The 71,012-nt window shown below is 45.7% G+C and overlaps 1 protein-coding gene across 3 annotated transcripts; it reads left to right on the top strand.

Annotated features, from left to right (window-relative positions):
- Positions 1-13,163: 13,163 nt before the first annotated feature.
- Positions 13,164-49,349, top strand: BCAS1 (brain enriched myelin associated protein 1). 3 transcript variants are annotated; one of them, XM_069034056.1, is made up of 13 exons: positions 13,164-13,266; positions 16,697-16,770; positions 16,862-16,943; positions 21,291-21,817; positions 26,576-26,728; positions 27,235-27,279; positions 29,489-29,629; positions 32,493-32,528; positions 32,794-32,997; positions 37,426-37,593; positions 39,981-40,046; positions 43,314-43,565; positions 48,334-49,349. In XM_069034056.1, the coding sequence occupies exons 2-13, from the start codon at positions 16,702-16,704 to the stop codon at positions 48,406-48,408; spliced, it is 1,818 nt and encodes a 605-aa protein (XP_068890157.1). In that variant the 5' UTR covers positions 13,164-13,266; positions 16,697-16,701; the 3' UTR covers positions 48,409-49,349. The 3 variants fall into 3 exon arrangements, with proteins under 3 accessions (XP_068890157.1, XP_068890158.1, XP_068890159.1); XM_069034057.1 differs by lacking the exon at positions 39,981-40,046; XM_069034058.1 differs by lacking the exon at positions 29,489-29,629.
- The last annotated feature ends 21,663 nt before the right edge of the window (positions 49,350-71,012 follow it).

The raw sequence follows: 71,012 nt of genomic DNA on the forward strand, positions 1-71,012 counted from the left end.
CAGAACGGAGTGGTTGTGGCTCTGTTCCAAGGATAATATTTGGACTAATCCAGCAGCTTTGATCATCCCACCACACATCATGTCTATTGGTGAAAAATGCCAACATTTTTCTAAGCTCATGTGGATTTCCCCTCTTTTTGATCTCGCAGCACCCTCAGCTTTCCTGTAAGGTTCGAAGGACTAATCCATATTTATGATAACATGAGAAAGAAAGCGTTCTTTGTTTGCACATTTTCCAAACTGGACAGGATTGGGACAAGTAATAAAACCAAGCAGAATGACTGGTTGCTCTTCCCTGCTCTCACAAGTTAAATATCCTTAATCATGGGCAGACTCAGAGCAAGATTCCCACCAGCTCTTACCAGTTCAGAGCACAACAATATTTCCTGGTTTGGCAGTGATGGCTAAAATGGCAAAATCATGGCTGGCTATGTTGGAAATGACCACTTCCCTTTTCTAGAGAGATCATTAAATCTCCATTAGCCTTCGCCTCAAGCAGTTTGTTCTGGCAGAGAAGCTGTCATTCATTTAGTGTGTTAATTGCTGGTTTGTCAGCCAGAACTGTCAGTTAGGAGACTTGTGGACATTTTGTCCAGGGGAAGTCCAGACCACTTTGTTTGCACAGAGGATACTGAAAATATTCAGAGACATGGAAGTCTTTGTAGCCACTGTTTTTCCTTTGCCATGACAATATTTAGAGAAATTATCTCCCAAACCCTTTTCTTCTCTACAATTTCACTGAAAACTTTCTGCTAGAACTGCTTCTGTGCTGAATTTCTTTGTCTTTTGCTCTCTCTCTCTGTCTCACCCAAAGCAGAAGCATCCTAAATCCCACACCCTGAACCCTGAGTTTGCTTCTGCATTTTCAGTTATTCCCCCACCCACCCATCCCATCTCCACATTGCACAAGCTTTCAAGCCCAGGTTTGTTGGTGCCAACAAAAGCATTGGGTAGTCAGTGGTGTGAAAAAGTCTCATTGAATTTTCTTTAACATTCTTGGGCAACCTGGTAGGAAAAAAACAGTAGCAAAGGGTGATTGGCTTGGAGCAACATATTGCAAAAGGTTGTCCCTCCTTCTTACCAGCAATGAACTGCATGATCTGGACTGGGATAAATTCCTCTTGGAGAATGGATGAGTGAGTTTGCTGGGATTATCAGGCTTGTCCATGAGTAAGAGCACTGCCCTGGCTTCCAGCAATTGCTGATCTGAAGGAAAGCAGTTCCCATCTTTTATCTTTTATTGGACACTATTAAGGGTGGAAAAAAAAAAAAAAACATTGGAATTTGAGGTCTCTGAATCTCTGAGCTGCTTCCTTGGGAGTGTTACAGCCCATTTTAGCAGCTGGTGATCCACCAGAGCTGCAGAAATCTCACAAGGAATTCTTATATATATTTTTATCATGGTGTGGCTTCTCTAAACACCAAGGTTTTCAGAATTCCCTTTGGGACCAGCCTCAGCCCTCAGGAATGCAACCAGCCAGTATCTGGAGCATCAGGGCAGTCTTGGGAACGCCTTTCCTTGGGAGCAGGTTGGGAATGCACAGGGAGCCATGCAGGCAGGCCGGACCCTCCAGCAGCAGGAGCAGCCCAGCCCTGGCTGCTGCCTCCTGCAGCCTTTCCCAGCACGTCCTGAAGGATTTGCTGAGTGAATGAGCTGCTCTTACCTGGCAAACCCAGCGCTCCCAAGAAAGCTCCAGCTTTGGGGGAAACATGGAATACAACCATGCTGCGTGTGCACAGCAAACCCAGCTCACCCTGAGCGTGCAGAACAAACACCCAGCAGGAATCCCTCCCGTGATAAGGGAGAGGCCAACGAGTGCAGCCCATCCCAACCCTGGGAGTACGTGACCCACTCTGCCCCGCCAGGAAACTGTGGGGTTTAAACGCCCCTGCCCTCCTCCTGTGAGCTCCAACACCAGCCAGCAGCTACAGTAAAACTACATTTTCCAGCTTTTTTTCCTTTCAATTGGAAATTGGGACAAAAATATCTATGGGTTGGTTGGGGTTTTTTCCCCCTGAGTGGCCTCAAACTGTGTAAACTTTCAGGTTAAGTGCTCAATTAAAAGGTCAAATTATCCAAATAGAACACTGAAGTGTCAGGCAATAATTGTCCACTGGACTCCGTTACCTGAGGAGTTCATCGCACACTGACCTCGATCAAATATTACCCAAGCTAGTGGTACGTGTAGTACTTCCTCCCAGTTATTTATAACTCCTCAAAATCCGGAGTTAGGGAAGCGCCAGGATCGCCCTTCGGAAGTGTTTTCATATGAAATTTGCAGAATACACACAGTAAAGATGCTTTTAGAATTCCCAAGCAAGTTTTTCCTGGGGAAAAAAACATAGTCCCTATCTTTCACCAGCATTACAAAAAGTGACATTTATGGAACAGAATATTTAGGCTGTTACTAATACTTGCTGAAGAAGTCTCATTTTATGCAACGTACCCACAAGGTTCCTATGGGATTTCTGTTCTGACTCAACGCTTCAAGCTCATTCTTTATTTTTGACCAAAACCCCAGCTTCTGTTGATGCTGCATTTGCCTTTAGCAAGGGACAGCGACACATGGAAATCATTCCCACTGTGATTCCTGCTCAGCACCATCGGGAAAGAATTCCTGGCTGGGAGGGTGGGGAAGGGCTGGGATAGGATTCCCAGAGAAGCTGTGGCTGCCCCTGGATCCCTGGCAGTGTCCAAGGCCAGGCTGGAGCACCCTGGACAGTGGGAGGCATCCCTGCCTGTGGGACATGGATGAGCTTTAATGTCCCTCCCAAGGCAGCCCACCCCCTAGTTCCATGATTCTGTACAATGCTCTCGTTGCTAACCCCTGGGCACATTAGAGGTGGTTTCCAGAGCTGACTAAAATGGGTGGGTTCCATTCTCTGGGGTTTGGACGTGTTTGGATGAGACCTGGAGTGATTCTGCCTTGTGCACTCAGCAACCCCGACAGTGCCACATGACCCAGAGATCCCCTTTCCCTTCTCCCTTGTGTGTCCCCTCTGGAAGTCACATGCCCAGCTGCAAAAACATTAACCACGGTGTCCTCTGTAAACCCAGCCCTCCAGCAGCTGCAGGAGCCCATCACCTGCTGTTTTCTGGGACATGTGCCCTGATAAGGGCTATCTAATCACCTCACAGGGCTATGAACAGATAGTAGGAACACCAAAAAAAAATGCTGCTAAAATATCTACTGCTCCTCTTTCTTTTAGAATTCTGTGAGCACACATCATCTCAACACAATGATAAAAACCTGCCTGAGTCACTGCTGGGTTTGTTGTGAGGCCTGAGTGAGTGAGCCCTGACATATGAGTCACATTAAATCATTAACCGCACCTGAAAACACCAGCACGGACTCTCTGACCCCAGGGAACAAATTTAAGAACACAAAATCTTGATCTGTGAAAAAAAAAAATAAAGCCAACTTTAGAATGAGACCCGTTGGAGGAAACAGTGGCAGCCGTGTGGCTTGAGACACAGCCTGAGTCATGTGTTGGAATTTACCTCCCCCTCCACCTCTGGCTGCTCAAGAGGCATCTTCAGTAAGTTTTTCAGGCCTAAATGGGGCTTTTTGTTCAAAGTGGGAACAAAGGGAAGAAGCTGGAGTAGGAGTCAATCATAACAGCCGGTTCACTGATTTTAAAGAGATAAATCTGATAGTTAAAGAAGTGTTTAAGTTAGCCTTAATTAGCCAAATATTAATGTCCAAATCAGCTTCTCTTGGTTGTATTTCTTTATTTAAAAAACAATCACAATGATAACCTAATTTTTTAAAGGATGTGTGAGTATGCCCTTGACCTGTTGACATCCACATGTTATTTTCACAGCTGGGACTTGTGATTTTACCAGAGATGCTAAAAACAAATCTGCCCATGAGTCTGTCATGACAAGAACAGCTCTTGTGCAGCCAAACCCTCCCCTCAGTCACCACAGCTTGTCTATTTTAACAACACAAGGGCAACAGTTGGAGTTGCAGCAGCATGGAGGAAACCCAGAGGGCTTGAAAAGATTATTTTTTCCAGAGTTGGCGGTTAAAGAGTAGAAATGCCACTTCCAGTTTGAGCCATACAAACGTGCACAGACAGGTGCAGTTCATCAGCCAGGTTCTGAAGGCAAAAGAGAAGAGACAGAAAATTCCTTTGCAGGAGAGGGGAAGCGGCTGGAAGTACCTGGGAAGAGTTGTAGGGCACAAGGCTGCTTGAGAGCACGTCCTTTTGAGTCCCAAATGCTCAGAACTTAGAACTGCAGTTGATTATCTTGTGGCACCTTCTGCCAGGGAGGAAAAGGCAAGGCAGGGAGGGTTTCCCAGCCGTGGAAGTTGCAGGACACAGATGCCATAAGGAGTTGTGTAAATAATGTCCAGAACCTCAGCCCTTGCTGAGCCTTGGATTTGAGGACAGATGAGGCAAAATCAGCTTCAAACTCCCCTGTAGCTGTTGCCAAGTGGGTCAAGATCCCATGGCAAGGTATGAATTCCCAGAAGGATTTTGGATAGCCCAAATCTGTGCTTCCAATAATCCTAAATCTAATATTCCAGTTGGCCTTTGGTGTGGGGACAGCACATGGCTGAGAGGTGGTTGCTGCTGGGGAAATGATGCAAATCCCACAGTTCAGAGAAATCCTGCGGGTTTATCCAGACTTCCCTGGAGCTCTCCCTAATCCCAAATTCATAAACGAACTGCAGAACAATTGCACAAAGATAAACACAGGGACAGCTCTGAGCCAGACCAAACACATTGGGAAAGATAAACTTTCAAAGCCATCCCTGCAGGATGAGCCAAGAAGGCTGGAATTCCACAGGCTCAGATTGGAATCACTGTCAGATCCTCTGGGAATCTGAACATGGATTAGAAGGAAAGATCAAATCCTGGACAAAACTGATGCTTGCTGCAATAATGGAAATTTTGGTTACAATAATCTCATTTGGTGGGAACAACATGAGTGAATATTTGTTGCTGGGAATCTTCTTTCCTACAGTTGTCTGGATGCCATCTAAATTATTGAACAATCAATGGAATTGCTATTCCAGGTGAGACCTTGGAATCCCCAGGAGTGATCCAAGACCTTCAAAGCAAGGCAGGAGAAGGGTGGTTTCAGCAGACACCAAACCCACTGCTCCTTATTGGGAGTCTCTGAATCTCTACTGAGAGATTTTCTTAAATGATAAAATGTTTTATTTAATGTTATTTCAAAGGCATATCAGCAGCAGCCATTGTTATCCCAGATTAAGGGTTTTTCAGGTGGCAGCCAATGTCCTTTGGAGGTGTCTGAATTCTTTGATTTGGTCATGTGTGCTGTGGCCCAGACTTTGCCAGGGGTTGGTCATTGTGTTCACCAACATCTGAAAGAAGGATTTGAAAAGCAGCATTTGAGAAAAGGAAACGTCAAGCCTAAAAGTGTGAGGTGTAAGGAGACAGGTGTGGCAGGAGGAACAGCAGCGACCAAACTGATAAACCCTACATTTATCAGGGGAATAAAGCAGGGAAATGAGGTCACAGCTGTATCTGGAGAGAACTCCAATGATTCAGTCCCTAAACCCCGAGTCCATAAGCAGTGCAGGCTGTGATTCCTGCCCCCGTGACCTCTGAGGGTGACTTTACCAATCAGGAGGATGGGGAAAGTGAAAAGCACGGCAGGCAGAGCGCTCCAGGCACTCCCAGTGAGTCACTGCACCAGCAATGGGAAATGCTGATCGCTGCTTTTCCATCCTTTCCCCAGGTGCTGCTTCCTTCACCTCCCCCAGAACAAATCCCTGAGCTGCTGAACTGCTCCTCTGAGCAGCCCCTTCCTGCCAGGCACCTCCTGCAGCTCTCCAGGGCGAGTGGCTGAGGAATGCCAGTCAGGCCCCCAGGAATCCTCATTTGTGTTTCAGAGAGCCCCAGCCCCTTCCAGCTGCCTAAACCAGTCACCTGTAACGAGCCAGGCACGTATTTGCCAAATGCATTTGCAGAATTCCTAGACAACAGGCTCCCTTCTGTCAGGAAAAGTGTGGGAGGGAAAGGGGGGAAAGGGAAGGGAAGGGAAGGGAAGGGAAGGGAAGGGAAGGGAAGGGAAGGGAAGGGAAGGGAAGGGAAGGGAAGGGAAGGGAAGGGAAGGGAAGGGAAGGGAAGGGAAGGGAAGGGAAGGGCACTGAGCATCTCCTCGCTGAGCACAGCTTAAGGCCGCCACCTGCTGACGGGATGCCGGGCATCCCTGCAATTCCATCGGCATCCCTGCACTTCCCGGAGCATCCCGAAGCTTTCCTGAGCATCCCGGAGGTTTTCTGAGCATCCCGGAGCATCCCGAGGCATCCCTGAGCATCCCTGAATTTCCCTGAGCATCCCTCAGCATCCCTGGGCATCTCTGCCAGCTGATGCAGAGAACATGGTCAGATTTAAAGTTGTAATTGCTTTTTACAAGTGGGTAAAACAAAGGGAACAGTGAAATGTTGTATGGAAATTGCAATTCTCAAGGTCGTGGAGGACAGGCCAGGTCCTGCTCAGGAGTGTCAGGTAGTGATGTGTCACTGCTGGAGAGCTACACTTAAATGAGGTGAATCGTCTCCATTTAAAGCTCAAAAGCTGATATTTGGGGCTGAATCCAGGAGCAACTGCTCCAAGCTGCATCAGGCTTAGAAGTCTTCTAATATTTTTAATTTTTTTAATCAATTTTGAGTTCAGATGTGACAAGTTGAAATCAGATGAGTTTCACTTCTGCCCTGCCCTCGCTCCTTGATACAAAATCAGCAGCAGAGTTTCCCTCAGCATTGATCTTTGTGGGAGGAATTAACCCTGGCAGGGGAGAGCTGAGCTGAGAGTCGGGGCTGAGGGTGAGAGACCCGTTAACCCCTCACCTTCTTAAGCACAGCCCCACTTCTGCTTTTGAGGATTTACACTTTTAAATATCTAATTTAGTCATGAAATTCCTACCTGGCAATATTATCCCCTTTAAAACTGTGGAATATTACTGGATTTGAGTATTATCGATTTTACTGCGGGTGAGTTACAGTTAGCCTGTAGATCCTTGAATTGCACTATGAATTCTGAATATTTGATAACTCCCCTTTGCCTCTTTTTGCAATATTGGCAATTTTCTCACACTGATAATTATTTTTTTAAACCCAAAACTATCAAAACATTTCTAAATGCATTCAAGCCAGGAACCACTGAATCAATAAAACAACAAAATCCCCAGGTGCATAAGTTTTTTTCACACTAAACGAGCGATTTCATGAACCAGGAGGATTTACAAATCTCCCTGTGCTGCCTGAAGTTCCTGTTTTGTTTCTCCCAGGTGTTTGTGTCACCTGAGGCTGTGCTGCTGTAATGTCGCTGCCTGCCAGGGAGCTGTGCTGAAGGACAGGGCTGCTCAGGGAGCGCTGGAATTCTCCTGGAATAGAGCCTTGGCTCACATCTTGCTGAGTAATCCGGCGGGGTCACAGTGCTCAGATGAGGTGATCAGAAGGGAAAGGGACAGCCCAGGAGCTGGCACAGCTCCAATCTGATATTCCAGGGGCAGCTCCTCTCCAGTGGCAGCAATAAAATGATATCAAATTCTTATCCCTCACAAAGATTAATGTTTCCTCCCACAGCTTCAAGCTTTTATCCCTTCAGTGGACAAAATCGGGGATGTCCATCCTTGTGTTTGCACTCTGCAGAAGTTTAGCAAATCATATTTTTCCAGGGAGAAAAATTGGCTCCAGCTGCCCAAATCCTGCAGTGACCTGAGGGGCCTCTCCTGTGCTGAAGAGGAGCTTTAGCCCTGTGTCCCAGGGCAGCTGCAGGAACGAGCTCACAGCTGGGATTGCACGGAGAGCTCTCCCAGGCGATGCCCAAGGAGCAGGACACATCAGGACAAGGTGCCCGAGGCCAATCAATCCTGGCTTCTCAGGAGAAGTCCAAAGAAAATAGAAGATTTGGACCTTTCCCTCGTGCCTGGCTCCTCCTCAGGACAGGAGAACACCCTAGACCTGATCCACGTGGATCAAACACCCCCCAAAAATCATCACTTCTCTTTCCCTGCTGCTGCTGCAGGTCCCTGCTCATGTGCCTGCTACTTCCTTACTAAAGGCAGGAATTAAATACAGAATTTACAATAAGACTTTTTTTGCTGCTTTTTCATTTTAGTAACCCCAGCTCCTCAAATTTTCCATATTTCAGGCTTGGGAAGGGGAAAAGTGAAGCACTGACGGGGAAAGCAGAGCCAGGGGGCTTCAAAGCTGAGCCAGTTGGGAAAGTCATGACCCAGGCTGTGCAGAAGCTGCATGAAGGAAGTGAATATTTAACATAGTGTTGTTATCATCGCTGCATATTTGATAGAGACTTAAAATGCTCATACAGGAGAATGATTGTGGTTCAAATGCCTGTTCCACCCACTGAGGCACCATGTCTACAATAACTCTCTGTTTCAATCCTGACACAGGAACATTTTATCTGTTCTAGAAGCTCCCACATGGAGAAATAGCTGGTGTGGAGTCTGTAATTCTCCTTCTTTAAAAATAAAAGAATAGTGACAGCAGGAACCTGGGGGATTTTTGTGATGGGGGAAGAAGAGACAGTCAGAGATCAGCAGCTCCCTTCCTACATCAACACTGTGAGTCACAGTCTGCAGAAACTCGAGGCTGAAATATCACTTGCAAAATGCTGTTCAGGCTCTCTCTGGGGAGCAGAACGAGGGAGTGTTTCCCATTGAGCTCCAGCTGGAGTGTGTGAGCCAGAGGCTGCTCCCACACCAGTCAGGATCTGCTGGGATTCCTCTGCGTTTGGTGGAGCTGTTGCAGAGCCAGACCACAGGAACAGGCTGCAGCCTCACTCAGGGCTAGGGGAAGCATGGGAATGATTAAAGATGATGCTGCTTCCCCAGAGCTCCCTGCACTGCAGCAATTATTCTCTCCTTTTCATTACCCAGTCAGACCACATTGGCGGAACACAAGACAGATTCAGCCATTAATGGGAACTCCGTAAGAGACAGCGGGGAAATCCGACTTGCTGAAAACATAACTCTGGGCAATCACCAGGAACCACCAACTGTAAAGGAGCCAGATCCAATAAAGCTTAGAACTTAAGCAGAACTTAAGCAGAAACAGTTTTCCCTGGAGCTCTGAGCCAGGCTTTTCAGGTTTGCAGGAACACGAGTTCAGATGTGCTTTGCTCTTTCAGTTCAAGGCAGCACCTGCTCCCCCACAGAGGGGATGTTTGTGGTGCTGGGGTGATGGGGGTGACTTCACCTCTGCGCCAGCTTTCCAGCTGTCCCAAGGATTACGGATTTCATAATGGAGATCAGGAATTTAGGAGTGCTGGCACCTTATTTTGGGGTCTGTCAGATGCAGAAGCCCCAGATGTGTAACAACATCAGTCACTGCACTGCCTCTGATTTTTCAGAAGCCTACTTATATTGAACTGCCAGTGTGGACCTCAGAGGTGTCACTGAGAGTGTTTTAGGAATGCAGGTTCCGTGTGAAGAACCAAGCCCTGTGGATCTCAGAGGCCCAGGGGCTGGGCTGGCTCTGCAATTCAGGTGGCTCCCACAGCTCTCTCTGCCTGGGATCCAGGATCCATCAATCCATGCAAGTGCTGGGTTCTCTCACCTGAAAGAATCCATGATTCACTCCATCCATCCTCTTGGGAGCGAAGCAGCAAAACTGACTCAAATCCTCATTTATATTTTGTTCCAAACCGTCAGAATTCCACTGGAGTTATGCCCAATTTTCCTTTTTGCTCAGCTGTTCTCCTGCAGGTTCCTTCTCTCCTCCCTTTCTCCTGCTGCCAGGGAGGTTTTGCTGCTCATGCCTCGTGCTCTGCTGAATAAACCTTGACAGCAGCAGCCAGATGGAAACCCTCACCTTGAATTCACACATCAGCCCCTCTCTGGACCACGTGTGGCAAAAGCAGATGCAGATATAGAGCAGCAGTCATCTGCTCCTCGATTGTCAATATTTGAATGCTCTTGGCTCTCGTTCTGGACAGTAATAAAAGAAGATGGTTAATCATTTATAATTGTTGGGAGCTCTGTGCCATTAATGTACAGGAAGTTTTATGCAGCTGTCAGATGCACAAGCCGAGCATTTCCTGCAGGGGAGGAAGATTTATTTGGTGACAGCTTCACTGGAGATTTTTAGAAAGAGAAAATAGCATTTTGATCAGTGAAAAATCATGAAAGCAGCACAGTTTCCTGTGCTTTGGAGAAGATTCTCTGTGGCTGCTAAATAATTCCCAGTTTAGCAAACCAAAACTCACCGTGTGCCCCTCTGGGCTGTCCTTGGTGAAAACATGGGATGGCTTTGAAATGACTGGAAAAGAATGTTAAAGAGTTGAAAGACACCTCAAAGAATGGATGGTTAATTGTCCATTAAGACCACACAACTGAGAAAAATTAATCAGGATAAACCTCACTCTGACGGCTCAGTTCAAGGAAAAGACTTTTTTTGAGGCAAAGGAGGACTGCTATTCTTATATTCACAGGTGAAGTATATGATAATCCAAATTACTTCCTTCATGATGAATATTAAGGTTTTAAAGCTGAATTTGAAGACATTTAAGGAGCAAATAGACCAATGGAAAGCAAAACAGGGTACAAACTTACAGTGAATTTAATGACCTTCTCCTACAGAAATGAAGCATTCCAGAATTAAATATTTGCACTTTTCATTTCAAAATCACTTCAAGATAATATTTTAACCTGAGAAGAAAGACCAAAAAATAAAAATAAAAGTTAGCCCAGCACTATTGCACGGTGAGTGCTTTCACAGCCAGGCTGGGATTCTGTGCCTTAGCCCAGGATGAGCCATCCAGAGACCATTCCCAAACCATGTTCTGTCTCTGGATGGGATTTTAAGACTGAAATTGAGGGATGCCATCCGAGCTTGTAGCAAGCAGGGATTTACACCAAGCACAAAATGAGAAAGACACTTGAGCCAGCGCTGGAAGGAATGAGGGAATCAGGATATCCCCTCCCTGCCCACGCGCTGCTGGGGTGCTGGGTGCAGATTCCTGCTCTGTTTCCATCCTTCCTCATCATCCCCTGGCACCCTCCACAGCCAGCACAACCCTTGGGACAGATCTGTTTTCCTTTCTTTATCAGGGCTAGGAACAGAATTGTACCCAAACCCATAAAGCAACACTGAAATAAAGGTGCCAGCTGGATGATGCAAGGGAGTCAGTCCCGGGGTTTGTGATGGTGTTCCTTTCAAACAGTAAAATAAGGAATTTTTTCTTGGTATTTTGACTGCCTGTGGAAACCTCACCTTCCAAAGCCAGATTTTATTGCCTGAGGTGCTGTGAAAATTCAGAACAAAAGGCTCTCCCTGCTGCAGACACCCCCAGCGTGAGCGTGGGCTCCGTGACTCACCTGAGGGAGCAGCGAATCGTGACAGGGGGTTTAAAATATCAGCACTTAGTCAGTCTGCACTCTGCAGGGGCTTAGGAACCACTCTGACTACAGCAAACCATCGTGCCACTAAAAGAACTTTGTTGGGTTTTGCCATTTTGGGAGAAGCCCGTGTTGGGAAGGGGTTTGTAGGTGTCCAGCCCAATGTCACCATTCCCAAATGCAGTGTGGTGAGGGGCTGCCCCAGAGCCATGGATCAGGAGCGCCCTGGGCAGGTCTGGGTGGCCAGAGAGCTCAGAAGGCATCTGGAGAGGGCTGGGGAGCAGCACGGGGCTGCTCCACCCCGGCTGTGTTTGCACCCAGTGTTTGTGAGCACTCCCGGGGCTGATTGTGGGGCAGAGCAGGGGCAGGGACAGGGGCAGGGACAGGGACAGGGACAGGGGCAGGGACAGGGACAGGGACAGGGACAGGGACAGGGGCAGGGGCAGGGACAGGGACAGGGACAGGGGCAGGGACAGGGACAGGGGCAGGGGCAGGGACAGGGACAGGGACAGGGGCAGGGACAGGGACAGGGGCAGGGGCAGGGACAGGGACAGGGACAGGGGCAGGGGCAGGGACAGGGGCAGGGGCAGGGACAGGGACAGGGACAGGGACAGGGACAGGGCTGGGACAGGGGCAGGGACAGGGACAGGGACAGGGACAGGGACAGGGCTGGGACAGGGGCAGGGACAGGGACAGGGACAGGGACAGGGGCAGGGACAGGGGCAGGGGCAGGGACAGGGGCAGGGGCAGGGGCAGGGACAGGGACAGGGACAGGGACAGGGACAGGGCTGGGACAGGGGCAGGGACAGGGACAGGGACAGGGACAGGGACAGGGACAGGGACAGGGCTGGGACAGGGGCAGGGACAGGGACAGGGACAGGGACAGGGGCAGGGACAGGGACAGGGACAGGGACAGGGACAGGGACAGGGCTGGGACAGGGGCAGGGACAGGGACAGGGACAGGGGCAGGGGCAGGGGCAGGGGCAGGGGCAGGGACAGGGACAGGGACAGGGACAGGGGCAGGGGCAGGGACAGGGACAGGGACAGGGACAGGGGCAGGGACAGGGACAGGGGCAGGGGCAGGGGCAGGGACAGGGGCAGGGACAGGACAGGGACAGGGGCAGGGAGAGGGGCAGGGGGAGGGACAGAGCTGTCGGGGCTGAGTGAGCAGCACCTCACCTGTCCCAGCTCTGGCTCCCAGAGACTGTCCCGGCCCCTTTCCCCCAGGTAATGCCTTCATATCCTTCCCTAATGTGTGGCTGCTGCTGGTTTGGCTTTTCCTGGGTTTTGTAAAAGCATTTTTTGCACTTTTTGCATTTGCTTTTTGCTGCTCTGCTCCAGCAGTCCTGCCTGTGCTCTCCTGCTCAAGGATCTTGGAGGCTCCTGCAAGTCTTGTTTTCTTTATTTGGGGGTTCAAAGCACCTGCTCTGCCTGTTCCCTCGCAGTGCACTGGCCTTTTCCGCTCGAGGAGAGCAGAAGGGGAAGCTCAGCTTTGTGGCAGAGCCTTTCCCCCAGCCAGGCTGGCACTGACTGTTCACCCTGTGCCATTGTGGAGCTGTCCCCTCCCTGAGAGCCCGGGGTGTGAATGTTTGAACTATTTTGCTTTTCCCACTCGGCTCCAGTGCGGAGTGGCTGAAAGAATTGTAGAAAACTGTCCCAGGAGCTTTAAGGACTGTAACTCAGCATGTCCTGGCTGCCCAGCCCCTGCCAGGCTGGATTCAAGGTGTTCCCGGGTGTTTCTTGTTTGCTGTAGGTGACTCATCCCAACCCTTCCTCCTCCTGCCCCTTCCCGCTGTCCCTTGTGTGCCCACTGCTCCTCTGCAGCCTCTGCCAGGCTCGGAGCCGCCTGGCCCTGCTTCCATCATCCCCAGCAGGTGTCTGAGGCAGCTCTTCCTGCAGGACAAGGCAGAGCTGCACTCCAGGTAAGCAGAATTTCTAAACTCTGTCCTATTATCGGTCCTTTCTTCGCTCCAGGTCAATCAGAGCAGAAAATTCTGCTTTTCCACCTGGACATGGCCATGTCCTCGAGCTCAGCTGGGTTCCAAGGGGCGGGAAAGTTGATTCTTTTCTATGGTATTTAAATACAACATATGGCAAGCTTTAGTGAGGAATTAACTGTGGGCTTTTGGCATTAATAGACACAGGAAAATCGATTCTTTTCCTTGATATTTAAATACAACATATGGTAAGTTTTAGTGAGGAATTAATTGCGGACTTTTGGCATTAATAGACACAGGTGATTGCAATATTCCAGGCCAGTCAATACATCAGAAAGGTGAGGCTTGGCCTTTAGCCAGAGTACCCTGCAGATCACAGATTTTGCTATAAATTTGTCTCATATTTTCAAAGCTTTTACCACTCTGCCAGGACCAAACCAAAGATTTTTGAGAGAGCGAGAGAAAGGAGGATTTTCCCAAGCCTTGAACTTGGCACACTACTGTTCACGTAACATTAAAACCAATTAAAAATACATCTTTTTCCTTCTGAATTATTTTCTGCTTTACAATGGAAGCAGTGAAGCATAACTTGGGAAAGGGATTGTTTCAGAGCTGTAGAAGCTGGTAGTTCATGTTCCTTTTGCAGTTGGGCTGCATTCCAGCTGGCCTGAGGGAGCCCCCCACGAGGAAAAGATCCTTGGAACTCAGTGAAAAACCTGCACCTAGAAAGGAAGCCTAAGGATGGGAATTACTGCAGCTCCTCCTGACTTTTAAGGGCTTTCTTCACATCTTGAAGAATGTTCTTGTATCAGAATGATCTCTTTTTCCCCTCTCAGTCCTCAAAATTTGTCATGTCCCTATAAAAGTTGTCAAATTTTCTCTCACGATGTGAGGAAGAACTTCTTCCCATGGGGCCCTGGCACAGCTCCCGGGAGGGTGTGGCTCTCCCCCTCTGGGGACATCCCAAACCCACCTGCAGGAGTTCCTGTGTCACTGCTCCAGGTGACCCTGCCTGGGCAGGGCTTGATCTGGGTGATCTCCAGAGGCTCCTTCCAGCTAAATTATTCTATGATTCCGTGATTATCTAATTCACAAACACATTGGGAGAGCCCCTTTATTTTCACATTTAATAACTTCAGCTTCAAGGCATGGGATATCCAACGAGAGAAAAATGGACTTGATCATATGAACAGAGGTGTGAGCACTTTGGGAAAAGCAGAACCATTCCATGGGAATGCCAGAGCTGGAATTTTTGTTTGCACAGCTCTGGAGCCACGCTCGGGGACAATCAGCTGCCTCCGCAGCAGCGATTTGGAGCCGTGCTGGCAGCAGGGCAGAGCTGTGACATCACCTGCTTGGCAGCTTGAAACGCCGCCAGCTCGATTCCATTTTCTGGGTTTGCACCGCCGCTGCTGCTGCTCGGCTTTGTCTGTAGGTGGCAGTGACCTGTCAGATTTCTGTGACACACGGCAGAAGCAGCACACGCGTGTATTTCGCATCCCATACAGCGGTTTGGGGTCGGAGGGACCTTAAAGCCCATCCAGTGCCACCTCTGCCATGGGCAGGGACACCTCCCACTGTCCCAGGCTGCTCCAAGCCCCAGTGTCCAGCCTGGCCTTGGGCACTGCCAGGGATGGAGCAGCCGCAGCTGCTCTGTTCCATGTGCACAGTGGAGAGCTGAGTTTGGTGTTTTGGGATCGCACATAGGATTGTGCAGCAAGTTCTCCCACTTTTAGCAAAAAAAGGCCTCCAGTTCCTATCCATCTTTCTATGAGACAGTTCTTGTGAGTGAAAATATTTTGAAATTCCACATGGCCACTGTGTGTGTTTTATCTCAGCGAGAATTGTAAACTGGATTTTAGGAAATGGCTGAGCTCCCCTGGAGCAAAATCTGCCAGAGATCAGAGCCTGTGGTCCCTGCTCTGCATCAGCTCCAGACAACTCACTGGCTCTGAGGAAATCTGCATCAACGGGAAGCTGGAGGGGCTGAGAATCAGCTACAAATCATGGTTCCATTTTTAAAAAAGAGAGGAATTTGCTTCTCTCTCCTCCCACCCCAGATTTTACAGCAGATGTGAGAAAGGAAGGGAACCTGCAAATGCTCCATCCTCTGCCCGAGCTGTGCCCTGGCACAAACCAGGCCTTGGGAGTGCAGAACAAAAGCAAATCCTCCAGATCCAAGCACACACTAAATTTACCATCGAGACCGAGCAGCAGGGCTTGAATCTTGTTTTTTCTCCTGCCATAGGATAACCCTGGAAGTTGCCAGGAAACAGAATCCCAGAGCAAGGACAAGAGGCCTTTGTCCATCCACGGGGAGGCACTGGCTGTTTTCCACCCCAAATCAGAACTTCTGATTTATGCTGGGAATATCAGCTGGGGAGATAAAATCCCTGTGAAATCCCTCAGCAAACAGCAGAGCCATGGGTTGTGGCTGAGAGCTGGCCTCACTCTCCCATTCCAATCCTAGGGAATGTGATTTACTAAAACTAAAGTTTTCCTTTTTTCTGAGAGCTACAATGGTTTAATTAAATTTAATATAATTTATTTAAAGGAGGTGTTCTCCTCCATTCTTTGCAGCTTCACTGATTCACACAGGCAGAAAGCAGAGCAATAATAAATCTGGGAGCCGTGGTGGCTGAGCAGGACATCCCAAAGGATGAGCACAGCTCCAGCCCTCCTCTCTTTGGACACCTGCCTCTCTCCAGGCATGGCTCAGGAGACTTTTTCCTCACTGTTTATTTGTGTGGCTTTAACAGCAAAGACACATTTATATCCTGTCTATAGGAACTCCCCTCTTCACTTGGGTCTGCTTTGCCCTTCCATCATTTTCAGGGGGTGTTTGGCCCCAAAGAATTTACAGAGCAAGCTCGAAGCATACATAAAGGTATTTTTAACTAAGGGGAAAAGAAAAACAAAACAAAGCCCCCAGAAGATTTATGTGAACTTGTACACAGGCTACAGTTCAGAGTTTCCATGTGTGGTTCCTTTCCATGCTGCCCCTTTTCTTTCTCTCTGCCTTTTTATTAAATAAAAGCCAAACCAAAATACACAAGCTGTTGTAATTGATGCACAGATTTTAGCCTCATTCTGCTGCTGACTCCACGCTGCTCTCTCCTGAGCCCCGAGGAATGCTGCAGGTGTGACTGCAGCCAGTTTGCCTCCACAAACAAGAAAAGTTTGTTGGTTTGTGGCGTTTTTGGGGAGCAGCTGTGAGCCCTGAGCACAGCGGGGTTGGGGCAGACTGGTTGGGGCAGGCTGAGGATGGGGCAGGTGCCTTGGGAAGGCAGGTGGGGCTTCTTTGGGATTTTAACAGCCTGTCCCACTGGCGGTCTCTCAACTAGAACTAGGCAGTGAATTCATGTCAATGACAGAGAAAGGGTTATTTGGGGTCTTTGTCTCGTGCACCTCACAGGAGCGATGGGGAATACCCTGAGTGTGCCAGAGGAAGCTGAGGATGACAACACCTGCACAGTGAAGAGTTACCAGGTGAGCAGCCCCACTCTCACCTCCCCTGGCTGCTGCCAGTACAATATTCAACGCCCTGATGTCCTAAAAACACTGTTCTCTGTTATTTCAGCCTCTCTCCGAGTCTCCTGACAGCACTAAAAATGGCTCTGTGGTGTTTGCTCAGAGCCCTCCCCCGGCAGTGAACGGTGAAGGTATGGGCTGGGAGAGGGGGTTGGGTGTGCCCTGAGGGAGCTTTGTACTGTACAATAAATATTAATGCATGGCCTGGAATTAGGGGATGAGCCCAGGTTCCAGCTCCTCCTTGTAAGTGTGGTTCTACAGAAGCTGGGAAGTTTAAATACAACAAAGAGAAAAATAAGGAATTCCTGCTGAGAAATTCAGTGCTGAAAAAAATACTTTGTTATTCATTGTTAAGAGAACCCTCTCAATCTGTCACAGGCACTTGAAAAAATCTAAATTTAGATAAAAATTACCAAAGGCTGGTATGTGGATATGCAGATGGTTTTGATAACAGCTCAGTCCCTGTTCCATGGCCCAAATTTCCCAGTGCCATCGCACTATAAGTCACTTTCAGCAGTTGCCTGCCAGCAAAGCCTCTCTCTGTGTGTTTTTCCTGGTGTAATCCAGCAGGGTTCTGAGGAGTAAATAAAAGCCAGATGATGTGCTCTGCCTCAAGACCTAGAAAATACATGTACATTTTACTCCTTGTAGGTAAAATGAAGCATATGGGACTGTTTTCCTTAAATGGATTACCTAATTAATGTAATTGCTAAATCAGTTTAAGTGGCAAGTTGAAAAATTAGATGGTTCTATGTTGATGTTTCTTGTATTTTAACTTTATTCCTCTCTGAAAAGCAGTTAAAATCACTGAGATACAATTGAAATCTCGTGTTTGTGCAATGTAATCAAGGTCTTGGTGGAATAAAAGTGATAGAAGTCATTACTATGGAAAACATGGTAGTGTTTCTAAAATGAAATACTGCAACAAATAGCATTTTTGGGGTCTAAAGTGAGGATTTTTGGGGGAGCCAGAGCTGAAAAAAGGGAACCTTTTTGTGCTTTCAGTAACAAAAGTACTTGGGGAGCAACAGGTGATGGAGGGGAAGGCCAGAACTGGAAGTTTTCTGTCTCTGACTTACACTACACGGAGCAGAAATGCAGGACAAAACATGAACAATTCCATGCAGGGTTTGGGTGGTAATTACATGCAGATTGAAACAATGACCTGCTCCTAAAAAAGAACTATAAAGGAGTTAAAAAGATTACAAATGGAGAAAAGTTGAGTGAAGATGCAGCTCCCTTGTCCCAGAGGATAAATCCCATTCAGCAAATCCTGCTAGCAGCCAGAACCCAACAGAAATCCTGATTGCAGCAGCTCTGTGTGCCCCTAAGGCCTGAAATGTGAAGTATTTCAGGTGTGTTTTGTGTTTTTAGAGAATGATCATTGCTATTCTTGCTGCTGGCTCCTCTCCCCCATTTCCATTCATTTCAGGACATCTGTAGGTAAACAACAATGCAAGTTAAATTAGGGAAACAAGATGATTCTTGGAGCATAAACTTTATTTGCACTGAATAGTGGAGATGGCAAAAGGATTTCAGTGTGTTCCTTATCTTTTTAAAAGACAGGGAGAATGTTTTATTTGGGATTAGTATTTGCTGCAGGAATTCATTCAGGGCTGTTGTACCCTGTACTCGCCTGCTCTGCTGCAATTCTTGGTGCCAAATGTTGCCTTGTAGCCCTTAATGGTTTCTCCATGGCCATTAAAATCTATTTTCTCCACAATTATCTGAACACCAGGGGAGAAAAAAAAGTGCTGTGTGACTTTAATTCCGTGGCTAAGCAAAACATTTGTTTGTGGCTGGATTGTACTCAAAACAGAGGAATGAGATGAGCTTTAAAGTCCCTTCCAACCCAAACCTTTCCACGATTCTGTGATATTGCATTAACCATTGCTCTTCTCCAGACAGTTTTTCCTAAGTCAAGGAAAAAATATCGGTCTAATCTGCCAAATTCCAGAAAAAAAAAATCTCCTTTAATGTGTTCCTACAGAAGAGGGACTTTGTGTAGCCTCAAAATTTCCTTTTTAACACACCCTGATGAAGGGAAGGGGAAAGAGAGACAAATCTTCTGCAGTGTGACTGTCTTTTGTTAAAGAGTTGAAAGGCAAATGCCCGAGCAGGAGCAGCCTGAGCTGCAGTCTGTAAATTGTGTATTGATTTTCATTTCAGAGCAGCTTTGAATCTCAGTCACAAAGAGCAACTTTGATCTGCTCGCAGACCTGGCCTAGAATTTGGGAGGTTTTGCTTATCTTTGTGATTCTGCCTCTGGACTGAGGAATAAATCAGGGAAAACATGGCACCTCTGTGTCTTTAAAAACAAAGATATCACGCACTTTTCACCTAAATACTGGGATTTCAAGGCTTTTCTCCCTCCGTTTGCTGTGCCTGTTCAGTGCACCCCAGCCCAGCCGTGTCCCACGGGTGGTGGGATCTGCTCTGCCTCTGTCAGAGCAGACTTTCCTTGGAGCAGCTGGAGCTGCCCTGACACAGCACACACACAGCAGAGCCCATGGCAGTGACATTTGCCAGGGCTTCCATTCCTTCCATGATAATTAGAGATAAAAGGAGCTCCATAGGTTCATGAGCTGCCACTTGTTTAGCTGGTTTTCTTAATGATGAGCTTATATCCCTATTTTTATGCTGAAGACAGTTTTCCTGTGGTTCATCTGTTATCTGTTACATAAAGCAGAAGTTCAGCATCTATCACAATTCTTTTCCAATAGATATTGTTTCTCCTTTCTTTAGCTGAGGAAGGGTTTTTGATTTTTGCTTCCTTCCCGAGTTTCCAACTATAATTAGAAGTTCTTTTTCAAACATTACTACAGGAGGCTCAGGAAACTAAACGAATCCTTAGTGGCCCCAGCTGAGTATCTAAATAAGTGCTGAAATAGTTGGTAATTTGTATTTTGCTTTTCCTGTCAGGGCATTGAAATTGAAATAGGTGCTTGTGAAATATCACAGGAGGATATTGCTGGCCAAGGATTTTTGCCAGGGGAGTTGTTTCCTTACAGGAACAGCAGTAGAGAGAATCCAGGGAAAGAAACTGGAAATCTCTCTGCCTGTCCAGAAAAGGTTGTGCTGAGGAGCTCTGGCCACTCTGCCCAGAAGCTGGGGCAATTTTGCTGTGAAAAGCCAAGGGGTAGCTCTGAAAACTGGGATCTAAAATGGTTCTGTTTTCCCAATCTTAAAGAATTTAACCAATGAATCTGAACACTGAAGGTCTGTACTGTGTGCAAGACGTGTTTCAGTCAGGGTTTTTTGGTATCTTGGGTTTTCTTTCTCTTAAAAGAAAATGTGAAAGGCATAATATTGACTAGACTATTACAATTATAATTTGAAATAATTTCAATTTTGCATTGAAACTGACAATTTTGCCGTTCTAATTCAGCAAGTCGGTTTGAGCCTGTCAGTTTTTCACAGTTATAATTAAATAGATCTAAATTCACGCTTGAAATGTGGCAATGATTGACAGGGAAATGAGATCCATATTCCAGCCTAAGTAGGGAAGAGAAGCTGAAGCTCAGGGGGAGCTGTAAGGTTTGCTTCTCGACAAGACCCTTTTTTCTTTGGGGTTTCACACTGCATCATCTGTGATTCTGCCTTGCAGCCACAGAACAGATCCAAGCAAGATTATTTTTCCTTTGTCTCTTGTTTCTTTCGTCTTCTGTAAGCAGGAGCGGCCCTTTCCTGTCTGTGAATCCCATACTGGGGATTTTCACCTCAGCTGTGGTATCAAAGCTCCATTGTCTTATAAAACCATAAAATACACTATTCAAATGAAGGATTTTTCGCACCTAAAGGTGTGATGGTCACGTGTGTACACACGGAATGATTTGTGTGAATTTTGGGGGGGCGAAATGTGATTCTGAGCCACAGTTTGGAGGTAAAGACAGTCAGAAATGTAAGGATAAGAAACCCAGCTTGGATATGATTTATAAGTATTCAAATCAGGCTTAAAATAACCTGCAGGCAAAGGAGAAATGCAGGTAGGAGCTGCACTGTGGAGAGCAGGCAGCAAGGCAAGGAAAAATGAGTGAAATCAGTTCTGACTGCACAGCCCTGCTGGGAGTTTGGCGAGCCAGGAAATGGGATCAATCCTGCTGGTTTCCAGTCTTTTTGTTTCTTTAGCTTTGACAGAAGAGTGGGTAATATATTGATATGTAACTGTCTCGAGTTTTACTGGGTTTTTTTGCCTATCACTCACTTTAATTTGCTGTCCACTGGGCTAAGTAGTGACAAACGGGGCTGGTATCTGCCTTTGGCAGCTGCGAGGGGGTTTGCAGAGGGTAAAATTTGCACTGATTCAGTGAGGGGTGGCAGGGAAGCAAAGAGCAGCTCTGGGGGATGAGCAGCAGCACCGGGGTCCCGGGCGAGCTGCCCTCTGTGCGCCCCTCCACGGCTCAGAACCAGCTCACCACAGCCGTGGTTACCGGTGCCCCGTTCCTGTGGGATAATTCCCGTTTATCCCTCTGTTCCAGCGGATGCCAAGGCGGGTGCTGGACGGGATAATGCGGCCATTTCTTCGGCGGAGACAACGGAGCAGAGCCCCGCTGCCCGGGCGGGCGGGCAGAGCCGCGGGAGCGCTGCCAGGAGGGCTCTGCCAGCTGCCAGGCCCCGCTCTGTGCTCGCCTTTCCCTGGGCTGTACCAGGGCGTTCTGAGGAGCCAGCGGCGGCTCCAGCCCCCGGAGCAGAGAGCCTTGATGCCACCGGGCTGAACAAAGCCCCAAGTGAGGGCACACAGGGGCCCGGGGCAGCTGCGCCCCAGGAGGGAACCCATAAAAACCTGGGCCAGGCCCCGCTCCAGGACATCGAGCTCACGGGGACACCTGAGGGACAGGATGTGGCCACCCCAAAGCCCAAACATGTGACCCTCTTCGACAGGATCTTCAGGCTGGAGAAGGGCAAGGAGAGGACACAAGGTGACCCTCAGGAGGGAAGGCAGGGGTTGGACGTTCCCAACGGGAGCATCACGGCCGGCACACCCAACGGGGTCCCGCTGGGCAAGGCAAGTGCTTCCCCAGAATATCCACTAATTCCATTTTCACTAATGAAACCTCGTGGGAATGTAACAGAGTGGGATAACTCCATGTGGGGGTGGGAATGGATTAGTGTGACCCTTAAAATGACCACAGCTGGAGTGGCTGGACAGAGGTGTGGGAGAGGAACCTGTGGCCAAGGGGTGAAGCTCTGTCTCATGACGAAATCCTGGCACTGACCTCCAGTTTAATTTAATTTATACTTCCCTGAAAGGTTTGGGCAAGACAGCTCCAATTGCCAGGAGGAACAGCTGCCAGATGCAAATAAAAGTAAAAGCACCTGAAACTAAAATTGTTTCTTATGCTTTAAGACCTTGGAGTTTGACATGGGATGGTTTTTTAAAAGTTCTTTGGTGTGTTTTATGCCATTCTTAAAATAGTCCCACTTCCTGAGCAATAGCAGCTGGACACCCTATTCATCAAAATAAGGAATATTATGCAGCAGTAATTTTTGTACTCCTGCCTGTTGTGATTTTTTTAGTCAAGGAAATGTCCATTAGAATAGATTTTACAGGATGAGAATGTGATATAAGAAACTATGGATCTTGCCTGAAGAGCATTCTGGTCAAGTTAATGCGAATTTAGGTTTTGCCCTTCTTGCCAAGTCTGATGTCAGCAAAGGTACTATAGGATTAATTTTTAGGTAATTAACTACTGAAAAAGCCTATCCCCTGGATGGGAATAATGCTGTAACTCTTAGTTCTGCTGAGAGGTGGAATACAGGAATTGGTGATCGAGTTCAAGCCCTGTCCAATGTCAGGAGCAGGAGGGAAAAACCATGTGTAAATACCATTTTAATAACAACTGCTTGTTTTGGGCAGGTTGGGCTTACAAATAAGATTGTGATCACTGATGCTTTGGGTAGTGTAGAACTTAACTCGTGAGATACTCACTGCTTACACTGCCAGCATTGCAAGTTGTCCCAAAAGTCTTTTATTTTTAATCTACTTTGTCTTCTCTATCTTAGACCTTCTCAAATTTGAAGATCACATTTCTTGTAAGAAGTTACACATTGTGTAATATTTTTCTGAGGGTTCATTTTTAAGAAAAATCAGTCACATTTTCCACCCCTGCCCTTCAGGAGCGCTCCCATCGCTGGTGTTTCAGACAGCTCTGGATGCACGTTAAAGAATCCATAAAGGCATCCAGCACCTGGGCAGGACAGGGTGGATCATTTGGAATGAATCCTCAGCTCAGGCCAGACTGGCACTTCTGTGTGCAGCCTCTTAGAATGAGAGAATTTAGAATTTCAACACCCCGAATTCCTGTAGATATTTTTGACTAACACACACAAGTCTTCCCCGTGGCTGGCAGGAATCGTCTCTTTTCCCACCAAACGCCACATTCTCATTTCCTATTTTGCTGTCACTGCACTGCTTTCACTTTACAGAGTGGGGGAGGTCACAGTTGGTGCTGCTGAAGGAATGGTGTGAAAGTCTAAGGAAGGAACAATTTGGAGCCGTTTAAACTAAAATTCAGAGTTAAACACTGCTGGGAGCAAACAGTCCTGTTGAAAGACCAGATGAGGCAGTGCTGTATGAGCAGGATCAGGGACAGAAGAGAACCTAAATCGTTCTTGCAGTTCAAACAGCTCCTGGAAGCACTGCTCATCCAGATCATGCTTTGTTATATCAATAACACCTGGATTTCTTATTAATTCCTACTGATTTGGAGTTCTGCTCCAGTCCCCTCGTACCCATCCACACCCTGGAGGTCCCCGACGGGAATAACCTGGAAATGCCAGGCACTGCTGAGCTGTGGGTGGTGTTTGGTCTGACTGGGAGCGTCTGCAGGATCCCAGCAGCTTTTGGCACTGGGAACCTGCCTGAGAGCAGGTCTGCTTCTCAAAAATGCCTCTTCATCTGAGGTGTGTGCTTAAAGCTGCCCCATGGAAATCTTTGAGGGCTCACAAAATCGGAGTTCGAGTGCCTCTGTGTAAATAAATGGCAGAACTGTATCACAGGGGAGAGGAATTTTAACCTTATGCTTGAATTTCTGGGCTATAATTTTGTGTTTGATTCTTCAGATATGAAAAGGAATATGTGGTGGAGGCAGAGAGGAGTTAAGCACCTTTTCTGTGGAAAATATATCAGCTAAACACTCCAGCGCGCTGCCAAATTTAGCTCAATCCCTAAAACAAAGGCTGTGGCTCTGCCTTGCAGCACAGTTGCCTTCTGTTCCCTCCGAAGTTCCAATTCTCCTGTAGGATGGGAGAATGACCAAGCCTAATTTAATTACTGTTACTGTAGTAACTACAAACTGGTACCAAATAATCATACTAAAAATCAAGATACTGCTGCCAACAGCTCCTTTTTCTCTCTCTCTCTTTTTTTCCTTTGTGGATTATGACTTGTAGTATCTGTAAATGCTAAAAGCAAAGCAAAGTTTCCCTGCACTGAGTGCCAAGACAAAACAAACAGCGTTGCTGGTGAGTAAGAGAGAGGCTCCACAGTTGTAGCTTAAGAGCTGCACAAACATTCTGTGTTTGCTGAGCCACTCTTTATTTTTGTGGTCTACAAAACTACATTCAGAGCACAGCATAATTAAAACAAGGGCAGAATTCATGAATTCATGAAGCATTTACTATGTAAGCCAAAGAAAAGATAAATTATATGCCTGAAATGTTTCACTGAGCCATGATTCATGCAAACAAAAGTGCTGGCAGGAATACATTCTTTTGATATGTTTGGGGTGGTTTTTTTTCCTGATGACTGAACTGAAACGACAGTATATTTAAGGTGTTTATTACCCCCAAATTTAGCTTCTCAAAGACGTGAATTAAACATTTACATAGCATCTATTAACCTCTAATACTGCCCTTTTGTTATTCCTAGGGTTTCTTTCATTATTTGCCCCCGGGGCTTTGAACAGGGAACTGCCACAGAGGCTTTTGTGGTGATTTTGTGGCTCTGGAAACGTGATCCTGTAGCGCTGTGCATTATCTGCGCCTGATTTCTGTGTTGATGGCCCGAGCCTGTGCTCTTCCTGCAGGAATATTCCCATGGGAGCACAGGATGGATCACAGCCCCTATCCCAGCCCAGATTTGAGTGTATCTCTGCAGCCAAGCGCAGCCTTGGCTTGGGAGTCATAGAGAGGGATCCTCGAGAGTGCAGGGTCATTATGGGGCACATGTGAGTTGTGAGGTTGGAGTTCAGGGATTTTGGGATGGCCCCAATTCTCAGGATCTGCAGTGGCTTTCTCTTCAGTCTGGCTTTGTCAGGGAGATGCCCTGGACCAGCCAGTGCTGCCAGAGGTACTGCAAACAGCTGTGTGCAGCAAAGATCCTGCCTCCTGAAATGCATCCCAAAGCCAGGGCTTGCGTTTGTCTATAATTAGAAAAAAATGATTAAATCTGTTTCTTTTTCTTGATAGCATCCAGCACTAAAGAGCTCGATGGCACCAAGCACTTGGGCTGTGAGCTGCTTTTGTTTAGCAGCATTTCTGCCCCCGCCTTGCCATGCCTCACTTGTCCCTCTCACACCTGGAGCAGAGCCAGCACTTTCCATGGGACCAGAGCTCTGCGGGTGCCACCCCTGGGCTGGCATGGCCACGCGTGTCCTGCATGGGACAGATTGTTCCTGGGGCCACTCTGGGACTGGCAGCTGCACAGAGCGGTGTTAGACCCTTCTCAGTGGCCTGCTGAGCATTCCAGCAGTGCTGTGCTGCTTCCTGGGCCAGCTTGGAAAACTTGGTGGGTGGGGAACCTCACAGAAAGTCCCTTCTGGCATTTCAATGTATACTTTCACTGCCTGTGTTCTGTTAACACTGCCCACTCCACACCCAGCTGATCCCTCTGAAGCTTTAAAGTGTTTAAAGTCAATTCCTTCCACTGGTGACATGAAGAAATCCATATTATACAATTATTGGGGTATTTTAATCACCCAGCACAGGGAAAGGTTCTTTAGAACACTTTTATTCTAATTTTTCCCACTAAAAAAAGCACTGAATTATAATGGACTGGTTTGGAAAAAACCCTTTGATGTCACTTAGACACTCTTTGATGTCACTCTCACTTGTGTTGAGTTTTCCTGTGCAGGCTCAAGGCCAAGGTGGCCAGAGTGGCAGGTAAGTCCAGTGTGAGAGGTGCCAAAGTCTCCAAAACTGGTTCAATAAGTTGTTTTTTTAGAACCAGACCCTTGTACAGCTGTCAAAACTGAAAACAAGTACCTTAAAATTACATACTTGTGAGTGCTTGAGCACTGGAAAACTCCCTTTGGGCTCTGGGAACTGTAATTCCATGAAGAGAAGAGGCAGCTCCATCTGGCTAAGGGGAATTACTTTGAGTTGTTGCCTTTTTCCTTCTTTTAATGTGTGCCATGTTTGTGTTTGATAGATAAAAATTATTCCTGGCATGGCAAAACAGAGAATCAGAAGCAATCTTTGTATGGTGCCCTCAGACACGGAGCTGTCAGAGGCCAAAATCTCAGCATTTGCTCCCATTTTTCACAAGTCCAGCCATGAAAAGAGAAGAGTGGAGTTTGGGACTCACCCTGTGTTTGTTGTAGCTGAGAACAATGTTCCCCCAAGCAGCAGCAAGTGCTGAATCTCTGAGGAAAGAGGGAAAGGAGAGGCACAAATGCTGGATTGTTCTGGACCCGTGGGCTGGACAGGAATGGTTGGAATTGCTGTTGTGACTCTGAGCAAGTCACAAAAGTCACTTTTGCATTCCACTGGAAATCAGGCAAGCTGGCACTGAGCAATCTCTGCCCCCTTTTTTTTTTTTTAGGAGATAGATGAGTGCACCCAAAAGGACCTTGGGCAGGACTCTGCAGGTGAACAGGGCCTGGCTGCTGCAGCACCTGGGAGGGCACAGGTAGAGCAGGACAGTCCCCAGGCAGCTGCAGGACAGGGCTCAGTCATGAGCTTCCTCAAAACACTGGTAAGTTCTGCCTCTCCTTTCCATCTCTTTTATGTTTAAATTGCTTCCAAAAATCCCCTGTGGGATTGAATAAATTGTATAAATAATGTAAAAATGTATAAATAAATGTAAAATATTCTCTGTCCTGGGCACTGGAGGAATGAGGTGAGAGGCTGTGGAACAGTGAAATGATCAAGTGAGTGCCCTCTGCTCTGCAAACTTCCACTTCTGCACACTCACAGATCTTTAACTGTCTCAAGGATCTTCTGCTTCATATTCATTTTGTACCACCTCTAAAAGTTCATTTTTATTAATTGATTATAAGCTTGAACAGTAAAATTTCGATCCAGGCATTTTTCACTTTAGCCACTTTACGTTTTTCTCTAGAAATATTTGCGTTATAAATTTTCCCACTTGAGGAAAGCAATTATTTGTCTTTTCCCTTTGTGTAAATAAAAGCTGCTGATTTCAAACTTATCTTTTGAAAGGCTGAGTTGAGTGACTGTTTTTCCTCAAATTCTTTAAAGGTCTCCCCAAGCAAAGCTGAAGCCAAAAGTGATTCTGAAGACAAGGTAGGCAATTCTTTTTACACTGCTCATTAGATGTTTTTCGCACAGGGATTTCCTCTCCATTTTGTTGTTTTTCCCCAACTAATGTCACCATTTGAAGTAATTTAAAGTATTTTTCCCCTGGATAAAGTGGAAAGGAAGATGAGAATAAACAGTGCAATTCTTTATAGCACCTGTTGCAATCAAAATCTGTTGTGTTTTCTGCAACCTTGGTGATGATTGGTGACACTTTTGGTTACTGCTCTGACTTGTCCTGACCTAAAACTTCAGATCACTGCAGTGAAAACTTTGAGTCCACAAAAAAACTCTGTTTGCTCACAGAAGAAGTTTTCCCTATGCCATGAAAACAATTATGAAACCAAGAATAAACCCCTAAAAATGGAAGTGTTTTTTCCATGCAGATATTAGCCCAAATCACATCATCTTTGGGTTTTCTCCTATATTTTTTATTCTTTTGTTCTATTCAATGGTTAGTCTTTTCAGCAAGCTTGGTGAGGACATGGGGGATTTTAGCTCAATAATTCTGAATAACTCTGAAAATCATCCACCAAGGTGAAGGTCTTCCAAGCTATGCAAAAAATGCAGTTATTAAAGTGCCCTGGCTCAGTGAGACCTGCAGCTCTTCCCAGAGCTGGTGAACAAGCCGGTTTTATGGAAACAAGCCGGTTTTATGGAAACAAGCTGGTTTCATGGAAACAACCCCGTTTCCATCCCTGACTCTGTCCCCTGCCCCTGTGCCAGGTGACTGCTGCTGTGCTGTAATTTGGACACAAATATTCTGGGTGGGTTTGGTTTGCTGTCACACCTGGCAGGGTAAACAAATCCAGGTGACTTGCAGGATGTGCAAACTCCTTCCAGGAGATTAAGTGGGAGTTCGCTTTTCCTGGGAATTCCTTTATCTTCACAGTCTTCCTGATATGGCATTTGCACTTTATTAAAGGGGAAATACGTTTAAGAGGTTAATTTACCAGCTTCCAGGTAGAAAAGCTGCAGATTTTTCGGCTGATAGGAAATAATGGTCATTTTTTTTCCCCCAAAAACCAGCTTGTGTGTTAAAGGTAAAGCTTGGCTAAGTGAAGTTTTCCCGAGTGCCGTGGGGCTCTTGGGTGGCTGCTGTGCCTTCAAATCATAGACTCATGGAATATCCTGGAGCTGGAAGGGATCCCAAGGATGATCCAACCCCTGGCTCTGCACAGACCCCCCAGCAATCCCACCCTGGGCATCGCTGGGAGCGGTGTCCAAACGCTCCTGGAGCTCTGGAAGGTTTGGAGCAGTGAACAATCCCTGGGGAGCCTGGGCAGTGGCCCAGCACCCTCGGGGGGGGAAGAACCTTCTCTTTTTGTAGGATCGGGCTGTTATCAGCGCTGGCTCCGGCTGTAATCAGCTGCTGGGCCACCAGTGCTGCCAGCAGGCGGGCACACCCTTGGTGACTGTCCCTTCGTCCTGTCCACACCGGGTAATGAGCCCTCCTCGGGCAGTTCCTACAAACCAAGAGGGTGTTTGGACAAGATCTGCCCCAAATCCCCAACCTGACCCCGCTGTGGCAGACCCTCAGCTGGTCCCGTGTCACTCTGCATTCAGGAATTATGGGAATTTTGCAGGGAAAAGGGTCGATTTTGATGTGACAAGTAGTAAGGAATAATCCTACATCCTCCTTTGTGCCACGTAAGCAAAGGCATCTTACTGCTTTAAATCCTGAGACCATGAACAGTTAATTAATGTCATGGATATTAATGCAAACTTGAAATATTTTAGGCGGTGTATAGCATGAATATTCACACTGCCCTTTTCCTAAATAATGCATTATATGAAACATTTTAAAGTCCCTATTAGGCTGCCATAAAAAGACTGAAGGTTCCTCCAAAGATTTATATATTTGCCTATTTTAAAATTATAAATCCTAAATTGCTTCTTCATTAATTACAAATACAGAAGTTGGTGGTATTTAGGTTTCAGTTTAGTGGAGATTTTAGAGGGAAAGTTGTGGTTTAATCTGGAATCAGGTGGATCACCTTGGCTTTTATTTTGCTGCTCATGAGAAAGAAACTCTGAGGAGAGCTGAGTAACCACCCAGGAAAAATAAAACATGATTTGTCCAGGGCTAAGAGGGAATATTTCCCTTTAATCCCACGTGTGTGAGCAACGGAATAATGTCTTTGATGAAGCAAATATCTGCAATAAATCCTCACCTCCCCCTGCTGTTGTGCACAAGGGCTCCAAGGCGGAGAAGGGCCATGGGGGGCAGCCTGCCCCGAAGGCAGCGGCAGAATCCCCCTCCAAAGGAGCCAAGAAAAAGAAGGCAGAGAGCCCCAAGCTGGGGCACAGCACCTTTAGCAAACTCTTTAGGCACAAGGTCGGTATGAAGCTCCAGGAGGAGCAGAACCCTGAGAAACCACAGAGGGCTCCTGGCAGACAGAGAGAGAGAGAGGAGTTCTCTCCCAGCATCTGGCCAGATGTGCAGAGCTCTGGAAATCCCTGTGGGAGCATTTCTGTGCCGGGGGGGATGGAAACCATCCTCACCTGCAGAGTTCCTCTCGTTGGGCCCTCTGTGAGCTCGGGGTTCTGGAGCAATTGCTGTGACAATTCCTGCCTGGTTACTAACACGGACTAAACCCCCCGGCCACTAAAACAAAACAAAATCAGAGCTGCTGACGGACGATGAATTTTGTAGAGGTGAACAGAGCCTGCAACTGTCAGAGAGGTTTGAGCTCAGCCCAGCTGCACTTCAGGTTTTATGTCATTAATGTGCACCATCCCTTGGCTAAAATTGGCATTTGGAGGCATCTGATACAGCACAGAGGAGATTGGAACATGGGATTTCCTGCAGAAGTAGGGATTTCTCACTGAGAGCTAGAAAAGGAATTGATTATAATCTTAGTTTAGTTTGGAGGGGGAAAAAAATCAGGTTTTGATGGATAAAGTGCTTAAAATGCCCAGTCAAGCAAATGGCTGTTTCAGAGGATGTGAGCTTTTATATCAAAAACCAAAAATCACTGAAAACTTTTGGTCTCAAGCTCTATATTTGGGGATTTCTGCACTCTCTGAAGATAATCCATGGCAGGGATGCAGAGAACTGCAGCTTTTTAGCCCAGAGAATGTAGAAGCAGAGACCCTTTCAGCGGGGGAGGAACGTAATTAATATTTAATGCTCCCTCCAGACACCCACGTGGAATTTGTGGTGAGTAGGGGGCTTTATAATCAAGGGCACAAGCCATGCTTTAATAAATTTTAAAACCAAAAATGTTCTTTCCACTGTCTCATTTTTGAGAAAAAAAATGTAATCTGCATATTACTGATATGCAGATTACATAATATTCCAAATGGAATAAAGTGTGCAGTTCTTGCCAAAAGCTTAAATTTGAGATCTCAGCTTCATTTTCAAATAAAATTAAAATATTAATTACCTGTTCATAATGAGTTAGGGCTTCCTGGTAAAAGCCAAACCTGGATGGCATTTTTTAACACGCAATTCCAACAATTAATCTTGCAATAAGTTGTAGTGAGAAAATTTCCTGGAACATTTAATGAAAATTTAAAGAGCTTTTTGTCTGGAATGACAGCAGTTATCTTGAAGGAATGCAAGAGCAGTAAATTTTTACCCCAGCAAAATCTTTCTTATAAGATATCACCTTTAAAATAGCTTTTTCTTGTTTCTACATTTATTTTCACAGTTTTCTTTCCACATACAAAATACCGAAGCAGGAACTGAGATATCATTTATGACCTATTAGGAATCAAGGAGATGGATTAAAATGGTGCCAACAATTTGCTTGTGAGGCTGGTTAAAAGTGGGAATTCAACTCAGAGCAGGGATGTGACAGGCAGGCCCTGGAGTTACCACTTCTAGTAAAAAACCATGAAAAATATCATTTATACCTTTAAATTTGCAATGCTTTCCATGATGTGTGAACTGGATGAATAGATAACCAATTCCTTTATTTGAAATGAACATTTTAACGTATATATTTATGTTTAAACACTTCACTGTCTCCTCTGACAGTGCTTTCTCTGCAAATTGTTCAAAATGCACTTCTCTACCTCAATCCAGTTTAGATTGGCTGTGAGTTAACAGAAACACCATTTCTCAGGCTCCTGTGGTACAAAATACTAACTTTAAAGCAGCTTTTTATGCTCTTCCCATCCATATGTATTTGCCTTGCATTACATCCTAATTTTGCAGTGTGACTGTGTGGATTGATGGAATTTTTCCTCTGAAGAGAAGGGTTAATCCCTCACTTGCAGCACTAACTCTGAAGCCAGCCCGTGGCATTCTCACACTTGTTCTCACCTCCTCTTCTGGATGTTGTTTGTCAGAGCTGACCACAAAAAAAAAAGTTCTTGGCTCCTGCAAAATAACTCCCCTGCAAAATCCCTCCCCTGTTCTGCCAGGAGCTGTGGCAGGCTGCTGGAACCTGGCTCAGGCTGCGGCTGGATGGGTTTTTTGTACAGCTCAGGTAATTCTTCTTCGGTGTGAACTCTGCTGGGTGAGGGGTAGGAGGTGCTGGAGTATATCCCTGGCCAAGGAGGAGTTTAACTGGATCCTCCTGGGTTTGTGTGTTTTGCTGGAATCGGGAGCCCCATCGCTGAGAATGATGTTTTTACAGAAGGGAATCCCACCTCATGCCCAGAAATACGAGAGGATGGGTTAAACCAACCTCCAGCACCTGCAGAGCTGCAGCTCCTGCCCTGACTTACAAAGCTGTCCCGTGCCTTGGTTTCCAGGTTTTCGTGTGCTGCCTGTGTTCTGTATCCCAGAAATCACAACCTCCTGCTGGAAGGTGACGGGAGCACATCCCTGATGATGGTGTGGGATTCCCATGGAAAACACCCGGCTCTGGTGTGTCTGAGAGCACTGGAAGCTGCACACACAGAAAAATCTGTTAATACTTTAAAATTCTCTGAAATTATTTACCTGAGCTGAATTGGAGTATATGGAATACGGGAATGCATGTACAAATATACATATTTTTAAAGAACAATTGAGGACTGCAAGCACAAAGAATGCAGCACCAGGCTGGTGCAGGTACAGGATGGCACCTGGCATTCCCTCCAGCAGCCTCCCCTCTTCCAGGGATCAGTTTCCATGGCTGCAGGAGCCAGGACTTGATTTCACTAGAAATCAAATAATCGGTGGCACAGACAATTCCTGGCCTGTGTAACTGCAAGTGCTGCTGTTGCCTCAGACAGACCCATCTTTGTGTTTTGTTTCCCTCCAGGCTGCGAAAGAAACTCCACAGACAACCAACACCAAAGTGAGTAGGAGAGTTTGAATTATCTGTAATGCAGGAAAAGGGGAATTCTTGCTGGCATGTTCAGTCTCTGAGTGTTTTAATTTCTTTATCTGTGTTCTGGGGGGGATGAGCCTGCTGTGTCTTTTGCTTCCCTGTTCAAGGTGTCCCTGCACCTGGAAGGGCAGGGATGCAGCTGAGCGGGGAGAGGTGGTGCTCACCTGCACCAGCTGATGCCTGAACGTGCTGGATTTGTTCCTCACGATATCCATGTCCTTCTTTTTCCCAGAGCCCTGAGCAGCCTGCTGCTGTTAGCTGTGTAAAACCAGACAGGAATGTCCCTCCCTCCCAAGAGCCGCCGGCAAAGCAGAACCCGAAAGCACCGGAGGCCGCGGCCCCTCCGCAGGGAGTGACCAGCGAAGCCCCCCGGGAGGGGACCAAGGACAAGGGCTCGGCCACTCCTCTGCCCCTGAGCAAGCTCTTCTGGAAAAAGGTACTGGATCTGGGAGCTGGGCAGCTCCAGGCAGGGATTGGAGCTGATTCCAAGCACAGCCCAGCAAAGCAGCCAAACCCACCACGGGCAGCGGCTCCCACGTGCTAAACGTGAGGGGCACGAATTTTATCTGTGGAATTTTTTTTGTTTTTATGGAATCAGGAACGTTGTTCTCTCTCAATTCAATGCTTCTGTTAAATATCCCCCAGAGATCGCAGCATTGTCTACCAAAATTTATCACTAACAGAGATAAAGCTCTAAAACCCCGTTTCGTTTCTTTGCTTTAGATGTCTGAAGAGCTGGGATCAGCTGGGTCTATTCTCACTCAACAGGAAAAGTTCTGTGGCAGAGCAGATCAGGCTTTAAGTTTGGGGTCTCAGTTGCTTGGGAAGACACATTATTCCTCAGGTTAAATAATGATTTTAACTTAATTTAGGACTAAATCTCAAAACACAGCTCCAGTTTCCAGATCCTTATGGTTCATAAACTGAAGTTTATTCATTATTCATTTCATTTCATAGAAGAGCTGTATTAAACTTTACTGAATCACTGTATGTTGAATAACTGCTTTTCTGGGCTTCTGCTCAAGCTCAAACCCAGAAATTTGCTGCTTCCAAACACCCAGATGCTCCTGAGTGGCTGCTGGTCCTTCTTTAGCTGTGGTTTCCCACTGGAGATAGAGTCTGGATATTTTATTTTTGTTTAAAAAATGAAGGTGTTTAGATAGTTACAGAGTAAACATTCTCAAAAACAATCAAGGCTTGAAGCAGTTGACACTCAGGACTTAATTTCCAGGGGATCTGAGTGAAGCAGGTGCTTGGAATGAGAGGAAAGTTGGGAAGAAGAGGGAGAGGGAGGTTTTTTCTGTAGTTGTTATTGCTACAGAAACCTCCTCCTCTGGTAGTCTGGCTTATTGGAAAACAGAGCTGGGAAGCAGGATGTGTGCTGAACATCAGGATGAAATAAGGGAAAGAAGAGGCCTGCTGGCAGGCTCTGGTGTGTCATTTTGGTGTAAAACAGAGCAATAAATCTGGTCTGAATTCAGTAATTTCATAATGGAGTAACAAGGTCTTTTAACAAAAAGAGAAAATGTGGAGGAAGGGAAAATTTTCTTGCAGAAAATTAGTGAGAATCACTCCTGTGGGGGAGAAATCAGTGATGATGGTTGGTTTAAAATATTCATCTCATAGGCTTTTGGTAAAATTTCAAAATCTGATTTTGAAATATTGACCCAAATTAATTATAGATATTTTCACTACTGTGTAATGTAGGCTCTGCCCACGCCAGCTCCCCAAATCTCATATTTCAGCTAAAATAGGGTTTGATACCTGCTCTGAGCACCTTTAGCCCTGTAAAAATCTTCAGTTCTGGGATCTCAAACACCTCCAGGTATAAACCTTGCACCAAAATTGCCTTTCACCTGTGTCAGTTGACAATGCTGGGTTTAATTTCTCCTACATCACCCTCATCTCTTTGTGTCAGGGGATAGAAACTTTTGTAGGGAATTCTCTACCACTCCAAGCAGATTTTGTTGCTGCCAAAAATATTAAGGGCTGGTTAAAGTATTTACATAAATGCACTGAATTACAGTAGTCTGTGAAATCTGAACTTTGTCAAACGAGCTCCTTTCTGCTCAGTTAGAACTTCTTGGGTCTGGGATCATGCTGAGACCAAATGTTTTTGCAACTTTTCTGGATGGAATTTTTGCAGTAGAGAACTGAATTTGGTCCTAAGAAATTTTTTTTAAAAAAATCCTCTGCCTGTTTGAGCATTGAATCCTTTACCTGTAAAAGGATGTTGCTTTAGTGAGTTTTCTTGGAAGAGAATGATATTATATTTCCTTTGGTGAAAGACCCTGGTGACCCAGTCAGCTTGAAACTAAATAAAATGAGGAGAGATGTACAAGAAACAAAAAGACAACAGGTTGGCCTCAAACACAGCTTGGTTTGAAGATCCTGTGGGGGTTTCCTGCAGTGAATTTATCTTTTTCTGGCACATTTAACGCACTGTCCTTTCCTAGGACAGAGAATCCAAGCTCCAAGAGGTGGAGAATTCAGAGTCAGGAGTAGTTTTGCTTTTGAACTAACAAACAGCAACCAGAACACTCAATAGATCCAGGATTCAGCTCCAGCTTCTCTTTCCAGGCAGTCTCTTAAATATCCATCTTCTGATGAGCTTTCACTTCAAAGTGCAGCTAATGAAGTGCCTGTCAACACGTGGCAGTTAATGCTGCTGCTCTGACTGCAGATGAATAAATATGGAAAGGGAAAATGAAAAATTCCTTATTCAGCTTCTCAGCTGGGAGCCACTTTGTATTTGCCCCATTTCCTGATCAGTCTTCACAAGAATTTTCAGAACTGTTACTCAAATATTTGCTGTGCCTGCATTTTTCTTCTTTTTTCAGAAGGAATACTAATAGGGAATTACAGTGGGCAATTTCCAATATTTGTGTTGGAAACCTGCTTTCAAGGGCTCGTAGATATCTGATCAGGGCAGAGAAACATGATGCTCCACATTTATCTGATCAAAGCAGGCCAGGCCGGGTGGAAGGTGATCAAGGCAGCATTATTTAGACTGCTCTGGGAACTGTCTTTAAAAGCAGATGAGTTTTCTTAAAGAACTTGAATTTTAAGCAACTCTGGCCATGCAATTGCAGGAAAATTGTGCTCTTTTTACTGATGTGCAAACAGCAAATTGGTTAATTGCTGGGTGAAGCAAAAACGTGGACTCACAGAAGGGTTTGGGTTGCAGGGATCTTAAAGCCCATCCAGTGCCACCCCTGCCATGGCAGGGACACCTTCCACTGTCCCAGGCTGCTCCCAGCCCCAATGTCCAACCTGGCCTTGGGCACTGCCAGGGATCCAGGGGCAGCCACAGCTGCTCTGGGTACCCTGTGCCAGGGCCTGCCCACCCTCCCCTCCCTTCCTTCCTCACAGGGAGGACTTTCCTCTGTACATCCAACCTAAATTTCCCTTCTTTCAGTGTGAAGCCATTCCCTTCTCCTGGAGAAGAATTTCCTGAAGAAATGTGCAAAAAACCCCCTATGCCTTAAACAACTCAGTGTCTGAGTGGCTGACTAACCCTCATTTAACTGGACAGGGATTTTGGAGGTTGGCATTTGTTCCCAGGGTGCCTTTGTTGGTTGTGCCACCAATTCCAGTGCAGAGCCAGAGCTGCAGAGACAAAACTCCTTCGGGATGCAGCAACATGATCCCAACCTGCCCCCTTGGAGTGATGAGCTCCCAGGAGCTGAGCTCTGCTTTACTGAGCTGCTGTTTCCACTCCTGCACTGAATCCTTTCCTTCCTGCAAATAGATGGGGAATTGATGATATGGATGCGTGAATAGGCAGAGATCCACAGTAAAATTATTATAGATTGATTATCTCAAATTGGGTTATAAATATAAATTAAATCTACAATTCCACGGGGAAGTGGGATGTGCTACAGCCATCTCAGGCAGCAGGGGATAAGGAATATTTATTCCCTCGTCATTCTTTTCCCCGCTGCCCCACCCCCAAAATGTTGTTTCTTCAACAAAAGGGGAGTCAGGAACAAAGCAAAATCTCTCCTGCTGCTGTAGGAGTCCATGGTGAGCTCCCTTCCTGAACGTGGGGTTCCCTGCAACTTCAAAATATGACAGAACTAAAAGGTAGAATATTGAGTAAATACATTGGATGGCTTCCATATGAAGAACGACAGAAATTGGGATTTTATTTGCTCCGAAAGGGAGATGACAACAGAAAAACTGCTGTAAAGTAAAAGGGGAACAGGAAATGTCATTGTTCAAAATAAAAGTTGCAGAGTCCAAATAAAAGAATGTGGTGACAAACAAGAATAAATCAGTGACAGACAAGGGGGAATGGCTTCAAACTGATACAGAGGAGGTTTAGATGGGATATTGGGCAGGAATTGTTCCCTGGGAGGGTGGGCAGGCCCTGGCACAGGGTGCCCAGAGCAGCTGTGGCTGCCCCTGGATCCCTGGCAGTGCCCAAGGTCAGGTTTTAGCAATTAATAGTGCCCATGGTATGTTTTAATTAATCTTAATTCTGCTTTTGTGTGCAAATTCCTGGGTATGATCTTTCTCATATTTGCTGGTTTTACTTTAGTGTCATCTTCTCAGGACATGTATTGCTGTACGTAATTTCATTTCAATTCTTTTAAAATCATAGTCAAAGCTAAAGTCTTATATTTGGGAACCAGCAACTCAAGAAAGGTTATTCCTTTAATTTATATTAACTGGTGAGATTTTAACACTTATTTACTTTTTTTTCAATGAGGATTAATCAAATTCCTGAAGCAACATGAAGAGACCAATGAAGCTGAGGATGCTTTTGTGCCCCGTTTGATTGTAAAATTAAAAAAAAAAAACAGCCAACTCCTCACGGATTGAGGCTGAATGTGTTTTCCACTCTCTTTCCCAACTCCAGAACTCCTCGGAAGAAGCAGAGGCTGTCAGCAATGAGAAGGCAGAGGTGGCTCTCGAGGCGGTGGCTCCCGACAGGGACGAGAGCAAGAGCGCAGAAGCCGCCGAGGTGAAACCGCGAGGGGCGGAGAGCAAAACCCCCAAGGCAAACCTGAGGAAGTTTTTTAAGCTGGTAAGAGCAGCTTTTCCCTTCGGGAGCTCAGAGGGAAGCGATCGCTGCCGGGCTGGGGGGCGAGGCTTGGAAAACACTTTGCCTTTGTCTGGGAGGGCGCAGGGACGCTCAGGGACGAGCGGTGCTGGGGGATGCGCGGCTGGAACTGCTCCCCGCATCCCTCCGCGCATTCCCCGTCCTGCATCTCCCTCTCGCGGCTCCTCCCGGAACGTCCCGAGGGCTCCGGTGGCCCTTCCCCCGCCGAGGTGGCCCAGGGAGCTCCCGGGGTGGCCGCACCGAGGATGCTCCGCTGCTCAAACGGTGGATGCTCCTGGAGGATCCCATCTCCAAACCCATCTCCAAACCCGCCTCCGAATCCGTGTCCAGCTGGCCACGGCGCTGTCAGACCTCCCTGTGCTGTGACCTGCCCTGTGCTGCCTTCAGGGAGTTGTATTCTTAGCGGGACGACTTTTTTTTGGCAGTGGATGTAGGTCAGGTAAACTGGCACGAGAAAGGAAAGGAAAGGAGGCAGTCACTGCTGCAAAGGTCCATCAGATGGGAAAAAGGCATAAAGTATAATCTAATCCTGCTTCCCAGAGGAAGATCATTCCCAAATGATCTGCAGTCTCTGTGCTGCCCTACTTCCCCACATAATCAAACTCGTGGGCAATAAACAGCATCTAGAATCGAGAATAACAAATTTTATTTTGTTGTAACTATTCATGAAAATGCAGCAAGGTATTGGCTGTCCCCACCCTCCTCCATTGAAAAACATCCCAATCCACCCTGATTGCTGCAGAAAACTTTTTGGGAAGCCTTGGCCAGCAGCAATCCCAAGTGACCAGAGGCAAGGAGAAGAGGTCAGCAGTGCTCTGGAGAGAAATCCTTGGGATTGTTTTGTACTCATCTCACTGGCAGCAAGAGGGAGCTTTGTCTAGACCTCAAGGTCTTTTCTCTGTTATTTTTAACCAAAAAAAAAAGAGAAGAGAAGAGGTGGATTAGAGAGGCTGGCTGAAGCAGGGTATTTTTTCTTGGTTTGCAGTGTTTATAGGGGAAAAGGTAACACTGATTGCTGTTAGAGCAGAAACTCTTTTTTCTGAAGGCATTTGAGGACTTGCTGAAACAGAAATGCAAAGTAGATCTTATCACAATGCATCTTCAGGCACTCTGGACCGGGTTTCTCTCCAGCACAGACCACACTGTGCTTCCTCCCCTCCACCTCTGCAGCCTCCTGCACAGATAAAGTGCCATGAGTACAAACCTGCACCAGGCTCAGCAGAGGCACCTTCCAGAGACAGAATTTCCCCACAAAAGCCATGAATCGTCCTGGGGTTGTTTAATTTTCTCTCCTGCTGCTGCCATGTATTGATTTGCTGTGGTTTGATAGGCAAATCAGGGTCTGAGTAGCACTGACACCGTTTGTGGGATCAGGGCGATGCTGTTGTGCTTCGAGTTACAAATGTACGAGCTGCAGCAAACCACAATTCCGCCTGAGCTATCTTTAGAACAAAAGTCACATCCTTTCATTGTTTTCATTGAACTTCTGCAATGAAAAATGACATTTAAATTTGGGCTCTCTGAAATCCTGGAGTTTATTTTATGCTTTGCTGCTGAGCTCTGTGGCTTCTGTGGTGTCCAGGAGAACACACTGAACATTCCAACACATTTTTAATTACAAACGCTCATTCCTGTTGTCTCTTTTGTAGTGCTGATTGTAACTTAAGCTTAACCTAATTCTCACAAAGCTTGTACTATTTACTCACTTTGGTTAAACAGGTGTTTCTCATTTTTAAATCTAGGTGGAAACAGGGGATTTTACCTTAAAAAGATATTTCACAGTCAAGGTTTGCTCTGCGTGACCTTCCAGTGCCGCAGCCTCAGGCTCTGCTTGAATTGTCCAGGCTGGGAAGAGTGGGAACCAAGGAGGATCATTATTTAGAGGTTTAAGGACTGCAGGAATAAACTGGAAAGCAAAAATCAGGATTAAATAGATGCTGAGGACAAAATATAAAAACATCCCTCCAGAGATGAGTGGGCTTTACATTCCCATCACATGAGCTTAGTAGGGTGGATAAATAGAGAAGTCCCAGTAGGTCTTGTAGGACAGATTTGGCTCTGAAGAGCAAGGAAAAGCTCTTTCCTGGAAAATTCCAGTGGCAGAGCTGACAGCAGGTTCTTGTTTAGTGGCTGAAGTGATTCCTGCTCAGGCCTTAGTGGGAAACCTGGCTGGCAAGAGACAATCCCACAGAAAAGAACCAGCAAAATCCACCCTGGAGACGGGAATATTTCCAAAGTGGAGTTGCTGCAGTGCCTGGTTTTGTTGTAAAGAGTGGCTTAAACTCAAACCTTGATTCCTGTGAGCTTTCATCCAGACTGAATGCCTCAAAGAGGGCCCTTTGTTATTTCAGTCAGTCAAGGGTGGTGGAGGCACACCCAGCTCAGAAGAGGCAAAAGGCCCCAGCCCCAGACCCCATGTAAGTGGACTTTTTATTTTTGGCCTGGACTTTTTCATCCTCTGGTGCTGGGTTCTTACCTCCTTCCACTCAGCTCTGCCTCTTGAAATGTAAAAGTGCCTGAGAGAAAAGTGCTACCCTCACTGAGCTTCATATATTTACTCATCACTTATCTGCTTCTTTTATCTATTTGTAATATTAAACAAGATTTTAAAGAGTCAACATTATGCTCCTTTTCTTAAAATAATTAGTGGATTTGTGTTCAGTCTTCTTCCCTCTCTTGCTGCTATTTGACTTTCTGCGAGTGCCTCGGCTCAGGCAGTGGAACTAAATACACACAGAATTATTTTGACTTTGTTGATTTACTTGCCTTCTGAGGAAAGAATCATTTAGGTGGAAGCTCTACAAAAGAGAAATGAAAGTGAGAATGAAAACTGTTCACTGCAATGTAACAAAAGCCATCAAAATATTTGTTTCTTTTTCTGTTTTTTTTCTTCCATTCTATGTTCATAAAAGGTGAACCCAACCTTTGGGTGTGATATTTACATTCTATACTTCAAGGCTTTAAAAATGCTTCAGAAAAATCATATTTTGATTAGAAATACAAATGCTGTTAATTTGAGAGTCAAACCCTCATCTGCTGCAAGTCAAGATATGCAGAAGAATTGCATTCAGTACTGAGAGATAAAACAAGGTTCTGGGTATAGACAGTTTCCTTTAAGAGAAAAACTGAAGTTGCATTCAAAACTGACATTTCAGAATTTCCTTTTTTTACTAACTGTAAAATTATTTCTCTCTCTTCCTATTTTCACAATGTCTGATGACACACAGGTTAATTTTTATGAATTATGTCTCTAAAAGCATCCTAAATATAGAAGGTCTTGTCTTGTGACATTGAATCCTTCTTTTATATAGGAGTTTTGTGAAGTGGTCTGGGTAAGACACCAAAAGTTACAGTCCTGGATCTATTTTATTATTTTAATGAGCAGCCAATTTCCTTCCATTTTTGTAAATCAGTTTCTTGTTCTTCCTCCTTCTCTCCCTTGCCCCGGTGTAAATTAGAACAGTTTTATTACACAGAGGAGCCCAAGGAAAACTGGATCTGCTGCTGACTTCTTCCTTTTTAGGGGATTTCTTTGAAAGGATTTCCTTAAATTATGCCATAGTGTCTCTGGAATGCTGTGATTCTTCTCCTCTTTCCATCCCTGCCACTCTGTGCCCTCCAGAAATTTCAGCACTGCTCCAAAACCTGCAGAAATTCTGGGCTTAAAAATCAGCCTTGGATCAAGGTCTCCTGTAAGATAACGGGGGAAATACTGCCCATCTTTTCTGTTTTTATTTCAGTGTCCCTGCTAATGTTGAGGGAGGCAGAGCAATCTGCCAGGAGCAGCTCCCCTTTGGAATAAAGAGCATTAACATCTTTCATTATTCATAGGCCTCACTTCACATTTCCTGAGCTGCTCCCATCAATATCAAATATGCCAATTTCCTGCCTTTCAAGGTTAATATGAAACACCTCAAAGAGATTATCTGATGGAGGGGCTTTTTGCCTGGAAAATGTATTATGAATATTTTTTTTTAAGTGTTTTGTCTGCCTGATATCAAAGGCCCAACCTGCTCTCAGCAATGGGGACCACTCTGCCTTGGCTGCAGCGCTGTCTCAGGCACGTGTGGGGAGCAAGGCTCTCATTTGACACCCACAGAGCAAAGCCACAGATTTCACAGAATGTTTCTGAGAGTTCCAGCCTCTTCTGGCCCCTTTGAACTCAGCTGTCTCCGAGCTCAGTGCTGGGCTCAGCCCCAGAGCTGCTTTTGGGGAGCTGTGGTTGTTGCTGAGGCGCAGGTGAACGTTTGCAACTGCACCAAAGAATCATTTCAAAGGTGAACTGAGGCAAATTAGAGTGAGAAGGGTCTTGGGAACCAACTGCTGGGGCAGCAGCTCAGTGCTTCCAGAGTTAACTGAGCCACAGACAACATTAAACTTGCTGTGTGCTCATCCTTGTGCTGGGAGAGCTCCTGCATCCCTTGAGCACTCCAAAGCAGGTGTAATTTCCCAGGTGAGGTGACCAGGACACAGGTGGGCTGTGTGTGGTGTCTGTGCAGCCCCAGACCACACCTCTTCTCTCCTGTGACCCTACTGAATCTGCTTTGATGAACTATGAATCTACTGATCCCCCCCATCTCCATGGCTTTGTGCTCTCCTGCATTCTGTCTCTCTAGAGTTTCTACTTTCAGGGTTTTCTCTGAAATCATGATATCTAAAAATGTTTTTGCTTGGAACGAAAGCTAAGCCTGTCGTGTAAACACATAACCCCAGGCCTTTAGAAGAACACCAAATATTTCAAGACTAATGGTAAAATTCCCAAAGCTGGAAAAACACACGTTATTTTAATGCACAAGCACTAAGCTTGGGCCATGTCCTGAGGACAGATGTGAGATTTCCAGCTTTTCAACATGGCAATCTTGTGCTTTTTTAATGATGGTAATAAATAAAGCCATATGGGGTTTTTTTTTGCATAAGAAAAAATAAAGTCCCATTTGCAAACAGATTTCCTGGCAAAAACATCCTCATTTACTACTTTCCAAACAGTGACAATCTCATTGTCTGATCCTTTGTTTGCCAGATATGACTTTTTCTTCTGTGAACTTCAAATGTATCCTGAACTTCTCCAGGTTCCAGGATCTTCCCTTGTACTCTAGATAGGTGCTTTGTGATTGTGGGTTTTTTGGCAGATTTTCTTTCTCTTCTTTTGCACTTGTACATGACATTTTCTATGATGTTCTGGCCTTCCATAGCCAAACCCTGTGTTGTTCATTTTTGGATGGGGTGTTGCAGTTTCACAGGGAATTTGTTTTTATCCTTTGCTTTATGGGGTCTTTTGGGTTTTTTTCCTCTCTCAAATCTTTTCCTTGCACTTTTTGGGTTCTTTCCCTGCTTGGGGTGCAAACCCTGAGGGTGTTTCAGTGGGCAGTGATTCTCTGTGCATGCTCCCTGCTTCCTCAAGCTGCTTCAGCACACACATAAATGAAGTTGTTCCACGCAGGGATGGTTTGATCTTGCAGTCTTTGCTCATGTAATTCCATCAGCTCCCTGGGAGTCCTTCCCTGAGCCAACACTGCAGGAGTTCATCCTAACCTCTGTAAATGAAAACCTGCTGGACAGCAGGATTGCTCCCTGCCAGGTGGCCTTTCATTTCTAAAAACTTTTTTTTCTAACATATTTATGGATCTCCTTCCAAACTCTTTCTATTCCCCACTAAAAATAACCCCTGTTTGAAACCACTGCAGACTTTAAACGCCACAGAGAGGCCTCTTGCCCCATCTGAGAGTGACCCTGGGGGCCAAAGGAGCAAAGAGGGCTCCAAAGACAAGAAGTCCACGGTGGAGCTGGGCAAGCAGAAGGGCAGGGAGCAGCCGGAGCCTCGGGAGCAGCCGGCAGCCGACTCCGACTCCATCCAGAACGGCGGAGACGCCGCCAAGGAGCCCTCCTACAAGAAGACAGAGAAGAGGCAGTCCCTTGGAGGGTTTTTTAAAGGCCTTGTACGTTAATTTATCTTCATTTTTTAGCCATTTTCCAGCTGATTTAAGCGCCCAGCCTGCAGGCTCTGGTCAGGGGGGACTTGTGCAGCAACTTCACCAGCAGGACTTGGGCCAAAGAACAGCGAGATTTTGGGAAAGGTAGGAAAATTCAGGCCTCAGGGTGCTGATTCAGGCAGGGATGGTTTGCCCAGGGAGAGCTGTGATTGTTCCCACAGCCCTGGGTTTGGGGCCCTGGCTGTGGGGATGACTCAATGTTCCCATAGTGCTGAGCCACCTACAAATTACAGGGTTAATTAAGGAAAAGTAGCGGTGGGGTTGGTTTGGCAGAGGAGCCTGCCTGCCCCCATGGGGGTGCAGCTGGGACATCCCTGCAGAACCAAATCCCTGCAGAACCAAATCCTTGCAAGGTAAGAATCAAGGGAAGGCACTGGGTGTGTGGGAAGCAGCACAGGGGCCACAAGATAAGCACCTCATGTTAGCCAACTAAAGCACACCAAAAGTACACATTGCATTTTTAATTCTTAATTCTTGCTTTTTGCTAGATCTTAGGCTAAACTTGTCATGCCCCCTTCACTGAAACCTGAAATGTAGAGATGAAAGAATTCAGCACACAAAAAAATCTGAATTTCCGTAAGGTTTGGCGCTGCTGACCCAATGGTGATTTGGGGATTCCACAGTGCACTAAAGAGATGGAAATTAATTTTTTCCACTTGTTCATGTTCAGGGGCCTAAATCATTTGTAAGGATGCTCCTTTTCCCTCACTCTGCCACAGCAGCAATGAATCCACTGTGGGGTCATTTTTAGCACCTTTTGGAAACCTTGTGTGAAAACCAAGCTTCATCACAGCTTTCAAGACACAAAGAAATGTGAGCGTTATCTGTGGTGATTCCTGGTGAATCTGGCTACCCTGAGAAACTCAGGGAGCTATTTTTTCCTTCCTCATTTCTAAGGTTATTGGGATAGAAACAGAGCTGGGCAACCCTTCAAGTAGAAAAGTCAGGGATTGAAATGGTGACAGAGTTAAAAATCTGTAGGACACTGGGCTGTAAAGCTGCCGTGCAGAGCAGGGTGACTCACAGGCAGATGTTTTTCCACATCCTAAGACGTGTTTGATTTGCATAGATTTCACAGAATTACTGTGGATCCTACAGAGGAAGATTTGCATCACCGAAGTAATGACATATTCCAAGGGGAATTAGGAAAAAAAAGATAAAAATAACTTTCTACAGGATAAATTAGCACCAGCTCAGCCACGACCCTGTAGTTCTGGGGTAAAATCCTGGTTCACTGTGAATCAGTGGGATTTTCTGGGGTTTCAATAGAGCAAGGAAGTGCTGGAGCTCACCTGAACTACTTTAATTGGCTTCCACTTACCTTGGCTCTCAGTGAAGCCACGAGGAGAAATCTTTTTACATGACACAATGTGGAAAAGTCAGGATATCGTTTTACAGAGCTCTGTGAGCTAACTGAAGTCATTAAACCCATCCTCATGTGCATTTTTCTTTATTTCACCCCTTTTGCCTCCAAATTCTGTGCGAGTTTCCCTTGTGCCCAACACTGGTGCACGTGTGGAATGTGATATTTATGGACACAACAGAGATTTGTTTCTGTGGGCTGGAGATTTCTCTAAATGAAACACTGGGAGCCTTCCCTTGGCGCAATTCTCACTGTGTGAGAAAGGGGTTTTCTGCTGACAGTGACACTTCCTGTTGTGTGGTGTCATCCATCCAAGATGTATCCAAAATTCCTCTGTGGAGTTTAACAAAAGACACAAATTTAGAATTCTTCCAGAAAGGGAGATCCAAAGCAGTGCAGGCTCATGAGGAAACACCTTCAAAATTCATGAAAGACAGCGAGAGGAAAGGTGTCTCAGACTGAAAGGGCAAGAAGAAGCTTTTAGATCAAGGGAGGAGATTGTGAGAGGTGAAAAGACCATTTGAGAAATAAAACACAGAATGAATGTAGAGGAAGTAGAGAGGTTCTGTAAGATTTTTTTTGCTTGCCTCAGTGTGGCTGTACATCCCCTTATCTTCTGCTGCAATTACAGAGGCCAAAAGTGCTCCTGCAGCTTCCCTCTCCATTAACAGAAGATGGCTCTCAAAAAAAAGAAGGTTTTGACAGGAGTAAAGCTGATTTGGTCAGTTTATTGTCCTTTTAAAGTGGCAGCAAACCACACAACAATGAGGTCTGTGTATGGGAAATCCCTCATGGAAAATTATTACCTCTCTTTGAATACCCCCAAGATTACCAAGAGCTATGAAACTCCTTCTGCAATGCTAAAAAATAATCTGCTCATCTCCTAGGTGATCAGCCGGAGCCCCAGGAAGGTGTAATCATTAATCTAAAAGTATCAGATCACACACACCAACCAATGCCAGCACTGCCATTTCAAGATAACAGCTCGATTGTCTGGGAACAGCTCAGCAGAAAAATTTCAGCTTTTTGTGGATAAAATGGGAGCAGGAGCTATTTAAGACGGGATCCAGCAGCTCACCCAGCCTGTGCTCACTCAACAACTCCTGTTCTATATTTTACCACCACCACCCTCTCCTGGATCCTGACTCCCCTGGGAAAGGGCACAGAGCAAGAGGGTGTCAGTGCAGGAATGCAGATGAGAACACTGCAGCTCCAGCCTCTGCTCCCAGTTGGGCTAAAAATGCTGGAATTTTGGCTACAACTGGAGCCACTTATGTGAGCAAACAGCATCACTGCCCGACTGCAGGGTTCGAGCACAGATAAAGTCCAGTGGTTGTTCCTATGGTAAAAGAGATTAATTTATAAGCTGTAGCAAATGTATTTAGGGAGTCTTCGAAAGATTAGATTGGGAAAAAAAAGATGAAAAACATTGTTTCCTGAGCTGGAATAACTCATAGTCCAGTTGTCAGGAGCTGGGAGTGCTCAGCATGTGAGAAGTATTCAGATTTATTCTGATCAGAGTATGTGCTGCACTGACCCAGGCTTCTCCTGAGCAAAACCTGGGGAAAAAAATACTCCAGTCCCAAGATTTTGCTGTGTGTGCACTTTAAAATGCTCTGCCCAAACCAGCATGTTCCAGCCTCGCTGTCACAAAGCCGTGAGCTGGTGGTACCTGAGCTCCCGAATCCCAGGGCAGAGCTGGCATTGTCCGTTCAAAAGGCAGAACAAAGTTCTTTCTTTCACACACCGGGCTCGGAAATTCCAGTTCAGCAAGAATCATGAGCCGGTCTCCCTCAGAGCTTCCTGCTGTAATCAGCAACCACCTTGAGCATGGGTGCAGCAGGAGACTGCAGTGAGCAAACAGCGCGACACCTCTGCAAAACGAGCGCTAACAGAGGCAGAATGGGGATTATCTCCAAGGAGCCTCCCCTCCTGTCTCCTCCCTCCACCCATGTACAGGAAGAAAGGGAAAATGTATCACCTTATTTCCTAGATCAGTTTAGAGGTGACTTCATCATGCTCTGACAGGGGCTGTAGCTGACAGAGCCCATTACTCCTGTGATGTGGGAAGTCTTTACCTGATGTGTAGGTTTTTAGGCTTTCTGGAAGCATTTGGAATGAGTAGCTCGCTTAGTTTTGTTTGATGGATAAATGATGGATTTGCTGCTACCTGTAAATGGCCAAACCCTTTTATTCTGCTCTAGAGCATCCTCCAAACAACATCAGGGGAAGCAGAAGCAAAGCCACTGCAGCCAGCTGAGCTGCACAAGGTTGCAGTCAGTTTAAGATGGGATTTTTCAGTCCATTGTGATTTTTGGCTGCTCTTTTTCATACTTAGATCCTCCAAGGTGAAACATTAAAAGAAGATCAGTGAGGTGGAGCCTAATCAGTATAAAAAACCCCCGCTGTTTTTACTTCCCTGAAGGGGATGACAAAGTGGAGACCTTTCACTCTCCATGTCTGACACAGAATCATCCTGAAGCGGTGGCTCAGGTTTCCAGGAAAGGACAATTCACAGATGATTCTGCCTGGTTCCTATCCTCGGGAGAGCACACAGATTCACCTTTAGCTTTGTCGTGCTGCATTTTCTGCTTAGCATGGCAAGATTTAGGCTATGAAGAGCACTGACAGCCTGCTGTGATAACAGTGACCTCAAACAGTGTTTGTGGGTCCGTTTTGCTGAAGTTTTTGCAGCTTCAAGGCCAGCAAAATTAGGTCAAGCACCTTAAACCAGAGCCAAGTTTTTGTCAGTTAGTGAAAAACGTAGCTGGTATAGCTAGAGCTATACATTTCCTTCATCTAAACTGGATTAGTGTCTTGGACGGGTTCCAAACCCAGAATTATATTTGCAGTGTAAAAGAAGCTTTATCACTCGAACATTGTCGAATACCTGTCATGCATAAAAGTATTTAATGTTCCTTTAACCTAGAGCAGAGCAGGGCTGGCTGTAGTACACCATTAATCATGCTTCAAGGACTCTGAGCAGGGTTGCACTGAAGCGTTTAGGGTGGGGAAATTTTAGAGAAAGTTATGCCAAAACTACAACACTACAGGCACACAACAGCTTGGCTCTGGTATGTGAGCCCAGTTCCTGAAAACAATTGTTTCCATGCCAATTGAGAAAATTATATTAAAATAACCCCCACATTTAGGCAGAGTCACAGGCAGAGGTTCTCATGATATAGGTGGTGCTCATATATTCGTGCATATTAAACAAAGAGCAAATTAAGAGAAGCAGGGAGATTAAATCAGTGTAAAATCTCTGGTAGCAGAAGTCTAGGACGCAATTCCAGATTTGACCTTTCTGAAATAGTTGGAAATGTTTCTGAAGGTGTCTCTCTTGTTCCACAGGGTTCCAAAAGGATGTCAGACGCAGAAGTGCAGACAGATCCCGTGTCCATCCTCCCCGCTGGGAAACCCAAGTAGTGCCCGCCTGTGGCTGCTGAAGGGAGGCTCAGCAGCTCTCTGGGAGCTCCTGGCAGTGGAATTGACTCCTTTTCCTTCCCATGGCTGTCAGCAAATGCCCAAGGACAAAGCAAACACTGGGGTATCATTGCAGGTGTATCGTTGGCAGGGTTTGTTCCTTACCTGTTGGAAAGCAGCTCTAAAGTTCCCCAAGAAATGTGTTTAGAGAAATGTGGATGGTTTGAAGTGTGTAGAGGGGAGAGTAAGTCAGGTAGGAGGGTGGCAGAGAATGAAATAAATGGCAGAAAAACAGAGCACGTGACAAAGGAGGGGAGCGAGGCACGAGCAGCAAATCCTCCACTTTAGAGAGCTTGAAAGCAGCCAGGAAAAGCACCAATCCCTTGGATAAATGTTATGCTTCAATGTAAAAACAGCCGAGCCACTTCTAGTGGGGTTTCAACAGAGCTGAAATTAGAGCTGAACCCTTCAGCCTGATGGAATCAGTGGTGAAAAAGTCCTACTTCCTATTGGTTATTAATGTAAATTAAAACGCTAAAATGCAAAGGCTTGACGTGATTGAGGCAGCTCCTCTCTTGGCCGGGTGAAGCGGGATAACAAATTAAAAGCGATTTAAGGTTCTAATAGGACACAAGAGGGCACCCACGTCCCCTAACGCCGGGCTGTGCCTGCCAGCCTGGAATTAATGTTCCTTAGATCATAGGAAACTTAGTTGTTTATCCTGATACTTGTTTATATCCGTACTTGTAATTAATCCTAATAAAAACCAAAATCGAAGCTGCCCAGGCAGCTCTCTGCTTCACAAAACTCCTGTAATAACTGTAGTTAATAAATTTTACAGAAAATTAAGATTTCTGTTTGTTCAATCCTAGCCTGTACAGGGAGCCATGGGCCTGACATTTTAATCCACACTGATCTTAATGATACAATACTGTATATTTTGACATCCTTATCTTTAAATAAACTAATACTTATCCTTTGAAAAAAAAAAATCAGTTGCTGCCTCAATTTTCAAACAAAGTTTGTTATTTACATCCCTATGGTCTGGTGATTGATATGACTTAAAGGCATAAATCAGCACATACAAACCCTGCCTGTGGAGGGAATAGCTGATATTCTCTCTTTATTTCAGTGACGATTATACCTGGAAACCAAGGGAGAATTCTGTAAATTCTGCAGAATTATGTTTTTAACTAGTCAGGGAGAACAGAGGTGAAAAGCCCCTGCAGTTAAGCGGGATTTTTGCTCTGGGTTCTGCAAACCTGCAGGCTTGGGGTGCACAACCAAAACTTGCTGCTGGTTCTGTGCACAGAGAGCACAGACCAAAGGTTCTTTAGTTAGAGTGGCACTTTCTGCTCCCCTCCCTGGCACTTTCATGCCTTATGAAGAGATATCACTCCATGGTGATTGCTCACAGGTTTTCAACCTGATTCACAACCCCTCCTTGTCCATCTGGGCAGGATCAGTGATTCCTGTGCATATTACTGGATTAGAGACAGTAGATATTGATATTCTATTCTATTCTATTCTATTCTATTCTATTCTATTCTATTCTATTCCATTCTGGGTGGGCCAGGCGTTCTGTGGAGGAGAGCAGCTCTCCCACAGCCCCGCTTCGGGAGCCGGCCTGTGCTGGCTGCAGCCTGTGTTCCCAGGCAGTCAGGGCTGCTGACCACGTGCTCTGACCCTATCACTTGGCAAAGGGGCTGATTTGAGGAATCAGGAAATCCTCTTGGCAGTGAAACAAGCCAAGCAGCGAGTGTGGCTGTGGGTACCCTCATGGCACAGGGCTCTCGTTGCAGATGAAATAGAGTAACCCTGGGTGCTGGCACTGCCTCCCACGCAGAAATTGCCCAGTTTGTTTGATTCCTCCTGCTAACGGCAGCAACAGCAGCTTTGGAGAAGCCACTCAGCCTTCCCATAAAGCAGCCACACGTGGAGCCCCAAGAGGAAGAAAGGTCTTAGGAGAAGCATCCCCAGTTCAGCGGAGCTTCCACATTCCACGTGCGATGTAAGAAACTTTAGAGTGCAGCTTTCATGTCCGGGCCCAGGAAAGCTCAACAAGTCATTGGAAATCAAAGCTGGGGCAGAGGCTGCAGCCCAGGACAAAGGAAGAGAGCAGCCAAGGCAGTGCATTGCATTTAGACCCTGTTGCCAACAAATAAACTCTGGTTTTATGCACGGGATCTCTGGAGCAGAACTGAAGCAGATCACACTGTTCAAGGATCTCAGAGTTTTGTGTGGGCATTTTGGAAGGACTTTAAGCAGGCAGTTCCATCTGATAAATATAAAAGGGAATGGATCGAAATTGCAAGTTTTCATGTAAGAAATGCTGCCTTCCAACACACAGATGTTCATCTGCCCCTCAGGAAGAGCAGGTTTCCCATGAGGTTCTCTCTGCCAGGTGTCCATCCCACTGTCCCCAGGAGCTGAGCTCACCTCCCCCATCTCTGCATTCCCAGGGAGGGCTGCAGAGCCATAAACTCCTCTGAGAATATGCAGAAAGCACCGACTCTGTCCCTGCTGGCCGTGCCACACCTGTGTCTACCCTCAGAGCAGGCTTCCAGCTGGAATGTGACAGGACCTTGCCCCTTGTAAGTTTAAGATCTTTCCCTTTAGGAGTTGAGTCTGCTCACACTGAGACAGGACCTGACTTCCACTGTTTGTGTTTCACAGCTCTGCACCCACAACGTGTTCTAAGAGCACCTCAATACCTTTTTATATGTAAATGTTTACAGCTGGCTTTGAAGCCACTCGTGCAACAAAATCCGTGGTTTCCTGCATGGAAGGATGGTGTGACAGGAGATAAACACAAAGGGGTTGTGGCTGTGGGGACTGACCCCGTGTGTGAGGCTGGAGATGGAATAGCTCTGAATTCTGTACAGTCTCACGCTCTTTGAGAATATCAGTGAAGAATCTGGATTTGCTATAGACTCCACCTCTTCTGGATAACACACCCTGGGCTTTACTGGCAACTTCAGCAGCTCAGCAGTTCTGAGAACACAAAAACAGGAAATTCTGCAGCAGCCCTGACGGAGGCTGAAGATGCGTACAAATTCCCTAAAGAAGTGTCATTTTCTGAAAACAAATTATCAAAAGCCTCAAAGAAGAATAAACCTCTTATCACCACTCTTTGCTTTTACTTCATCATTTCCTATTAAAGTTGTCACCTGCTGAAGGGCAGAGGAAAGCAGCCTCCTGCACAGGAAGCACCAGAGATTTGACTTTAAACCGGAAAGGGACAAAGTCCAAATTCCTTCTTTATCACATCCCAGCCTGAGCAGGTGATGCAGAATCCAGCACTGCCCCTTCACCTACCTTTGCACAGAGCAGCAGCAAGGTCCTTTATTCTTATCACAGGGCACAGGGAATGATAAAGACAGACCCTGAACACAATTAAAACACAATTAGAATTTTGCAGACTCATCTTTGTTCACCAGTTTCAGGGATGTTTGTGGTTACTTCATTGGAGTTGTTTGGAAAACAGAAGGGAAGTGGGGATTAAGCTGCAGAGTTTTCACCTTTTTTTTGCTGTCAGCAGTTTGGAGTCGATTGGAGAAATGGATTCTGAGCTGGTAAAGGCTGAGATTTTATTACTTTGGTAAATGAAGCTGAAGTAGCCCAAATGTTGGGACTCTGTCATCACAGGAAGTTTTCTCTCTGCAGCTTTTGAGCCCTGGCAATGGCTGCCACGAGTGAAGGAAAAGAATTGCTTGGGAAAAATTTGCTCATAAAATTGAGCTGAAGCAATCTTTTTCCTATTTTTGTTTATTTTTTTTTATTTTTAGCCACTGCTTCACAGTATTGAAAAGGCACATAATTATCAAATGTTCAGGCATCCTTCATCAAATTCAGTAATCAGGGCTAGATAACTTTATTATTCCCTATTTATTGCCACAAAATGCTGTATCAATATTCACAACCCCACTCATGGAGCAGAACCAGTCTTAGATGTTCTAGAAAAAATTCTCTCTCCCCCAAGAACCCAGGACTGGCCCACACCTGAAGCATTTTGGTGCTTCCAAATGTGAGTGGAGCAGCCCTGCCAGAGACAGGAGCCACACGAATTTAATCCCAGTGTGACTGAATCCATGCAAAGCTTTTATTGACATTGTGACTACACTTGAAAATCATTTTTTGGCTCTCTTCTCCCACCTTGTAGCCTCCATACAATCCCACCACAGTAAAGCTGCCAAGTAAAAACGAGGTTTTGCCCCTTTCAATCTGCTGAGGGGGGGTCTGCAGGTGCCACAGGGCCCAGCAAGGGTTAAGGATCACATGGGGGTCAGCACTGTTGGGTTCATTTGGGAGCTGATGAGAAGGTTTAATCCTCTGAAAGGGATGGGGAAGGGAGGCAGAGCCAACGGGAGCTGCTGGAGGAAGGGCTGGGTTTTCACAGGAGCGGGTAAGAGCTGTGCCCAGCCAACTTTGGGGGAAATTTGTGTGTTTGGTGCCTTCTCCGTTCTTTTATGGCTTCCCAAGGAGACACCAGTCCTTGATAAGATTTTTTTGGTTCCAGCCTTGTCTGGAGTTTGTGGGGTGATTCCTCTGGAGTTTGTGGGGTGATTGCCCTGGCAGTGCTGTGCAATTCCTTGGCTCAACTCCCACTAAAGCCCACCTTTGGGAGGTGCTGCCCACCTGCACCCCAGTGCATCCATCTGCTCTCCAACCTTTTTGCTGGAAGCCAAACTGTGGCCTCGGCCACCTAATTCAACCCTGGGAGCATAAACAGCTTTGGCCTCCTTAAATAACTATTTAAAGGTGAATGGCAATGGTAAAATGTAAATTTAGTGGAGCCTGGATGTACAGGGGAACATTTTTCACAGAAATAATGAGTTTTTAAAGTGGCCTTTCCCTATAAAATGTGCTGGGAAGGAGAGAATGTGACACTAAAGTGTCTGAGACACCCAAGTAGGGCTTGTATTGAGAGTTTTGATGGGAAAAAATGATGGATTTTGGCATGTCAGCCTAAAAGACAGACAGCAGGAAATGTTCTTTCTTGGGTTAATCTTGGGGGGAGGTTGCCTGTGGTTTCATTCATTCTCAACAAACAAAATTCTCTGCATCTCTTAAGTTTGTAACTACCTTGATTAGTGCAAAGAGATTAAGAAATGGAGTAAAAAAACCCTGAATTCTGTGTTCAGAGCACACAGGAGCTGTGGCCAGGAGAGGGTTAAGGGAAATCTCCTTTTCCTCTGGTCCTGTGGCCGTGTGTCAGTCACAGAGCTGACCTGCAGTGATGTAACATAATATGGACACCGAGGCTTTTACCAAATGTCACTTTGAGGCAAAGCATGTGCTTTTAGAGAAAGTTGTTTGTTTTAACTGAGCCCAAAATTAAGCATTCATCATCCTGTCTCCCGGAAAGCATATTGTCCTGGCTTGGAAAAAACTGAAACTAAACCATATGCTGAAAGAGGGGGAATTTAGAAAAATTTCCTCGCTTCCCATCCAGTCTGTGCCTCGTTTTTTGAGCTTCAAGGGGGGAAAAAATGTAATTGCTGTAGACAGGGTAAAGATGGTAGCTGCTATTCCTAGTCCTTTACACAGAGTAGGTGCTTTCAAGAACTTGGAAACAAATACCTTACTAAAATTACTGCTGCTTACTGGCAGAATTGCTTGTAAATGTCTGAATTCTAGGCTGGAAATAGTATTTAGGGGTTTGCAGAGCGTGTTCCTCAGGCTTTTTGTTCACAGTTGGAGCTTTGTTCTTACGGGCACACGGCTGCCAAGAATTTCCTAAGCAACTACTGATTATGCAGACTTCAGATTTGGGGGGTTCTGCTCGTAATTTCACCAAGAAATGAATAATTTATAAATGTTGATTCTTTGGCAATGAGATGTCGCTGAGGACACCCCAAATTAATGTTTTCAATTTCTCCTTTATCTTGAATTTACTCCTAATTGACTCTTCATAAGATTGTACTGTTAGTTCCTATAAAAGGTGAAAAATGTGATGTTAGTTTGGAACTGGATTTGGAAGTTTGGGGACAAATCACTGTTTTTGTGGAACACTGTCTATGTTTTCAGGATAAAAATTTATTGCTGGACTCCACATATCAACCACATTTATCTAAGTACTTTTTTATATCTGACTTCTTAATACACTTAGTTGATCTCTGCCCTGCCAACAAGAGAACACAAAGTTCTCCTGAAAGACCTCAATTTGCAATCTGAGATAATTAAAACTAATGTAGCAGTCTGGTTGTTATCACTAACAGCCATCTCAGATATTTAAAGTGAGATTTTTATTCCAGTTGTTAGCCTGAATTTAACGGTCTGTAGAAAAAATTAATTAATTAATTGGCAGTTTTTGCAAGTTAATGCAGTGTTGGTCTTCAAATCAGACACCTCCAGGAGGAGAATGCTTTATTCTTCTCACACTTACTTATCCTTCTTGGATGTCTCTGGGGTTTTTTACATCCAAGGCAGAGATACAGAGGACATGCAATAAGAGAGGTACATCCATGGCTCAATTTCCCTTTTCCCAGTGTTTATTCCACCTGAGCTGTTTCTCCACAAGCCAGGTTTGGTGCCAGTTTCCAGCTTTGCCACAGCCCTGGTTCTCCCATGGCCGTTGTTCCGGTGAGAGATGTCCACACTTAGGCGAGACAGACTTTTCCTTTTTTGCTTTTTCTTTGTTTTCTCTTGTTGCACATTTAACTTTCATCATCAGAAGCACTCCTGGGCTGTTTCTGATTTAATATCCGGCCCACAAGGAGGTTTAGGCTGGGGCCAGGTGATGAACAGTGTCGAGAAGCTGATGTTGCTGCACTGCAGAAAAGCTCAGCTCAGGTGGGAGGGGAAGGTGCCAGAAGGGAGGTGTCCACACTGACCCGAGCTGCACCCAAGCTGCTGCAGAACCACCTGCAGGACCCGTTGTCAGCACTGAAAAATTAAAGATTAAGCAGAGAAAACAATCCTGGCTATTGAAAATCAGATTACTGCTGTCATGCATGTGCACTGGCAGGGCAGCCCTGCCGCAGATGGACACTATTAAAGGCAGAAATCAAACACCAACACGTGTTCCAGGCAGAAAGAGACCCTGAGCTCACTGGTGAGCAGGAGAACTCTCAGATTTATTTTTATATCAGAAAGGTGAGCAAGACTGGAAGCTTTTTTAGGCTGCTCCAGTGCTGGTGACTTGGAACTCTGTGTGATTCTCATAAATTCCAATCTAACAAATGCAAAAGGCAGTTGTCTTTTTTTTTTTCATGAAAAAGTCTAATGCATGAACCTGGGTTCGTGGAAGGTCTTGTCACTCTTCCAGGCAGGTTTCAATGTGTGGCAGGATAATTTAGATGTCAAAAAGCAACTTGTTTTTACTGTCATTAAATGGGTTTACATCAGGATTCCCCAAACTGAATGGAGTAGAGTCACAGAGTGCAGAACAGAAGCAATGCTGCAAATCTCTCCCAGGATGATAAATATTGCAGCTACTTCCTGGATTACTTGGGATATGACAATTCTGAAACTGATTCTGGGCAGAGCAGGGAAAAGGACACTGTCCCAGAGCTGCGGTTGTCACAGCAGTGAGTAATCCCAATCCAGCCTGTTCAGGCTGTGCAGGGCAGGCTCCTCCCCTCCCTCCTGGCACAAACCCAGGCAATATTATTGTCACTTCCCCGAGTTCTTCCTCGTGCAGCAGCTGAATCCCATCCTTGTCCAGCTCCCCGGGCACTCCCCCGGCCCCTTTGTCTTGAGAGTGTTTGGGACACAAACTCTGAACGACATCACTGCTGATACTACACAATTGGGAAGTTATTCCCCCAGAATTGTATGTTTTTTTTTTTATCATCAGTTTATCAAAGTTTGCTGCTTTTTAAAATTTTTTAATTCTTTTTACCATAGCCCTGCTGTTGTACTGCAGTCAATCTGTAATAATGTTTGTTTGGTTTAAGTTTTATGAAGGCTGTTGAGAGGATCCTGTGGATTACTGAGCTCAACAAAATCTCTGTGCCCTACAATTCTGTTTTACACACAACTTCTTCGCCCTGCAAACTCACTCAGTGTCAGCAATAAAACCATAGATGCTGCTTTTCCACCAGGGCAGGAATGAGTTGTTCTATGCAGAAATGTCTGCCTGAAGCAGGTTTTCCGTGCAGTGTTTTGTCAGTGTGTGCACACGCACCATCCCGGCATTCCCGGGACCTCAGGGATTAAGTTCCCATAAGCATACATGATATAATTTCTTCCAGGACCAGACTCATGTGGTAACGTCATTGTTATACAACTGCTTTTCTCAGCTTTAAAATAACGACATGAAGTGCCAAATAATCAAAGGGTTTCTTCTTCCTTGCCTCCACCGCTAATTTTTCCAGTGTGAAATTGAAAAGGCAATTTTTTTTTTTTTTTTAATGTGAAAAAAGTAGAGTGATCTGCTGTCCCAACAGAGCCATGACGTCCAAAAGAGTTTTGTTATCTCCCCTTCTCCGCCCCCAAAGCAGGAGCAGGTTCAGCACCGCGGCTGGCCCTGCTCTCACACAGCAGGATGCTCTTTGGCATGTGCTGAGCACTGCAGCAGCCCCGCCTGCCAGCCTTCCCCTGCCTGCGGCTGACCAGAGCCTCCAGACCGTCCCCACTCCACGGGCACCGTCTCCTTGGCTGCTGCCCCACACCACTCCCTCCTGCCCTTGCCCCGTTATCCAGCCCCAGCTCTCTCTCCAGTGCCAGCAGAGGGCACTTGGATTTAGTTCCTCACATGTTTCAGGCTCTAAAACTATTCAAGCAGTTGCACTTTGTTTGGGTCGTGTTTTTTCCTGTTGTCCCATTCATAGAAACCTGGAGACAAAACCCAAACCCCAGACAAGCCAATAATCCTGATCTGCACGATCCCAGTTTAGGATCCAGGATCCCACTTAGAGCCCAGGGAGGAGCTGGGGGTGGCACTGCAGGGAAGGCACCACTGTGGTGAATTCCAAGTCATCTCTTTTCTTGAGGAGGATCCTTCCCATCGTGGAGGGAGGATAATGAAAGGCTCCTCCGAGACGTTTTTGGAGCAATTTCTGCACAGCTCTGGGTAAATAAAACTTCTGCAGCCTCAGCAAAACCAGGGCTTATCCCAACTCCAGCTCAGCACCCCCCCAAACTTCCCTGTTCATTCTCTTTGCTCTTTTTGGGCATTTTGATATTTTCCAGGATTTACAGTTCAGACTGGATATTGTGTCCAGTAATCTCTGTTCAGGTTTCCTGTTAATCCTCCCCTCCTTCACGAAGGATAAAGCAATGCCCCTGTATGTTTTAAATCCCAATATCTGGCTCAGAGAGCTCCTGCTCGGCTCCGTTTGTGGTATCATTGCGGTGGGGCGTCATTTGGTACCTTTGTTGGGATCCCACTGGTTAAAAACTGATGTGGAGCAGACAAAAGCCAAGGAGTACCAGAAAAGGGGTGATGATAAAGGGGAAATGAGAGACTGGTCCTTGCAAAAACCAGTGTGCTTAGGACAGAAAAAAATAATGCAACTAACACTAAAAATGTAACTGCACAGTGTGACAAGAATGCTAAGCAAGCACCACAGAAGTGCTTTTAAATTAAAAAGAGAGAGGATAAATGAGAATAAGTGCCTTATGTATACGAAAAGATATTTCCCCACTCCATTTTCCCTTTGTCTTTCAAATGCAGAAGAAACAAAAAAGGTCAGGAGAGATTTGGTCCATACCACAACACGGAAGTCACTTTTTGCGCTGCTGTGAATGTGGTATTGTTGTTCTCTTACTGTCCCGTTCAGAGTCAGAATGAAATTGAAACAATGCTACTGATGAAGGGACAAAGCCCGTGGTGAGAGGAAACGTGCTTACCTGTGAGCCCCACCACGCTGCTTTGAGGAAAAACTGCTGCTCGTTCTCAGCAGCACCTCCTCAGGAAGCAGCTTGCCATCTTCTGCCTGAGCCCTGAAAGATCTCAGTGGAAGGTTTCCTCCCAGCCCTGCCATCCACCTGGGCAAGCTGGGGTGCTCAGGGAGTGTGGGCCGGTGCCCTGGGCAGCTCCCAGTCCCAATCCTGGACGCTGTGTACCCACACGAGGAGCCCCTGCCCAGCCTGGGGACTGTGGGATGGTCCCAACCCCACCGTGGGCAAAAGGAGCCAGGCTGCCAGAAACCTCCTCACTTTTGTGCTCAAGTTCACGGAGTTCAGGCCAAATGAGCCACAGGGGGCCATAAAAAGCAGTTTGAGAGCAAATTCTGAGTTGGCAGCGAGGAGCGGCTGAGTGGGGATGGAGAACCTGCTGAAGATTTGGTGATAAGCTGCTTCCAGCTTTTCCTCCATGGGGAGCTATTGATTTATTATCAGAATTCATTACCAGAATTAATCCAGTTTAGGTGCTTCCCCTCAGTGGTGATGCAGCTGCACAGTAAAAGGAGATGGACTGAAGTTGTGGTCAATAGGACAGTGAGAGGCACAGTGAAAAAGAACCTATTTTCAGGTAGTTCTTTTCTGACCATGACCCCATTATAACAGATGAAATCTTGAAGTGAAAAGCCCAATCAAAGGCATGCTGGACACTGATATAAAATATTTGTTTGCAGGGCTGTCAGGGCTTGCCAGGAGTAAAAAACCTTCACAGAGGGCTTCACATCTGCCTGACAAACTCCATGGTGTTTCCTTGCTCCTAATAAAGATCACCCAGCAGCTAATTCTCTATCAAAGCTTAAAGACCAAATAAATGCAGCACTCCCAGGGCCTGTGCCCTGGTTTTATTGGTGTGCACAACAAAGGCAGGTCAGGAGGGGCTGGAGAAATGAGAAATGCAACTTCCCACATGCAGCAGGGCTTTTTTCTGGCTTCAGGTTTGCTTCAAAATACCTGTTCTTAGAAAGAGCTCTAAGAAATCACTTATTTTAGGCTCCAGATAAAATTCTGGAGGGAGAGGGAGAAAAAGAGAGACAATCTCCCAAGTGCAGCCGCAGTTTGCAAGGCCCAGAGGGGTTTATTGGAACCGAGCAATCGACATTTTGCAGGGTGATTTATTCTGTGAAGCAAGAACAGCCCTTCCTTCTTCAAAGCCTATCAAGTGACAACAGAATTGAGGCACAAACCCCAATTCTGGAACTTGATGCAGAAGATCTGGGGATCTCTCCCCAGCCTGTGCACAGGGACTGATAACCTGCGAGCTCCTGCCTGTTTGGGCCAGAAGCTGTTGGTGTTTTCTGTGTCAGAGGGGGTTACAGAAAGAGAAACTGCTGATTTTTTTTCCACACAGGAGATGTTTGAGTATTGGTGTGCTCAAAAAGAAAAAAAAATCTCACAGTACTGGAGTAGGGAAGTGACATTTTTAAGGTCAGTGAGAGACAGGTTGGGTTTGGAATGAGCAGGCTGGGCTGAGTAAAAGAAGTGACCCAAATCTGAACTGCAAGAGGCTCAAAACTTTGTTCTTCTTCACTTCAAATCTCACTCAGTGTGTCTCACTTTACCCTTTAATACTTAAATGACTTAAACTTAGGCATTGGGTAGTTTAGATGAAAAATAGTATTTTATGGAATAAGACAAAATAAACTACTTAGAATTGATCACAGTCATCATGAATAATCGAATTTAACCCTTTTTTCATTTTAAATCACCTGATTCAAATTGATTTCTTCACAGTGATTTGTCAGATAACTTGTGCAAACAACCCCTGTCCTGTGATTTTTCCGTAGATGGTCCAGGAGCAGCCTCACATTGTTCAGCTTTTTGTCACATGATCGGCCACAAGTCACATTCTGTTATTTCTGTTTCCTGTTTGATGACAGAAATAAGAGATTTGCAGGCCTTGCATATTATCTGATCTATTATGCAAATAAACCCAGCTTCTGAGAACTGACCCAAGAATGCTTTCCCTGCTGTTCCACCCAAAACGTGTTTGGCTTCAGGACTCCTGCCACAGCTGCTTTTCCTCAGAGTCCTGGAGAACAACAATGCACAAATCTTTCTTGTTTGTGTTTACACACCTTTTGTTTAAAGCTCCATCTGAACAGTTGCTTGGTTGATTTATCACGTTCATTTCCTGTATCATGGGCCAGGTTCTTTGTCTCCCTGTGGAAAAGCAGTTTGAGGATTCCATGTAAAGCAGCTCCATGTACATTTGGGGGTGTTTTGCCGCTAAATTCACACACCAGTATGGAATCATGGAGTGAATTGTCTTGGAAGGGACCTCAAAGACCTTCTCATTCCACTCCTGCCGTGGGCAGGGACACCTTCCACTGTCCCAGGCTGCTCCAAGCCCCTCCAACCTGGCCTTGGGCAGTTCCAGGGATCCAGGAGCAGCCACAGCCTCTCTGGGAATTCCATCCCAGGGCCTCCCCACCCTCACATTAAAGATTCCAACAGCTCCGTGTGGGACCCCAGAGCTGGATGTAGGATTCCAGGGGGGGCCAAGTTCAACTGGACACAGAGCTGCTCGTGCAAAGGCCCCAGGAGCATCTCATACCAAAATAACACCTTTCATTTACAGGCTCTTGTGGCCCTGGCTTTGTTGTCCATTAGTAATTGAGCTAAAATTAGAAAAAAGTAGCACAAATGGGTGATGGTTGAGAAAGAGATTCATTTCCTGTAGCTCACAGAACCCTGCTTTTAACGAGCTCAGCCACGGCGTTTAACATCACCTTAAATTAAAATGAAGGAGCAGAGATCACACTAAAAAGGAAAGTCACTAAACTAATTCTGTGGCAGCTCATAAAAGACATTTTTATAAAGGTATGTATAGCAAAAAGCAAATGTTCAAGCACTGTCTGTGTTGAAAGAAAAATCCATCATGGAGAATGAATGTCAGCTTCTAAGAATACTACAAAATACCCATTAAATTCCTGTTATAAACCCCCATAAACCATCCAGCAGTAAATAAGGACAGGCAGAGTGCTCTGTGCCACCCTCTCAGCAGCAAGGGGTGTTCCTGGAGGTGGCAGAGCCACCTGTAATCCCCAAATTGGGTAATTCACCCAGGGGAAATCAGGAGCTGATTATCTGCAGGACTCTTGGAGTTAAAGTGCTTTATGAAATCACACCACTGTAACCAGAATTCTGCTCAGGTCAAACCCAGAAAGGTTTAACAAGGTTACATTTAAGCTAATTTTAGCAATAAAAAACCCATGGTATTTGGCTTTGTCTATTTATTTTGTAGTTTAGACTACAGTGCTATCAAATCTAAAAAGAAAAATAGAGTTTAGAAGTCTAAATATGTGAGACCTTTTTTAACATTTGGAATAGATCCAGCAGTTCAATATCTAAATCCATAGTCAGACTTTCTGTAGAACTGTAGTTTTATTTTTGTGGTTTAGGTGTATCTGGGAAGGGGGGAAGAACTAACTGAGTTTTGTTGTAATTCGGTCAGAACAAAACACAACCCCTTAAAACTGCAGTGCCTGAAATAAATACATCTGACTAGGCTGGATTCATGCAACATAAATAGAACAAAACAATGCCAGCAAACTTTGATTTTGTGACTTGGTATAAATCAGTAAATGCCTCAGTTCATGTTCATTCAATACCCTAATTTTAAATAGCATTTTTAACTACACTGTAGGTGCAATTTTAAATTGCTATTTTTAAATAAAAAAGGAGATAAGTTTGGGCAAATGGTCCATTTAGTCCCCTGTCATTTCAGGATTCTTCCATGCTCTGGACCTGTGATGCTATTTATATGTGAAAATCAACTCCTAGAAAAGATTTCTTTAATAATTCTGCTGGAATTAGCTCCTCTTTGGAGTGAGGAGTTTTGCTCAGAGGTCAGTGTGTGGCCAGCAGCAGGGTCTGTAGTGGTTTCTGCATCTCAGGATCAAAGCTCTGCTGGGATAAGATCTTTGTTTATGGAGAAGCTGGGCTGGTGATGTGTTTGGGTGTTGTTTTCTTTATTCTTCTCCTCTTTGGAGTGAGCTGGTTGCACTTTGAGAGCAGAAGGAACCGTCAGCATCTCCCTCATCTCCTGCGGGAGCGGCTTTAGGGAACCTCCGGGCGGCTGTGCTGTTACCCAGCCTTACTTCATTTCGTGCCAGTCTCTAAAGCTTACACACACCAAATATTTTAGGTTGTTGTCATATCCTCCCTTAGTCATAATTTGGTCACATCACAAGCATTCAAGCTTTTTCTTGTTGTCTTCTTTTTGCTTTTCAATAAATTAATTCACTTAATTTACTTTCTATTCCCTGAGTTAGCAGTAGAACTCTATAAATAAGCATGGGGGGGGGGAAGCGGGAAATTTTTGAAATCAAAGTGAATTAATATAGAAATATTAAAAATAATCAGCAATGTAGCAACTTTTTTTTTTAATTGAAAGTATTAAGATTTTATTTTTATTCTGTGTAAAGATAACAACAATTGTGCAAATTAATCCTGGATGGGGTTGTGTGATTTTGTTTGTTTGGTTTTGTTTTTTTTAACAATCCTCTCCCTGCCTGTTCAGAGCTCCTGAGCAATTCTAAAATTAGTCACTTATGTTAATTTTTTTTCCCAGGCTCTCCAATGATGATTTAATTTGAGCACACTTATGATTTATGTGAGACAATAAATTGCCCTTTCCAAACAATAGCCTGGCTTTGGGAGAGGAGTTGGGGCTGGCAGAGGAGCGAGCAGATGATGCTGGAGAGGCTGCTTGGAATTTTAAGCTGATATTAGGATGGCTTTTGGGCAGGCAAGGAGGCTGCCCTGCATTTCCTCCGTGTGTGGAACATGAAGTGTCCGAGTGCAGTGATGGGGTTTCCTGTCAGTGGGAATTGTTTAGCAGCTGATCACTCCAAAAAGCGCCTGAAATAGCCGGGAATAGGAAATTCCTGCCGCGGGGAGAAGCAAAACCCTCAGAGGCCTCCAAATGAGGAAGGTGGAGCTGTGGTGGCTTCTGTCACTTGTCCCTGAGTTGGGGTCACTGGGCTGTCCCCAGTGGGAGTGGTGTGGGCACTGGGGGCTCTAGGATGAAGGTCCTGCTCCCCATCACGTGCCCAGCAACAACAAAAACCCCGATTCATCCTTTCCCTCACAACGCTTGCCTTTCCCCCCCCCCCTTTCCCATCTCTTTTTCAAACATCCAATTGTCAATTAAAAATCGCAGTGTTTCTTCAAATGGTTGGGGAAATGCTGTTTTCCAGTGGGATAGGAGAAGCAAACTTTACGGGCTGGGGGAGGGGAGCAACAACAAAGCACTTATTCTTCCCTTTCCCCTCCCCCAGAGAGGGAGGAAGCAGAGGAGTGGTGGTAGAAGTAGGAAGAAGAAAGGAATTAAAAAGTAAAGAAAACTTGAAAGTGGAGTAAGGAAAGGAATTTAAAGGGGAACTGTGCAATTTTAGCAAGAGGGCTGAATGCTGGAGGTAATGACAGCTCTGCGTTTTAGCGAGCCAGTTCCTTTAATTTTCTGTGCGTTGTCCTGCTGATGCCGGCTGAGCGACCGTGATTGATTCCAAGTGAAGGTGTGGCCTAAAGGTTTAGGATAAAGCACAGAGGAGATGATTTGTGTAACTTCCCCACTGCTTGCACGTTGGGGGAGAGGTAACTCACTCGCAGAGTTTCACCCCAGAGGTTTCATAACCTTTAAGCTGGGTGTGTGCTGATCCCGAGCGGCAAAGGCAGCGTTCAGAGCCGGCCCGGCTTTGTGTGCTGCGAGCTGTTCTGGGAGGATTAGGCCAACCACCTGTCACTAAAACATGAAACTCGGGCAGCAAAACAATGCTGTACCTTTCCAGAGGCACTCGGAGAGGCGCACCTTGGGGGGGAGGTTGGAGGGAAGGTTTTTGTGAGGGAACACGCTTTTGTCTGCCAGCCCGAAACTTTTCCGCTGGTCCCTGCTGCCAGCTTTGCGTTTCTGTGATTTTTGTACCCTGTCTTCACACACGTGTGAGGACACATGAGCACACACACTTGGGCTCAACCCACCGCTCCCTCAGTCCTGGATCTGAGCACATTTGCACTGCTCAGGCTGTTGAAAAGCAAAGTTTATGTTCCATGCTTGAAATCACGTGCTTTTCCAGTTGTGGTTGTAAGTGCAACACAGACAAAATATATCTAATATTGGCCAGCATGCTGACCTGGGGCAGAATCTCTCCTGACCGATTTTCCTCTTAAATCCTGGTATTAAACACAGAGATCTTATTTCGTTTGGTTGTAATTACTCCTCAGTACAGAAAAGCGGGGTTTCCAGTTTACAAGGTTTCCTTTCCCTTTTTTTGTTTGCTTGCTCATTTTCCAACTTGCTCTGAGTCCCGGGAAGATGAAGTTCTTTAATTTGGCTGCAAAGCAGCTCCTCAGCCCTCCAGGAATATTGACAAGGACAGCAGGGAAAAGCCAGGAGCTGCCATGGCCCAGCAGCTGCCCCAGCCCTAGGCTGGACCTGCCCCAGCCTCGGTGTCTGCTCGTCAAACCCAGGATGTTTTAAATAACATGTCCCAGGCTTGGCAAATTGTGATTGCCCAACAAAACCTTGCTTTGTCAGAAACTTTCTGCCCAGCTTTACTTTTGAGTAGCATGCTCCATCTGACCCAAGAGTAAAATCCTCTTTCTTGGGGCAGGGAGTGTATGAGTAACTGATAATGCACGCCCAAAGTTCTCCCACTGGGATTAATAGCGGTCCATAAATATTGTTTCCTTGAATTATATCTGGAGCCATCACTCAGTTTTGAATAGAATCGAACCTGCTTCAACCAGATCTGTGTTTGGGCCTGAATTTCTGCTCTGGGAACTCGTAAAGCAGAGGCTCAGTGACAACACTGCCGAAAACTAAAACCGGGAGGGTTCCTCGTTCCTCATTCCTCCCTGCAGGGCAGAACACTGCGTTTTTGACAGTGACCTGAACAAGCATACCAGCCTGTTTACTAGCTGTTGGAAACCGGTTGTAGAGCCTTTGTGCATGAACTTAGCAGCTGTAACAAGAGACAGGGGTGTGTGGAAGCTCAGCCTCCTCTTCCTCGTTCCCTGGCAGAGCTGCACCAGCACACACTTTGCAGCACCAAGTTGTTACTGCCTGTGCAGCCTCAGGTTGGCTTTTTCCCATTTCCTTAACGGCGAGGTTTGGGGTTAAAAGAGGAAACAAAAATGTGCAGCTATTCCTATCTGAAAACCAGACCTTAGCTCCCGGTGGTTCTTTTCCTTTCAAAACACGAGCAAGATTAAAAATAAAGAAGTGTCAGTGTGCTAATGTTTCAGTTTCTAATCAGTTCACAAATGGCAGGAAATTAACTGGCTTTTCATGAACATCTGTTCCACTTCTGGCTTGAAAGGTTGGAGGCAAATGCTATCTGTCAAATCTAATAGTGAGAATCAGCAATAAATACACTTTTCATTTTCCACCCCCATTTCTCTATTAGCCATTCAAAATAGTACATTGTAGCCAAATGCCCTGGTTTCTTTTCCTCTTGTGGTTTTTTTTTGGGGGGGTGGTTGGCTGGTAATGGAGAGGATGATGAGCTGCCTCGGAATAAGGATCAGGAAAAAGGTGGTGATTACAGCCCTGCAGCGCTGTACACCTGCTGGATGTGTGCAACAACACTCATCCCGAGTGCTTCCCAGGTGAAATGGGCTTTTTTGAGCACTTCACAAGGGCTTGGGAAGCAGAATCTCTTTTTCCTAGTATTATTTAAGTGACTTGAGGAACTAAAGGTCTTGTTGTGGCAGCAACAGTCTCTGTGAGGATGTCACATCCAAGTGACTTTACTTAATCACCTTTCCAGGCCTTGTGTGCCCAGGTTCTCCAGGCTACAGCAGCAGCGCTCCACAGGACAGGTGTAACTCACTTTGTGCTGAGCTTGTTTTCTTCAGGTTGTGGGGAATTCATGAATATCCAACCACTTTGGGAATTTGCTGCCACCTTGCCTCATGCTGGGACTGGAATGCTGGCACATTATGCCCTTTTCAGTGCTGTGTACTGGCTCTTGTCTCCTCCTTTAAAACTGGACAAGCATCCCAGATTTCCTGTTCACTGCTACGAGCTGAAGGGAATTCACAAGCCCAGACTCACCTGGAGTTTGTAACAGCTGTGCTTTCCTTGGTTCCCTGCACATACAGGGCTTGAAATCCTTGGCTGAAGAGACATTGGGATATCTGCATTAAACTCTCGTAACTTCTGATTGTTCCTGAAATTGGTTTCAATAGCAATTCAAAGAAAAGTTACTCTGGAGATCAGAGAAGCTGAGCAATGCATAGACCACTCGGTTTTGAGCAATCCCCAGCTGAAATAGAGAATGACAGCCCAGATAATGCAACAAATAGCCTAAAAAGCACCAAAAGCTTCCCAGATTCCCTCGTGGGGTCCAAAGAGGAGAACATTAATCAGGCCAGACAGAGGAATCTGTAACCAAACAGGTTTGGCCATTACACAAGAATACCACCACGCAAACATGAAACTGGAGGAAAAGATCTTTATCAGCCCCTCACATGCAAAACCATAGGGGGCAAACTCAGAGTGTTCTGTGCACTGATCCAGCTGCACATGGAGGTGGTGCCTTGTTTTCTCTCCTTACTGGCAGCAAATCCTGGTCTCACATGGAACACTCAGTAAAAGTACTTCCCCTGTTTGCCTGCTCAGCATCAGAGCTGCTCTTCCCACCATTCCGATTGCCTGACTTGAAGTAGGACTGGGGCTTTATGGGGCAGACAGGCTCAGAGGGCTTCAGAACTGATACATTTCTCTTAAGCAGACTTCTAAGGTTTTAGAAAAGTTGGTGCATGCTGTCTTTAATCATAAGATGAAGTTACTGCTAATCTGCAGCGCTCAGACAAGGGACAAGGCTGGTTTGATATTTCAGGGTGCAGCAGGTGCCTTAAACTCCCTCAGTGGCTGATGCTATGTCTGTTATCCATGAGAACACTTCCCTGATTTGCCTTTCTGGACATGGCTTTCCTTAGCCTTGTCCAAAACTCTCATCACGCAGTGGCAGTGTGGCTGAGGGGGTGAAACATTTCACCATTGCTTCCATCCACCCAAATCCATGCAGGAGCTCAGCCACTGCTGGCTTCCAGTTGGAAAGACTTCATAAAGAAGTCCTGTGGTGGAAAGGGATGCTACTGGCAAAAGGCACCCCAAAATGATGGTCACTGCCACAGCTCTTCTCCTCCTGGGACTGCTGGGGCTACAGAGGCACCCATCCCTCTGGCCTTATCATCATGTCTTATCACTGCTCAATGCTGCCTGGCAGAGGTTTAAAAAGGCTGTAAGTCATTTATTATTGCTCAGCTCTAAATTCTCAAAGCTCCCTGGAAGGCTGGGGAATAATTGCCCTTGTCTGACTTGTGGGAAACTGAAGTGGAGCAGATGTGCTGAGAGATAGAGATTTGTTCACGCCACCAGAGTCAGGTTCCCTCAATTTACTGAATAGTGCCAGGCTCGTATTGTTCCTTCCTCAACAGTTAAACAAAAATAAAAAGTGAGTGCTGCACGGCTGCTGATTTATATATCCTTATTCAAACAGATCTGGTTTAATGAAAGGACAAGAAATATTGTCTATTAATGAACTCTGAATAATTATATCACGCTCTAAGCATTGAGTACAACAGTGCTCACTAGGGGAGGAAGAATCATTGGGCAAGAAAAAGAATTGTCTTGCTTGCAATTACCATTAAAGTATTAAAGAAACTGACGTACTTATCATTAAATAATCTCTCTGGAAGCTTTTGTTCCCTAATAAAGTGCTCATCTCATGAAGTGCCATCAGGAGCACAGTAATTTGATTTGATTATGAGCCTTTACCTGCTTACTGGAGAGCTGCTTGTAAATATTAATAAAGGATCCTCACCAGGGTAAAGGAAGGTACAAGGGACATTCTGAAATTAGGAAAAGAAATCATCAGGTGCCCTCCTCTGTTCTCAGTATCCTCATGGATTAAAAGCACAGTTGTTACAACAGGGGTTTTCCTTGATTGCACAGTTTATCCCTCTGAAATGGTGCTTTTTGATTTGCTTTTTCTTATCAAGGTGGAATGTCTTGGTCTGCAGTTTAGTGCTTCCACTGAGTTTTTTCACCCACTCATTACCTTGAGTTTCTTACTTGCAGGTGGAGAATCTTCCACTGTGCTGCACAGCATCACCAGAACCTCCCAGACAGACTGGGTGGATGGGGAAAAGAGGTTTGCTCTGGCCAAAAATGCGTCACAAATCTGCCATTTCCCCCATTTCAAAAATCCTGAAGTGCTTCAAGCCAGAGAACAAACACATTTATGCAAATCAAAATGCCAGGAGCTTTCTACAGCCGCTCTTCAAAATGCCAAGGCACTTGTTCCACTTTCTAAAGGCACCTCAGTCTCCTGTGAACACAACTTGAGAAACTCAGAGCTCTACAGATTTGGTCTCCAGTTTCTGCTGTGTCCCAGAACAACCTGTGAGTTCTTGAAAAACAGCCACAAAAATAGCATGAACCTTGTAGTTTCATTTTTCAGTGTTGTAGGTCTGCAGAACACGGTGCAGACGCCTTAACAGGAAGCCTCAGAAGGAGAATTAAAGGTTGTTTATTTTAATATTAAGTGGTTTTAATATATTAAAAGCTTTGTCTAGAAGGCAGATGACACATCCCTGTCCCTGCACACCTTGGGCTGAGCTTTCTTTGGACTCTATCTAACACTCAGGTGTGTTGATATGATCAGCTCCACCAGGAGCCTTTCATCCCCCCCATTAATCTTCATTTTATTGCAGTTGGTGGCAATGAATGTGGGATAAGATGCTACATTTGTCCCTAAATGATATCAATTTATGATTTCGTGCTGTAGGGTCAAAGTTTCCTGGCTGGTTCTGTACTGAGTGTGGCCTTGTGGGGCCCTGAATGCCTCCTTTGTGCTCTAGTGGGAAAATCTTACCTGGGAACTCATGGAACACCAATCAAAGAGACACTCCTGGGTCCTGCTGGCTATTATTCTGTCAGCCATTTAAACAGCTCTTTGCAGAGAAAAAAAAAAAAAAAAAAAAAAACAACTTATTGAAAAATAGGCAAAACCAGGAATATTTGTCTGGTTTCGTGTGGGTGAGGATTTCTAGTGAGAGTTCCAGGAATTTTTAATGTGTCTTTTCTGTACATTTTATTTCCCCATCTCTTACAGGTGTTTTTTTGGATAATATTAACACAGACCTTTGTGTCACCCACATCCTGGTATGCATCACCACATTTTGTGTGTGAAGCACAAGTGAATCTTTACTTATTATCAGAAACACACAGAGCAATAATTTCTATTTTCTTCCCTTTTTTCGCTGAAAAGGGGGGTGAGAAACCTGTCCTGGAAAAGTCCTACACAAAACTTCTCTGAAAAAGAACAGTCTGTGGAACATGGAATGTTCCTCAGTCCATTTAGTGGGGGAGGGCTGGTCAGATCAAATTCTTCTTTAAAAACTTTAAAAACCTTTCTCAGCAGGGTTGGTGTTTCCTGCCCTCACCTCAGTTGGAATCAGTTTGGGAATACTGGGAATCATGGAATGGTTTGGGTTGGAAGGGACCTTAAATCCCATCCATGGGCAGGGACACCTCCCACTGTCCCAGGCTGCTCCAAGCCCCAGTGTCCAGCCTGGCCTTGGACACTGCCAGGGGCAGCCACAGCTGCTCTGGGAATTCCATCCCAAGGCCTCCCCACCCTCCCAGAAGAGAATTCCTTCCCAATATCCCATCTAAACCTCCTCTCTTTTAGTCTGAAGCCATTGTCCCATTTCCTGTCTCCACAATCCCCTGTAAATAGGAATGGTTCATTTATTTCGGCTTCTTCATTTTCACGAATCTTGACCTATGGGCTTTGTCCTGTTTGGATTACTTTGGGCCAAGACAATTAGGATTTTAACTAGAAGCTTAGTCTACATTTACACCAGAGTGAGGGAATAGTAGTATTATGGGATATAGCAGCTGCTGCTGGGTTTAGTTCAGGTAACACAGGTAAAATGATATTAATGTGAAGAGTCAGCAGGAAGAAAAAATCCTCTGTATTCAGGATATTCTAAGGCATTGCTCCTTCTCCTTTACACCTCTTCTTCCACCTGTCCATGGAGTTCTGCTTCCAGACCCCAGGAAAGAGTCAGGTAAGGCCAGGAGGATGGGATGAGCTCAGGGGGGTCGGCCTGACCACTCCCAGCACACAGCCTGGGATGCAGATGGAAGGATAAATGTCCAGATACCTTTCAGGGGTCTATGGTGAAGTTTTCCAGCTGTAAAATGAAGGCTGTGGCGTCTATTTAGCACTAACACTTATGCAGAAGAGGTGTGAAAGCACTTCATGGAAGTCTGCACTCATGTAATTACAGCTACTCTGTAAAAAGCATTTTAAAAAAAAAAGTTTTAAATACTTAAAAACCTGAAGTTACTAAACACTAGGATTCTACAAAATGTTACAACCCACTATGGAATTTCAGAAATTTCATTTTATCCAGAAAACAAAGAGAAGAGGGAGTGGAGCAAAAAGAACACAGTTTTTATCTCCACGCTCCTCATTTCTGCAAGGGGGAGGTGTGCAGCAAAAACAAACCCAGGCCCTTCACAGTCACCAATTAGAACCTAAAAGTCTCATTTGTAAAGCTTTGAATGTTTTGGGAAAGGGTGTCCCAGCAGTGTTTTCACACCAAATTCTGTCTGACCACAAACCAGATGCACACTCAATCCCAGGCAAGCACACAAAGAGCACCCAGGGTATTTAATGAAGTCACTCCTTCTGGAGCTGGGAGAAATCCCAAGGGTGCTGCAGCTCTTCTAA

This window comes from Aphelocoma coerulescens, chromosome 20, assembly GCF_041296385.1.
Source record: "Aphelocoma coerulescens isolate FSJ_1873_10779 chromosome 20, UR_Acoe_1.0, whole genome shotgun sequence".
NCBI lineage: Eukaryota > Metazoa > Chordata > Aves > Passeriformes > Corvidae > Aphelocoma > Aphelocoma coerulescens.

Bases quoted from the DNA above. Each gene is read 5' to 3' on its own strand.
- BCAS1 (XM_069034056.1), top strand. From the start codon at position 16,702: ATGGGGAATACCCTGAGTGTGCCAGAGGAAGCTGAGGATGACAACACC. The intron at 29,630-32,492 runs GTCGGTATGAAG...GTTTCCCTCCAG, and splicing joins GCAAACTCTTTAGGCACAAG to GCTGCGAAAGAAACTCCACA. The intron at 32,998-37,425 runs GTACTGGATCTG...TCCCAACTCCAG, and splicing joins GCAAGCTCTTCTGGAAAAAG to AACTCCTCGGAAGAAGCAGA.